This window comes from Chrysemys picta, chromosome 2 (assembly GCF_011386835.1).
Source record: "Chrysemys picta bellii isolate R12L10 chromosome 2, ASM1138683v2, whole genome shotgun sequence".
Lineage (NCBI taxonomy): Eukaryota > Metazoa > Chordata > Testudines > Emydidae > Chrysemys > Chrysemys picta.
The window spans coordinates 244903018-244975106 of record NC_088792.1 but is presented as its reverse complement, the minus strand read 5'-3'; the positions used below and the strand labels follow the sequence as shown (position 1 = coordinate 244975106).

The following is a 72089-nucleotide window of genomic DNA, read 5'->3' as shown; positions in this document are numbered from 1 at the left end:
CAGAGGCTCATTGGTATTACAACCTTGCTACCCTTGAAAATCACCCCATCTATCACAGTAAGTTCATGTCTGCAATTCCAATAGTCTCTTAGATTTGGATAGCAACTGCTTATTTCTTCAGGCCACCTTTTAATTATCACTTCTTTAAGGATCCCCAATGATTCATCATTCTCCATTTCCCATCTTATTTGTTGAAGTTTTTGGTTAGTGAAGGTAACTGATTCTACAATCAGATTTACATGTGGTTGCATCTCTATCTCTGAGGCCTTTTCTGGTTTCATAGTGGGAGTCACCACTCAGGAAAGTGCATCCTCGCTCAGTAAATGTGAATTTACTGGGCATGTAGGTCACAACCAAATCTTAGTTTTGCAGCTTTATCATCATTCTTTGAATCCTTAAGATATAGTCATTTAGCAACTTGCCAAATAATGCTCTCAGGGGCTTGTGGTCCATTTCAACATCCACTTTCTGAAGGTAAATATGCTGATTGAATCAGTCACAGACAAACAGTATTCCTAAAAGCTCCTTCTCAATCTGTGCATATCTGGTTTCTGCATCAGTCAGTGAGCTGGATGCGTACTCCACTAGTTGCTAACAATCATTGTGTTTCTGTAAAATCACTGCACCTCACCCAGACTGTGAAGCATCACCTGAAATTTTAATACGCATGCCTGCTGTGTAGAAATACAACACTGGCTCTTGCATCAGTTGTTGTTTCAAACCTTCCTATGATTCCTCCTGTTTTTATTTTCTAGGAGTTTCCTCAAAGCTACTGCTTTTGTAAATAGATTAGGTATGAATTTTCTAAGATAATTAACATTTCCAGGAACCATTGAAGATCTTTCTCTGGCAGGGAATGGAGCATAATTTCAATGGCTGAAACCTTATTCTTATTTTACATCTTCAAAGGAAATAATATCTCCAAGAAAAATCAGTTTTGTAACCTCTAAAACACATTCCTCCTGATTTAGTTGCAGTTCTAATTGAATCCCAAACTTCCCAAAGTCTACAATTATGCTCCTCTTTAGTTGAGCCCCAGATGATGATATCTTCCATTGAGGTGTCGACACAGTTAATATGTTCATATATCATATGTATGGTTTTGTGGTACACTGCTGGTGCATAAGTGATGCCCAAGGGTAGACATATGTATCTGTATCTTACAAATTGGGTATTAAATGTGCATAGTTTTGAGCTTTCTTCAGTTAATTTTAGCTGCCAAAATCCTGAAGAAACGTCCAGTTTACTGAAATATTGTGCATTCACAAATATGAGCCATAATCTCTTCTCTAGTTGGCAATTTGACATGTTCTCTTTTTATAGCCTTGTTGAGGTCTCTCAAATCTAAGCATATATGGGTACCTGGCTTTTATTTTTCTCCAGAATGACTAAGGAGCTCGCCCATTCTGTTGGCTTCTCAATTTTTTGCATTACTTGCATTGTTTCTATCCTTGTGAGCTCAGCCTTGAGTTTAACACAGAGTGCAAATGCCACCTTTCTACATGGATGGATAACTGGAGGGACCTGCTTGTTTATCTGGATTGTATGTTTACTCTGCAAGCAATCCAACCCTTGAAATAGTCTTTATTCCAATGTATGGGATGATCACATAGGCCAAGTGGCACTAATAAGGATCAGGTAGACTACAGATTTTCTGCAACCTTTAACTTCTATATAGCCATATGCTAGTGGAAAATGTAATAGCATTGACATGAATAGACTTGCTTTGCAAAGCTCTTCCACCCTACACTATGAAATGGTTCCATTTTACTACCTGCTACATTTTTTCCTGTTAAATTCTTTCTAAAGAAATCACTCAGCTAAGTTGTCCGTAGTAACCTGGCATAATCAAAAGCAGTGGAGTTAGTCTCTGGAATACGCAGTCACATATTTCGGCAAGCCCCATCCAGAATTATTAAACAGATATGTTCAGTGGCATCCACGCAAAAATGGAAGCAGAGAGGTTGCAGGGATTTATTTGGGATTTTATGGGATTTTAGGTAACTCCTGTTAAATTTCAAAGGGAAACTTACAGGATTAGTAGAAACTACATAGGTTTCTCCACATGCTAGCAATGTATGCTTCACAGACGGCCCTACATAGTTAATTAACTTTATGCCAAATGCTTCCTGTTATATAGGACTACTGTATACATACATTAGATATACCTCTTTATATATCACTTATAAAAATAAAGCTATTAAGATGTTTTATGTACTATTATATTAAAATATTTTTACATTATCATTTGGTAAAATATTCTACTGTAAAATTGAAAAAGGGAACACAATTAAAATATGAGTTAAAATAGATTACCTACTATAGCATAATAATACATTCTAAAATAGACAGATATATTTATTATTAGAAGATAAAGCAATATCAATATATAAACTCAAAAATCCCTATGGAAGATGGTGTGTTCTTAATCGAAATATTAATATATGCACACATATACGTCAGAGGAAAAGATTTTGGGTGGAATTACTGAAGGGCCTAACCCTCATCATAATTAACAGGTACCAGGCAAGAGAGCAGATAATTACTTCTTTAGGCCACAATCTTGCAATAGGACTGCTAGTGCTGACTTCTGCACCCACATGGAACCCCAATGGCTTCAATAATACTCCACAGTTGCGGGGCTCCAAGCAAGCAGATTCAGCACAGGATTGGGATTTTAATAGCCACTTGAGAAATCTATGGTTCATTAAAATGGAAAAATGCCGCATGCTGCCTGTTCTGGCTTTGTTTTCATTTTAACTTGCTTTCTTAGATTACACTGTCTTCAACGTTGATTTAAAATACTAACATCTTCTATACTAACCTAAAATATTGACTAACGTTATGCATATCTTTCAGATTTTATATAAAATATTTTGAACCCCATCACAAATATAATTTTCCTTTATAGGTTTTAATTTGTTTTAGCTTAGTATAATACTTCATACCACAGTTTTAACATTAACCCTGCTGATCTTCTCCTTACCTTTCCAAATGCTGCAATTAATTACAGAGTTTTATTATTGCACAGTAAATTCCTCTGATTTATATTCTGTGGGTTTAGCTTTGTATTCTGTGTTTGACTCAGCTCTTTCAATCGTTTCTCTGATGTGTGGCCATAGTTTGAGAGTAGGTCACATTTCCTTTAATTATTTCAGTGTCCTTTTCAAAGCCTTTGATCTTTAGTTTAAATCCATTAGTTTGTTCTTAATTATTTTGTCCAATGTGTATTTTTCATTTGTAGATATAACATTTCATTTGCCAAAGGTCAGCACAGGTGACATGCTTCCAAAACCTTTTTCAGCAGTACATGTTACTTGATCATGTGTGTCATAAGCAGACTGAAAGTTGTGTTAGGATAACATGGTGGATTGAGGTTTGCTTTAGTATACAACTGCAGTCATCCAAACAAACATTAATACATCCCTTATTCCTTTTCCCCACCCCTGAGGAATAGTGACTGTCTGTGCTACTCTCTTTAAATAACTATATTAAGTAAGAAACACTTCCAAGGATGAGGAGGGTTGTTGTTAGAAATTCTTTAACATAACATAAAAACGGCCATACTGGGTCAGACCAAAGGTCCATCTAGCCCAGTATCCTGTCTTCAAACAGTGGCCAATGCCAGGTGCCCCAGAGGGAATGAACAGAACAGGTAATCATCAAGTGATCCATCCTCTGTCGCTCATTCCCAGCTTCTGGCACACAGAGGCTAGGGACACCATCCCTGCCCATCCTGGGTAATAGACATTGATGGACCTATCCTCCATGAACTTATCTAGTTCTTTTTTGAACCCTGTTATAGTCTTGGCCTTCACAACATCCTCTGGCAAGGAGTTCCACAGACTGTGCATTGTGTGAAAAAATACTTCCATTTGTTTTAAACCTGCTGCCTATTAATTTCATTTGGTGACTCCTAGTTCTTGTGTTACGAGGAGTAAATAACACTTCCTTATTTACTTTCTCCACATCAGTCATGATTTTATAGACTTCAATCATACCCCCCCTTAGTCATCTCTTTTGCAAGATGAAAAGTCCCAATCTTATTAATCTCTCCTCATATGGAAGCCGTTCCATATTCCTAATCATTTTTGTTGCCCTTTTCTGAACCTGTTCCAATTCCAATATATCTTTTTTGAGATACATCTGCATGCGGTATTCAAGATGTGGGTGTACCATGAATTTATGTAGATGCAAATGATATTTTCTACCCTATTATTTATCCCTTTCTTAATGATTCCCAACATTCTGTTCGCTTTTTTGACTGCCACTGCACATTGGGTGGATGTTTTCAGAGAACTATCCACAACGACTCCAAGATCTCTTTCTTGAGTGGTAACATCTAATTTAGACCCCCATCATTTTATATGTATAGTAGGGATTATGTTTTCCAATATGCATTACTTTTCATGTATCAACATTGAATGTCATCTGCCATTTTGTTGCCCAGTCAGCAAGTTTTGTGAGATCCTTTTGTAGCTCTTCGCATTCTGCCTGGGACTTAACTATCGTGAGTAGTTTTGTATCATCTGCAAATTTTGCCACCTGTTTACCCCCTTTCCCAGATCATTTATGAATATGTTGAATAGGACTGGTCCCAGTACAGACCCCTGAGGGACACCACTATTTACCTCTCTCCATTCTGAAAACTGACCATTTATTCCTACCCTTTGTTTCCTATCTTTTAACCAGTTACTGATCCATGAGACCTTCCCTTTTATCCCATGCTTAAGAGCCTTTGGTGAGGGACTTTGTCAAAGGTTTTCTGAAAATCTAAGTACACTATATCCACTGGATCCCCCTTGTCCACATGCTTGTTGACCCCCTCAAAGAATTCTAGTAGACTGGTGAGGCATGATTTCCCTTTACAAAAACCATGTTGACTCTTTCCCAAACAATTTATGTTCATCTAGGTGTCTGACAATTTTATTCTTTATTATAGTTTCAACCAGTATGTCCGGTAATGAAGTCAGGCTTACCAGTCTGTAATGGCCCGGATCACCTCTGGAGCTCTCTTTAAAAATTGGGGTCACATTAGCTATCCTCCAGTTATTTGGTACAGAAGCTGATTTAAATGATAGGTTACAGACTACAGTTAGTAGTTCTGCAATTTCACTCTTGGGTGAATGCCATCTGGTCCTGGTGACTTATTACTGTTTAGTTTTTCATTTTGTTCCCAAACCGCCTCTAATGACACCTCAATCTGGGGCAGTTCCACAGATCAGTCACCTAAAAAGAATGGCTCAGGCTTGGGAATCTCCCTCACATCCTCAGCCATGAAGACCAATGGAAAGAATTAATTTAGTTTCTCCGCAATGGCCTTATCACCCTTGAGGGCTCCTTTAGCATCTTGATCGTCCATTTGGGTTTAGGTGGAGCCCACCCTTCCTGTTTAGGCTCCCCCTTTCCCAAAAGTTTCCCCAGTTTCTAATAAATCTAACTCCCTCCTCCCTACACCATTGTCTAATCCACGCAGTTCTGCCTGGCCTTGCACGTGGAACTGGAAGCATCTCAGAGAATGCGACCATGGAGGTCCTGGACTTCAATCTCTTACCTAGCAGCCTAAATTTGGCCTCCAGGACCTCTCTCCTATCCTTCCCTATGTCATTGGTACCTACATGTACTACGACCACCGGCTCCTCCCCAGCATTACACATAAGTCTATCTAGATGTCTTGAGAGATCTGCAACCTTCGCACCAGGCAGGCAAGTCACCATCCGGTTCTTCTGGTCATTGCAAACCCAGCTATCTAGGTTTCTAATGATTGAATCACCCATTACTAATACCTGTCTTTTCCTAATAACTGGAGTTCCCTCCCCCAGAGAGGTATCCTCAGTGTGAGAGGAGACCACAATGTCATCTGGAAGGAGGGTCCCAACTATGGGATCATTTCCCTCTGCTCCAGTTGGATGTTCTCCTTCCCTGAGACTTTCATCTTCCTCAACAGCACAGAGGCTGTCAGACTGGGGGTGAGGCTATTCTACTGTGTCCCAGAAAGTCTCATATATGTACCTCTCTGTCTCCCTTAGCGCCTCCAGTTCAGCCACTATGGTCTCCAGAGCCTGCGCATATACACCACCTGCCCATAGGACAGGTAATCATACATGCTGCAGTTGGTGCAATAAACTGGATAGCCCCCACTCTGTTGCTGGACTTCTGCCTGCATTCTCTTTTCACTCCTGCAGCTCGTTCCTTTATTGATGTTTAGTTTTTATCAGGGGGTGTTTTTGGCATGAAATTTAAAGAATGTTAAGTGTATCTAGCCCCCCCCACACACAACTCCCTTGCAAAATTCCCCTGTTAGCCACTCCTGTTCGCTAGCTCCTCTGGTTGCTTAGGATCTGGCTTTTTAAAGCTGTGGTCTTCCTGAGTAGCCCCGCCCTATGGTTAAGGGGTGATCGGTGCTAAAGGACTTAGGGATCACTTTCTATTATGGAAGTGCCTAGATGCCTCAACCAAGAATAAGGACCTATTGTGCTAGGCATTATGAAATCACATAGTAAGAGACAGTTCCTTCCCTGAAGAACTTTCAAGATAAATGGACAAGACAAAGAGCAAAAAGAGTGTGTTTCAATTGTGTTTTGTCAGCTGAGCTAGCGTAACCTGATTGAAAAGCTCTGTTAAGATGCAGGCTAGTCTGTTCAAATCTGTGGTAACTGGCCATGAGATACGGTGAGATAGAATGTCTTCAAACATGCTAGTCTGCATCTTAACAGGGCTTTTAATCATGTGAAAGTAACTTGGCTGAGTTAACACGATTGAAAAATATACTCCCCCACCCAATCAAGACAGAGTCAAAGGTGGGAGGGGAATGAAAGGCAGCAAGAGATTAAATGACTTTTCCAACACGTCAGTGGTAAAGCCAACCATAGAACTGAGGGTGCCCAAATACCAAATCTCCAGTCCACTGGACCATAATGCTTACATCCTGTTAGGCTGTCACTATAAGATGCTGGTCCAGCTTGCCCTCCTGTATAGTGAGCAATTATTTTGAATAGTTTGTCAAAGTGACACATATACACATTTCTGTAGTCTCTCTCCCTCTCAGCTTTTTCTAGATTGTAATCACATATGCATACTTCCATGGTTCTGAAACCCCTCTCATTCTAACTAAGGAAAGATACAGGACTTGTACCAAGATCAGGAGTGACGGAAGCTCTCTAAAATTGTGTGTGTGAGGGCCACGGACACTCAAACCATGGCCCGCACCCCACACTGCCCCCCTGAGCTCCTGCTCTTGTGCCAGCCCTTCTCCCTGAGCTCCTCCCCTGAGGACCTGCCTGCACGCTGCCTCTTCCCCTGAAGCTCCACTCCCGTGCCACTCCTGCCCCCCAAGATCCCGCCCCCACTTGCTCCTCTCTGTTCCCTACCCCCCATTGTTCACCCTTACGGCTGGTAAAAAGTGATGGGGCCATGGTGCCATGGCCCCCCACCCGTTCCAGCGCCCCTGACCAAGATAACTGGTTTATCTTTCTTGTATTGCTAAAATACCACTATACCTATACGTAGTATATTAAAAAAGAAAGGAGTCTATTCCAATAATATTTAAGTAATGAGAACTGGGCAAGGTTGGTGGCTTTTGCTTTAGCTATAATGTATTTTGCCTTAGTGTGTCACAGTGGAGAAGATGGGGTATAGTAGTCAGAGCACAGATGTGGTGTTTTGGGGTCTACCCAGACCAGTAAGGGATTCGGTCATTACCTGTCCTGTAATTTTGGGGGGCTTCTGTGCTGTGCATCTATAGTTCAATTCCCTGTCACCACTAGCCTACCAGCCTACAGTCACAAGGAGTGTCTGGATGAGGGCCACAGACAGTAAAAAAAACAGTGTTGTCTAGATTAGGATAATTTTTGGAAAAATTTCTATTGGTATTAATACACTATAATGAATGTGAATGTGTACTTTAGCCTGCATTGGAATTTGGAAATTTTGCAGGCAACGCTAACAGATATCCCAATTTGGTTTTAAAACTGAGAATGAGGAGACGAGGAGAAGAATCACAAAAGTTAATAAAATATTGAAACTCCCCATCAAGAAAAGAGAGGCATGCAAATGGCATTATAAATAATTAGGTGAGGAAGCAAAGTAAAAGTAAAAAGATTGCAATGACAGAAGATTTTAATCTTCTCAATATTTACAGATTCTTTGAAATATGATGAATTTCAATAACACAACTGACTCAGGAAGCAGTGACCCACAAAGAAAAGTTCATCTGTAGATTTAAGTCAGTGTCTATGACATGATCATCATATCAGAAATAACAGAGCGAAGGATTACTAGATTCAAATTTGGTTTACTGAATGATATAAAGTTCCCTTTTGTCAAATTAGTGTACCTAGACAGGTCACCTTTAAAAAGTCTCAAGAGGAGCATACTCAGTATATGTAACAGAAAGGGCTTATGTACATCTCATTGGTCTATGTCCGCGTGTAATCCAAATTTACAATGGTATCCTCAGTCAGAAATCTCCAGTTTGACTAAGTAGAGCAGTCAGTCACAAAATGACTTTTCAATACCTACCAACTAAAACAAAACTACAAATGTTTGTATTATCAAATTCAGACCATATTTTAAAAAATAGATACTTTGAAATAAGTTGCCTGAAATACTATATTTTGCCAGACTCCTAGAGCTCAACTTTCAAAGATCCACAGAGTAAATGAAAAACACAAAATCCATTCTCAGTTACTTGATTTGAAAACACAAAAAACTTTCTATTATGTGCACAAATGAACATTAGCACACTCAGGCTGAATAACTGTACATGCAACTACCTACCTGCACCTGTGATGTTATGGTTTGTATGTGAAATACATATAAATAAAAGGTTTATTGGTTGCAGTCTTGCTCATGTGTATTTTGTATAGCTCACCTGTTGCAAAGGCCTTTGAAAAATATACCCATAAAAGAAAGTCACAACATGATGGAATGAGATGGAAAATGATCTCAAAGAAGTTGCTGATATCTAATGTGAATATTTTCTGAATACTGATACTGATTTCTTCTTATGTTGTAGAACTGCAAAGAGGGATAAGAAAATAAAATGAATAAAATCAGTTTGAACTCAAAGCAAGTAATTCTGTGCTACATCACAGCAACAGTGCTTTTCATACTGATACAAATACGTCTCACAAATCTCTGGCCCTAAAAACAAAACATTACAGCCTCTCTGAAACCGGCCATTAAAGATTTCCCTACTAATAGTTTCACACACATAACTAACTCTGAAAGAAATCACTGATGAAGTGTCAAGACAAGGAAGTTTTTATTTCACTCTTTAATGCTAGACATCACAAATTCACAGCATTATAATACAGCACCTTTTATCCAAAGATCTTAGTGTGCTTTACAAATGTTAATTAATCTTCATAGCCCATATGCTGGGTAGAAATTATACCCATTTACAGGTAAATAGAGGTACAGAGAAATTAAGTGTTTTATTTCTACTGATACATTATTCCATCTAGACTACAGCCCAGAAGTCCTTTCCCCTTTGATCTGGATGTGACATTTGGGATCCAGCCAGGTTAACCAACTGGTTGCACACTATGTGGTTTGACTGTAAGAGTATATCAAGCTTATATGAAAGCTTGTAATGCACTGAACTTAATCATTTTGAGATATATATACACACATACAGGTTATGGTTATGAATGTATGTGTGAGTATATATAGAAAATAACTGTAACTGTGGTATGACTTTAGCATTACCTCACAGGTGAACCAGTCTGGCAGGGCAGGTTACCACCTCAACCAGAGGAGACTAGCTTCAAGCACCTAGCCATTGTCCAGCCCAGGAAACAACAATGAGGAACCATCAAAGCAAATGGGAACAGCTTGAAAATGAAAAGAAAACTCCAGGCTTTGGAAACTAAGGCCATGTCTATACTAGAGACCTTACAGTGGCACAGCTGTACCAATGCAGCTGAGCTGCTCTAAGATCTCCTGTGTAGCCACACCCACAATGAGTGGCAGTAGCTATGTTGGCAAGAGAGCATCTCCCACTGACCTAGAACTGTCCACACTGGCGCTTCTGTTGGTGTAACTTATGTCGCTCGGGGGAATTTTTTTCACACCCCTGTGCAATGTAAGTTATACTGACAAAAGTACTAATGTAGAGAGAGCCTTTGAATATCTATAGTGATTGAATTAAAAAATGGAAAACCCTTTTAAAATGGAAAGAGCATTCAGAACTTGAGGGACTGTCTGAGGTGTGTGAGGGACTGTCTGTGAATCCTGGATCCCTCCTATAGTTAGATTGTACACTAGGAAACTGTTTTAAGGCAACAGGTAACCCTAAGAAGAAAAGGGGGTTTTATCAAATGTGAAAGTGTAAAGCCTGAGGTTGTGGCTATATGTTTATTTTCTGTGTAACTTGTATGTTTACTTTCCCTCACTATTTCATCTTTGAATTTGTGGTTTTTCTATTAAATAAACTTTTTATTTATTCTTATTCCAATCAGGTCTCTGGCATGCAAACTGTGTGATGTGTATAAGCCGAAGTGAGCCGATAATTGGGGGGCTGGCTTCATGCCTTCGGGGATGAAGAACCAGAGGGGAATGGTCTGAGTGTCTGGTAATTAAGAACTCGGGGAGGACATATTTGGGGTGAAATGGGGAAGAACCAGTCCTTGGGTGACTTTGCTATCCTGAAGAAGCTTGTAGTTTATTTTATGCTTTTCCCCATTCCCAAACAGATAGTGAATGACATTGTCAATATTTTCTCCTTTTATAAACAATCTATCCTTTTTATTTTGGATACATTATAAAAAGACAGTCAACTTTTTATGGTTTTTAATGATTTTTTGCTCTATTATTTCTAGTACTCCCCTAAAAGTAATTCATTATCCATTAAATCATAGAAATATTTGGTTGAACTGATTTAAAGAACTTCAGTTTCTATGTTTCCTACCATATTGCAATGTCCTATTAAACAATCCTAAGGTTGTAATATGGGCTTATTAGCAATATTTTGTTTTTAAGATGTCCATAAAAAATTTCCATTGTAGGCAAATACTCTGAACTCCATGATATCTAATACTTTGAACAAGAAATAATTGCTAATTTCTAATACTATGGTGTTCATCTACAATATTTCTCAAAAAAAAAGGGGGGGGGGAGAAGAGAGCGAGCGAGTGTGAAACCCCTGGTTAGAATAAACCAAACTGTAATTTTTTTGAATTAGAAGTCAGTTTGAACTGAAACATTTTACCTTAAAAAAGCAAAGAAAACCCTACTTGTGTTGGCAAACGTGGTGCGGGGGGGAGGGGGAAGGAGAACCCTGGTAAGAACCAACTACATTTTCAATTGAAAAATCATGCTGACAAGAAACAAAATTTCCCTTTGAAACAAAACAATTTGTCCTTGACCAGCATTTTCTATTTTAGAAATAAAAAACTGCTTAAGTTACTAAGGGCCTGATTCTTATTTATACTCTGGCAGCATGAAAGGGCATTACAATGGGAATATGTTATATTTACAGACACTTTACGGCCCCTTCATGCTGCCAAAGCAGCGTGTAAGGTCCTCAGCGTACATAAGATTGCGCTCTAAATTTTCTGTCTAAGCCCCCGATTCTGCAGACACTTGTGTATGTGGTTAACTTTAGGCACATACATCAAGTTACTCACATGTGTGCTTGCAGGATCAGGGTCTGAGGTCCCTATCCTACAAGCTGCTCCACCTTGAAGCCAAACAGGGCTCTTGGTGGTTCTAGGGGATGCCTGCACAGAGTAGTTTGCAGAGTAGGGGCTGGAAACATAATGCAGACACCAAAGTGAAAAGGCTTGTTTTAATGGAAAAAGAAAACAAAGAAAAAGAATGATAAATGTTTTGGGTTTTCTCCCCTGTTCATGTATTTCACTAGTTAGTGCAGGAGAATCAAGCCCCTAGTATGCAGCTGGAGTTGCACAAGTAATCAATTACAGAAAGAGTATTATAATATCAGCTGTAATGTGGCACACAGTGTCTCTAAGAACTCGTGTTGGCATATCTGCACCACTCTTTCTGAGGACTATAGCTTTCAGCTCTTAATATTTTAATATTTATCTAATCATAAAACAAATATTAATTCAAATGCACTTACAAAACAAACTGAACTTGGGATAAACAACCACAAGATAGAAAAGTAGATCTATATTAATTTTACAGATAAGTAGACCAATGCACAGGTAGGTAATGACTTGTTCAAGGTCTCAGAAAAACATCATTGGCAGAGGCTGACAGAACCCATGGATGGTGAATTTCAGTCTCCTGCTCTAATCATTAAGATTTTCCTAGTCCCATTACCAGGTTTTTTCACCCTAGTTAAGTATTTTCCCCAGAGCTTCACTTGTTCCACTATTTGTCTTATTCCTTCAGTGTTTCAGTATCATTATTTATATATCTGTTTTTATTCTGCAGGCCTCTCTTACTTTATTGGGTCCCCACATATTTGTCTTTCATTATTTGCCATTTCCAGTATTTGCCTTATTTTACTGTCGCATGTTCAGCAGTTCATATTTTCAGTATTTGTCATTTTCCTTTGTATCTAATTCCAATATTTGAAACATGTCTCTTCTTTTTCCCATGACTCATCACTCATTTGCTCCCAGTGCATCTGCAAATGGCTGCAGGATATATTCATGTGTAATGTAGATTGTTATAAAGTTCAGGGAGACAGCTCACATTCTTATTAGTGTACATCTTCTTGATTTTAACTGAAAGGCACATGGGAGCAAAATAAAGGTATTATACAATGCAGCTTTCTGACTTAGATTACCATTAGATTATTGTTGTTGGACAATAGTTCTTGACCAATTTCTCATTCCTCACAGAAGGATCTGTCAAGCCTTTGATACCTGAACATGCTCAGTACTAATTTTGAGAGTATTTCTACACTATTTCCTTGAATTGTCTGTGTAGGGTCCTGAGCCAAGGCATCATTTTGATAAACTTTTCTAATTGTGCATATTATCAAATAGATTGAATAACATTTACAGAATTGTAACCATTCCCTGTTTAACTGGAATAGAAAATGAGTAAATCCTGATGCTTAAGGAATGATAGATCTGCTATCACCCTTAAATGAAAAATGAACAGTTTTGCCCCCAACTTACAGCACTACTCTCAAATTTGTACTGGTTCAAAGAGATGCTCTGTGTTATTTTACATGTGCATGTTATCAGTACGCATTTTGTGTATTACATTTTTACCTACAGGTTTATAGGTAAATATAATGTCAGTATATCACGGAATCAGAATTTAAAATGAAAGAGATTTGTCATATTATCCTATAATAATACTTAGCTCTTTTATAGTGCTTTTGAAGATCTCATAGCACTTCACTAAGGAAGGTAAATATTTCCCTTATTTTACACAAGTGGAAACAAACACTGACAGGTGAAGCAACTTGTCTTCACAAAACTGGTCAGTAGAAGAGCTGGGAATAGAATCCAAGGAGATCGGGAGAGGGCCAAATAGAGCTGAAAACAGGGAAAGAAATTGTCAGCTTCCTCTGAAGACATCAAAGGAAAATCTCAGGCTTTGCACACCTTTGAGAGACCCTTGGCTGGCTTTCAGGTGTTTAACTGACCCCCAGGCTGGTTTCATTATAAAAACAACACCCAAGTCTCAATTCAATGCTTCATAAGCCTAAAACCTTGTGTTGTACACTGCCAGCACATCCATCAGCTGTCTCCAATATTAGTCTTCTCCTTTTGTTACTCACAGTTGGCAGTTCCCAAGTTCAACCCTCTTTCCAGCCTTGATTCCACTGAATCTCCCTTCAATTTGCTCCTGTGAGAATCATAATTAATAGGAATTCCCCAGAAGAGAGAGATCTTCATTCATTTGGAGAATATATAATTGAATTTTGTCTATTTTGGAGGCACCCTCTACCATCTGAAACAAAAATTCCCAAAGCTAATAGCATTCTTATATTGCATGCATGAATTTCTAGTGTCATTTTGGCACATTTATTTTTATTGCAGTTTCATAAAATCTCCCAAACAGCAGTAGATGTCACTGCAGTCAAGAGAAAGTACACTAAAGCCTTTCAGTAGAAATAAAATTGTTTGGCTAATAAAATATGAATGTACCATTGTTATCGTTAGACCTAGTCCCAAAGTCCTTACTTAGTCAGACAAAGCTTCCTAGAGGGAGGGACTTGCCTCAGTAAGGAATTCAGGATTGGGCCCCATAGTCTTAAGATTTTCCAAAAATCATCTTTGATGTCCTTTGTTAGGGTTACCATACGTCCTCTTTTTCCCGGACATGTCCGGCTTTTCGGCAGTCAAACCCCCGTCCGGGGGGAATTGCCAAAAAGCCGAACATGTCCGGGAAAATGGCGGCTCTGCTCCTCCCCGACTCTTCGGCTCTGTTTAAGAGCCGGGCTGCCCAAACGCTACCGGCTTCGGGCAGCCCCGTGCCTCCGGACCCTGCGCTGCCGGAGCCCGGGAGGGGAAGTGCCCGGCTGGGGGCGCAGGGTCTGGAGGCAGGGGGGCTGCCCGAAGCCGGTAGCGCTTGGGCAGCCCGGCTCTTAAACAGAGCCGAAGAGTTGGGGAGGAGCAGAGCCGCGGGGGCTGGAGCCTCCAGCCGCCGGGGCTCTGTGTAACTGACATAGTGTCAGTTACACAGAGCCAAAGAGGAGCAAAGCCTCCAGCCCCCGGGGCTCTGTGTAACTGACACAGTGTCAGTTACACAGAGCCCCAGCCGCTGGAGGCTCTGTTTAAGAGCCGGGGTGCCCGAGAGCTACCGGCTTCGGGCAGCCCCCTGGCCTCCGGACCCTGCGCCACCAGCCGGGCACTTCCCCTCCCGGGCTCCGGCGGCGCAGGGTCCGGAGGCACGGGGGCTGCCCGAAGCCGGTAGCGCTGGGGCAGTCCGGCTCTTAGAGCCTAAGAGGAGCAGAGCCTCCAGCTGTGGGGGCTCTGCTCCTCTTTGGCTCTGTGTAACTTATACAGTGTAAGTTACGCAGAGCCGCGGGAGCCCCGGAGGGGAAGTGCCCGGCTGGGGGCGCAGGGTCCGGAGGCATAGGGGCTGCCCAAAGCCCGAGCGCTACCGGTTTCACGGTTTGCTGGGCAGCCTCCAGACCCTGCGCCCCCGGCTGGGCGCTTCCCCTCCCGGGCTCCAGCTGCGCTGGGGAAGCGCAGGCTGGGGGCGCAGGGTCTGGGGGCTGCCCGGGAAACCGTGAAGCCGGTAGCACTGGGGCAGCCCTTTCCCCCTGGCTGGGAGTGGGAGGGAGGAGGGGGCGGAGTTAGGGTGGGGAAGGGGCGGAGTTGGGGCGGGGCTAGGGGTGGGGAAATGGGCGGGGCCATGGCCCGTGGAGGGTCCTCTTTTTTTATTTATGAGATATGGTAACCCTACCTTTGTAAAGGCGCAATCCTTAGAAAATGAGGATAGTGTTGTGGTTAAGGCCCAGGGCTGGCTGTCAGGAGATCTGGGCTCTCTCTTCAACTCTGCCACTGACTTTTTATTTGACATTGGATTACTCACTATCTACACCACAGTTTCCTCATTGGTCACATGAGGATAAAACATTCCTTCCTCAAAGGACAGCTGTAAGGAGTCTATTGGTGGGAAAATGGGAGGAGGAAACTTGCAGAACGAATGGACATGGAGGTGACCACTGTTCTTTTTCTTTCTGATGTTTGTGTTTTGGACAGATAACTAGACAGGGCTGGCCTTACATACAGGCAAAACCAGCATTGGTCTAGAGCAGCAAAGTATGAACACTCAGTAACAGTGGGCTAGGTAGAGGTGGACATTTGCATGCCTGCTTAGTGCGGCTAAATCCCTAATATTGGCCATGAAATCAGAGGCCTGGAATTGTGACAAGAGTAAGTGGGTTAAAAGGAAAAGAAAGGGGAAAGGGTAGATGTGGGCTGGAGAGGATGACATTTTCTTCAGCTTAAAAGAGGCACAGCAAAAGTAGAAATAGATGTTACCACAGAGAGCAGCAGAAGTAACAATTGTTACTGTGTATAACGACAGATGTTTTAAACAGCAGCGGCAGAGTCAAAGGAAGCTGTTGGAAAATACACTGTAACAACAGAAACCATAATTAGAATTGCACATCTCCTGCTGGTCTCAGCAGAAGGAATGTCTGCTCCTGTCAATTTAAAACAAGGTCCAGCACAAAAGTTAGTTCTAAACAAAAGTAGTACTAACAACAGTATAGTGGCTTTAAAATTCAGACCAAAACAGATACATAGCCATTCACTTAGTGCGTGACCCAAAGCTACTAAGCCAATGGAAAGACTCATATTGACTTCAGTGGGCTTTGGATCAGGCTATCAACAAAAATGGAAAATGTCTCTGAGTGTCCCTCCCAGGTGATCAAATAAAATCAAAAGCACACAAATATATCATGAACAGTCAGGCTATGTGAAGGAGCACTCACCAAGACTTACACACCCAGTGACATTTCACCTACAAGTCAGAGGATGCCAGAAGTAAGCTTTAATTAAAATTTGACTTTTCCTTTTGCAGTTGCATGGTTAAGCTTTGTTTGTGGTGCTTTTGGAAGCATGCGTCTACCACACCTCTTATTTTTATCCATACCTATTGCTGTCTCAACACATTTCATTTCCGTAGAGTTTCTATAGAATGAGCACTGCAGTTGCCTTCTACTAACTTGCCAATATGAGAGTCACCCCTTAAGGTCATTTTTAATTACTCACATCTGCTTAATCAGGAGGGTTCATCATTAATTGTCTTCTGTAAATCTGACTCAGCCTTTATCCTTGCGCTGACTCATAGAACTGCTAACAAAGTGATAATGCCACAGGCACAGACTGGACAAGTCAGTAGGTTCAAAGTCAAAAAGACTAGTGGACAGTTCTTGCAGTGGAAGAAGCTGGATTTGTGAGTGATGATGCCCTATAATTAGCCACTTGCTAGGATCCCCAGAAAATGAGAGCAAAGCTTTTCATTCTTTTTTTCCAAAGGAGTTACTGCTTTTTTAAATGTTTGTTGTTGTTTTTGAAAATTAACAAAAAATGCTACAAAATGTATAAAATGTGTGTTGCCCTTCAGTGAGATGTGAGGAAGCTTTTACACAATATCTGCGGCACCGTTCTCTGTTTCAGTGATGTTTTCACTTTTTTCCATGATTCCCCATCTGCTGATTTTTCTGTTGTCAGATTTGCAGCTACTTTTTCTTTCCCCCAAGCTTCCAAGTCTGAGCTAGGAAACTATGGGTCTGACTGAACCGAAGCCTAGTGAAGTCAATATACTGACTTCAGCTGGCATTGGAACAAGCCCTAAAACAGCACTAGGGGCTGAAGTCAGACCCCCTCAGTCATACTGTGGTGCAGTTACTCATCCCACTACAGTTGGTATGGGCTGCTCAGGTGAATACTGCTCACCAACCTGAGTTGGGATTCACAGTCTGGCCCTATGTGAGGAAAGGGAGGGCAGAAAGAAACAACAAGAAGGGAGAGAAAAAAGGGGAGTGCACTAATTGATACAATAATAATAATCAGAGTGAAGAATTACTATTGCACTGTGGACCTCCCAACTCACCATGCATCACAAAGGGGAGATTTCCTGAAATTGAAGTTGATAGAGTTCAATTGCCCACTCCTCTTTGCTGGGCTTTTGCTTATTTCCATTGTGGTATTGTCAAATATCACGTTCCTGACAGGTTGGGAAAACTGCTATTGGACTTGGCACTCCTTGTACATCTTTTCATTAGTGTACAGTACAAAATGGAATGTAGCAGTAGGTCCCTAGTCCTCTGAGTTCACAAAAAGATGAATTACATATACTGTATCAGAAGATTTGCCTTATTCTCAGATGTGAAATTGGTTCTTTTGAGGGAGTTAGGTAGTAAGGAGAGCTCAAAACAAAAACAAAAAAACAACAACCCACAAACCAAAAAAAGAACCCTCCAAACACCAGTGGGTAGAGTTGGAAACAATGTTTAAAGAGATGCTCATTATCCCTTTAACTTATTTTAAAACTGACAGTGATATTATAAAAACAACTGAGGGATGAAATAACAGTTTCTGTGAAGGGGAAGGGGCATCAAGGCTTATGATTTTGCATTAGAGCCATAGGGAGCTGGACTTTAACCTAATTAATGTAAGGAATAACAGAAAAACACAGAATTAATTCAGTAACGCATACAACTGTACATACATTCACAACTGCGTCACACTTTCCAATGCTCAACAAGGTCAATGCTTTCCTAAGCACTTCTCAAATGGAATTTACTTTCATGACTTTCCTGTTTTTCTTAATTTCCAACATGTACTTGACTGAGCAATGACCTTTATTTATTTAAAACAAAACCTCCTTCTCAAAACTCATATAGACATATGACTCACGAAAAACAACCTGTCCCCAGCTAAAGCACAGAGCATCTAAAATCAAAATCACAATTATTTATGCTGACATTTGGGAAGAGATGCCCTGAAGTATATAATTGCCAGAGGACAGCCATCCAGAGGAAAAATGCTAGCTGCCAGTATTCACAGCAGGGTCAGTGTGGCTTAATGACAAAGTTCTCCCAGCATTCAGCAACATACAGACTATTATTCTGATATGAGGGGGAAAATGCTAGACTCATGCTATGTTTCTATTAGTATGAATGACAACTCAGGTCTGGAAGCACTTAAAATAATATTTCTGTGGGACTGTCTAACTTGGGACTGTCTGGAAGAAGGGAAGGATGATGCAAGTTTTTACATCTGAAACTTTATATTAAGTGGTTCATTTTTTATTTTAATATTGCTTCCCAGCCTTTGCTTCTTCATATTCTGTCAAAATAACCCTCCATCAGTACTTTACAATAAGAGCAGCAAACAATCTTTTTGTTCTCAGTATATCAATATTTAAGGACACTTTCCATCACTTTCTTCCACTACTGACACAGACAGAAGTTGTATCTTCATAGTATGGGCATTTTCCTAATTTATAGACAGCCATCTACTATCAAATGATGATCATATATCTCAGTTGCCAAAATGCACTAATGTCAAGGCCTAAGTCCATTATCAAGCTACCAGAGACTCTGGAAAGAAAGAGTTGTCACAGCATACCATAAACCTATGTGAGTTTAAATGGTGCATGATTTGCTATGCTTGGGCTTGACATGGCTAGAAGTCCATTTTACCTCCCTCTTTGAGAAATATAATCAAACTACATCACTTACAACAACACGACCCCTCATGATTTTCAGAGAGCAGTGGCCATCTTTTGAAACCAGAGTGGGCCTCCCATGCCAGGACAAATTCTAATTTGGAAGTCAGATGTTGCACAGATATGGCTGCGCTTCTTAACTTAAACATCTTTTCCATTTGTGTAGAATGCAGAAACTGTGCATGGCCTTATACTGAGGCTAAATACTTCTGATGGATAATCCTCTGCTTATTTTACCAGGATGGTCTTGATGCATCAGCTGTTTTAATATGCTTGATGGTTCATGGGTGGGTGGCTTGTAATTAGTAACAAGTGAGAGAACAGCCAGCTAAAAACAACTGCCAATGCAGCAAAAGTTTGATGATAATGGCTGGTCAGGATTTTTAGAAATTCAAAATTCTGGTAAAAAGTTCCATCAAATGATCAAATTTGGACAAAAATAATCATCTTGCTCTAAGACTTGTTCAAGAAAAATTCTGAAATTTTCATTTTCTTTCCAACCCGAGTTGGATGAATTTTTTTTTAAAAAGTCAATTTAAAATTATGACAGAAAAGAGGGGTGTTTGTTTGTTTGTTTGTTTGTAGGATTGTGAAAACTTTTCCCAGTTCCATTTTTCGACCAGCTTTACTGGTGTGCACTGCTCATTGTTGGCTACATCATCCGTCAAAAACGTTACCCAGCCTCCTAAACCATGTCACAGCTTGGTGGCCTGAACTACACATATGAAATGTTGCATTCTGCTATAGAATCCAAAAAGCCTGACTCTTCCCTTTTTGATTTTCCCTTTTCTTCTACAGAAAGTCCCATTTAAAAAGGAGGCAATTAGATGCAACTACCTATGAATGCAATGTCAAGGCTGAGATTTTAAATCAAATTAAGATGACTGGTTAGAATAGAAACATTTTCACACACTCACTTGTCATGGGGCACTACTGTCAATCTCATCCCACTTTCTCCACTGCCTAATTGTTAGCAATTAGGTAATGACATGCAGTACACAGATCTCTGAATTTGATATGCTTTTGCATTTTAAATTGTGTGGGCTACATTTGGAAGGGAGGTAATTGATGGTATGAATGAGTTCAAGCTGGTTTATATTGAAGCCATCTATTTTCTGAAGGACAGGAAGAGAGAAAGAGAGAGACAGTGTGTGTATGTCGGGAGGGGATGGGGGGGGGGCGTTTAGGGGTGGAAGGATGGATGTAATTAGGGCAAGTAACCCAAACTCATTATTCTTATTAAAAAAGTCTTTTCTCTTCGTATCTTCTCCAACACACTTGACAAAAATCATTGCCTTCCTTGACCTCATGCTCATACCCTTGGTGCCAGCTTTCACTCTTTTCTTCTGCTCTGCTCACATAAATATTGTCAGTAAATCCTGCTGCTTTTTCTATACAAAAATCTCCAAGACCTGTTCATTCTCTTCCATTGCTACTGGCAAAAGTCTTTTCCAGGACCTGATTATTTCTTGCCTTTATAACTACCACCAACCAGCTCTTTACCATCCCAGGCTATCACCTTTCCCCACTTCAATCTATTCAAAATACTGCTGCAGAAACCATGTAACTGACATGCCATTCTAGCCATGTCCAGACCTCCAAATCCTTCCACTGGCTTCCCTTTGAATTCTGTATCAAAGTTAAGTTCTTTGTCCTAATCTTCAAGAGTCAGAACAACTTAACTTTTGCCTACTTCTCCAATTTCATCTCCTTTTGGTCCCCTGCAAGGTCTTGCATCTTTGCTTGGTCCAATCTGTAAGCAGACTTTAATAATAATAAAAAAAAAAATTCTGCACACCTGTGCCACTGCTGAGACGTAGTCCTGGAGCACTCATGGCAATCAAGGTCACCTCCTTTGAATCTGACCTTTGTCCTTTATGAATGATGGAAAAGGGTGGTAAACATCTGGGCCCCCTTTTAACAGAGATTGTCAACACCTTTGAAGAAACTCTGCCACCCACGCCAACCAATACTAAAGAAACCATTATTCAGTGCTAGTGACATCACATATTAACAATCAGTGTTCACAAATCTCCCTTTTGATGGCAAGGTAACAAAGATGTTGGCAAAAAACAGTCCCCAATACCACCTGTCAGTGTTCTTGACCTCTCTCAGTCATGGCACACAAATAATAGAGAAAAACAACATGAGGATGTGAGATGATAAAGTAGGACTGCTACATTACCTTACTACTTCTCACATCCTTGAGGAGGTCACTTCCTATTGCAAACCTATCCTTCCATCCCAACCTACTTTCACACCAGTTTATGGAAGCATAATATTCACCATCATGCACATCTCCTGTGAATTTGAGTCATGTCTGGAATCATGGCAGTCAATTGACTGCAATCAAATCAGTTGAAGGAACCTGCCAACACTCATTCTTGCCTCAGTTGATAGGACGATGAGCTGGTGGTGTCTTATTTCAAATGAGGATTTTTTTTTAAGTCCAGTTGCTGGAGTCATTAAACCCTGTATTGCTTCCTCTCTGGGCTGCAGGCTGAAAAGGCACAAGGAAGTGGGGCATTTGCTCACCAGTGGGCATGACTTAATTCTGTGACCTTCCATAAGAAGAACATAAAAATATCATTGACATGTCTGGTTTAGTGCTAAGAAAGAACCTCAAAGCTGAAGTGGGTTTTTCAAACAGCTTCTGATATTAAACTCTGCCCTTGTTCAGATTCAGACTCTAACACATCCATCTTATTGAAGTCTAAATGTACTGTTGGAAAACAACTCTGCATCTTGAAAATGCAGATGAGCTTGGGTTTGAGATGGTGAAGACTCTCTGTACGTGAGGGGAATTGGTAATGGACACTTTCATTTTTACCCTAAGTCCCTGGTTCAGCCCAGGTTGAGATTGGTAGAGCGCTGTTTAAAAAGGTGAGTATCACTAGCCAGTAACATCAATGGAGTGCAATCCAGAGGGCTTGCTCCTGCACTCCTTACCCAGGCATAATTCTCACTTAATTCAGTTGGGCCCAAATTTATTAGAGGCTAACACTCCCACCCCCAGAGGTAGCTCAAGATTGAAGTCATGTTACAAGAAGTCTGCAATGCCTGTGCTCTACCTTTTCTGTGGCTAAGCAGAGAACTTCAATCTTTAGGGCTGGCAGGTGAACTCTTTTCACTAGCATGTGTATCCTACACTCCTCCTGGGTTTGGTGCTCTGTCCCATGTAGTGCACTGAGACCACTTAGAGATTAATGAGTCTGCTACAGCCTTAGCTGAGGGCTGCGTGGCTTTTAGCTCATATAGTAGAGGCTCATGCATTTAGCTTCAGAGGTCCCAGGTTCAAACCTGCCCACCGATGACAGGGGTCTGTCAGTGTTACACACGCATGCACTCCCCTCTACCATACACAAAAGAATAAGTCAGTTTGAAGTGTTAGTGTAACCCAGAAATAAATTACTAATACATTCATAGCTAAATATATGCCTAAAACCTAAATATGCTACTCAAGGTTGCATGTGCAATGACTGGATTTTTTCTTCTTCTTTACTAAGAAAATTCCAGTATTTGGACTCAATTTTATCATCTAAGCTTAGTTTAAATTGGCACTGAAAAAGTTTTGGTAGACTGTATAATAGTGTTTTCAAAGCGACTACTGCACCATTATGTTATTTAGATGTAGTGACAAACCTTGCTGAGGGACATGTTAGAAATACTTAGAAAGAAACTAAAAACACATCTCTGCATTAAAGCTTTATTCTGACAGAGGGTCTAAATTATGGTACTAAACTTGGGAAGAAAATTGTTAATTAACACTCCCCAAAATAGTATGTGTTCCCTCTTGGAAGTTATACAGCCACACATTTGGAGGAATGTCTTTTGAATTACCATGATTTACAAGTTTGTACACCATTAGTCCTTTGCTGTGGGACACCACTCGTGACACTATGACCTAAAAAATCCCCCAAACCAGGGGAACACTCAGTCCCATGCTTAGTTCACTAGACCATAGTAGAGATACAGACTCACTGTTGAGCTGATGCTTCCTGTGGCCAACAGCTTACAGCAGCTGCTCAGAAGAAGAGCCAGCAGACGGGGACAGGTTTTCCTACCTTGTGGGACTTGTGGTGTGGACTCTATCCAGAGTCCTAGATACCATTTGACCATCCCCTTGCCAGTGTTTAAAGACAGAGCTGATTAAACTCAACTGAGAGTCATGGTTTCTGTTCAGTGATTACCAGAGCTGAATCCCTGATAAGCAGGTCTTAGGGCTACACCTTAAACCTGGTGTAGGGACAGTGCAGGCAACCTGTCAACAACCAGAAGAAAGCTTGCTGCCATCCTATCAAACTGGTTTAGGGTGCTCTCGAAAATAGAGGGACCCATAACCATGGATTTCACAGACCCTAAAGGACAGCCCTGGATGCCTGTAGGGCAAGCTGAGAATAACCCATGAACGTTAGGAAAAATCACTATGACAAACATTCACTCCTTGCAATAGGTTTACATTCCCTCTGCAACAAAAAGAGCTTGTCATTTTCTTTAGCTGACAGCGGAGGTCAGCTGTGATGTTGACAGAATCCTCATGGTCAGGGCCTGAAATCACAGGCTTCACAGGAGGCTCTGCAGGGGCACATCGCAGCTTGCAGACCTCCAAGTCTGAAATTAGGAATGCAGTTACACTTACCAATTATGACCATTTTGTACACGTTAGCAATGGCCTTACCTGCAGCAATTTCTTTAGCATTGGAACATACTTGAATCCTAGCATAACTGGGTCACTGAATAGCACCAAATGAGACCACAACATGGCAAAAATAAACTCTGCTTGTCCTTTTAGTTAAAACAAAAACAAGACAAAACCCACAATTAGATATTACTTTGACTGGTATAATAAAGAACTTGTATGATCTACAGTCTTTCTTCTGTGTTTCATTATAATTTGCAGTTTAGGGCATTTATACCCAAAGACTCCCTGAGCAACTTGCATTTGCTTAATACATCCAGGATATATAACAACATTCTATGTGTACAGCATTTTTCATCTTCAAAGTGCTTTAGGGTAATCAAGGAAATCCTCGTATAACCTCTGAAGCAGATAAGTAAATATGATCATCCCCCACGTCAGAGTCTCTAAGTAGCAGCCATTGCATTTGTACTGGACTTTCTATCCATGGTATAAGTAGCTATGGAATGGAATATCTTTTGTTTTCTCAGTACTGCACCTTTAGATTTGCAAGAACTCTTTCTGTGTGCCTTGACAGCAGGTATTCTGTCCTCAGAGTTGTGGCAGCATGTTATAGAGGAAAGACTCCCATACCACTTTGCTTTCTCTGCTTCTTGGAGGGCTTTACTTTAGTTCTTTCTTGTTGTTTTCCTTAACTAGGGAGTTCTCAGGAATTCATTAACTTTCTTCTAAGACATAAAGCTCAGTAACCCCTAGTCACTTATGTAGGCCTTGCGACAGGATACCTGCCCCAAAGGCTTCGCTCAGACTCAGGTCATTAGCAGAAAGTCTCTATTCTCCTGCACTTTTCTTTGCATTTCTTTATTATTAGTAGTATTAATGGGCTATTACAGGCTCCTTTCTGGTAGGTTGAAAGACCCTTGGGTTTGGTCAAACCTATGTGTGCTTCTCCTCTGTCCCAAAATGGACTGTTGATATTTTCCAAGGACCCATGGAAGATGCCACTAGACCCAAGAGATAGTGGGGTGGAGAAAGTGAACGTTACCAACTCACTCCCTCAAGCTAATAATGAGAAATCGTGAGCCTGGGACTTGATGGAAGGGAGGATATTGGGATGTTCCCTTGCGGTTTACAGATTGGAAACTCAAGTATCTGAGCAAACATTTAAGGACTGTCCCAGGCCTTGTCTTCACTGCAAACTTAACTCAAGTTATAACTTGAGTGTTGCCCCTAACTCAAGTCCCATCAGTGCACAAAAATACTTACCCTAAGGGCAGTAGTGTTTTTAATCCAAGCTGATGAGACCACTGGCTGGAGATATAGGCTAAAGGTGGAGTAAGCACAACTTGTAAGCACCTAACACTATCACCTTACAATGTAGATGAAACCTAGCTCCACTCCAATGCTGCTAGCCTTTCGGTGTACTCAGGAAGGACAGACAAGCTTTCTGATAATTCACTTGGAAAAGAATTCATCAAGTGGCTCAGCTATTGTATCACAAAGAACCACGGGGTGTGCCTCCAGAAGTCTTCGTGCCCACAGGTGAGTGCAGCAACTGAGTGAGTGTGGACTCAACAACTCGACTGTTATTTCACAAGGTGGCTGTTCTCACTTGAGCTAAGCTAAATTGACAGAAACCTGACTGTATGTAATTTGAGGTAACTGCAGTGAAGTCACACCCCCACTGCTGATCCCTGGCAAACCAAACTGAAAAACTATGGTCAGTTTTGAGAAATTCAGTGATTTCAAGAACACCTCATGATGAGCAATCAATATTTCTAGGGAGTGCCCACAACCCCTCCATCTAAAATCCAGATTCGAACAAATTACGGGCCTGATTTGCTGATGCTGTGCATCCCCACCTTCCCCTGAAGCCTGACTCGTTCTGAAACACTTCTGTGGCTAATGCAGTACTGTAGTGGACAAGTGTTTTTTGCCTGCTACTTCTCCTGGTGAAACTTTTTAACTAGATAAGTTGTTAAATTATTGAAGAACTTGTTAGGGAACAATTCCTTTTTGTAAACTGGTTCAGCAGTAAGCCATTATAATAAATCCATAGCAAACGTGTTCCTTATGAGATGAAGAATATGTGCATAAGTAGCAGCTGGAGAGGAGACAAGGCAGCTACTGGAACAAAGGCAGCCCTATAATGTGAGGAAGTAGGTTTGGCAAGTGGGTTCTGCTGGCAGATGCATTTCAGTGAGGTGTCTGAGTCATCTTATTACATATCTGTTCCACTCATATTCTTTAGAGGCACTTAGAGCAGTAGATGGCTTGTAATAGGCCTGGGGCTTTGGCTAAATTATACCCTAGGCTTGTACCCTCATCTGCAGGATAGTAGTTCCACAGTTTGAGAGATTATGAGGTTTAATATATCAATAATTAGAACGTTCTTTTAAAATAATGTTGCTGTTTTCGTAGGTTCAATGAGTAGTTTTCATTGAGTCTTTAATGTAATTCTACAGTGTGAACAATATGTACGGCACTGCTAATGAAAGCTCTGTACTGATGGCCAAGAGAGGTAACTTTTAGGTTTGAAGATGCTGATTTTAAATGCAATTTATACATTTATTTAAGTTTATGTCTGGGTGCATTTCAACCATTAGATTTTTCGGATCTAATCATCCCTTCTTTGTTTAGTGTGGTCACCTACTAATTAGACCAGTCTTGGTTAAAGATAGTAATAGCTTAACCTTAATAAGTTTCTACCGCAAGACTGTTCGCATTTACTGCGGCACTTGTGGCAAACAGCAAAGACATTTCCCAACCTCTTACTATCACTTGTAAAATTATCACATTTGGTTGCCTGCACATCTCTCCATTTCTTCTTTCAGAATTCTACTGAAAAATGAAGTGACTGTTTTTCACCTCATGTGCAATCCACTCCACTTGCATAAAGTCAGAGTAATTAGACCCTGTGCAGGTGGACTATGGAGCAACTGGAGAGAGGAAATTCATACACCTAACCCAGGACCAGGACGTATAGCTGCCCTTCCTCCTACACCTCTCTGTAACCTACTCCTGTCTATGAGATGGGATAATCTCTGTGACGGGTGGTCACAGAGACTCGCCTTGAGACTGTCACTCGATGAGTGGAGATACCACTGAGAACAACCCTCCTGCCAGAACAAGTGCCCCTCCACTCCTGTCTTGCGCTAGACACTCCAGTCAGCTCCAGCACAGACCCAAAGGTTGGGCCACGCCTCTCTGCAGTTCACTGAAACTGAGATTCACTCAGCCCAGGGGCTTCTCAGTTTACAGAGGCTTTCCCAGTGTTCAGCCTTTCTGGGAGCCTGAACCCCAAATAAATCCATTTTACTCTGTATAAAGCTTATACAGGGTAAATTCATAAATTGTCTGCCCTCTATAACACAGATAGAGAGATATGCACAGCTGTTTGCTCCCCCAGGTATTAATCACTTACTTTGGGTTTATTGATAAACAAAAGTGATTTTATGAAGTATAAAAAAAGTAGGATTTAAATGGTTTCAAGTAATAACAGACAGAACAAAGTAAGTCACCATGCAAAATAAAGCAAAAACATTAAGCTTAATACATTAAGAAACTTATTATAATTATAATTGTATATATAATTGTAATTACAGGCAATATCTCACCCTCAGAGATGTTCCAATAAGCTTCTTTCACAGACTAGATGCCTTCCTAGTCTGGGACCAATCCTTTCTCCGGGTACAGTCCTTGATAGTTCCAGCAGACCTCTCAGGTGGTAAGCAGGAGTTTTCTCATGACTGCCAGCGTCCTTTGTCCTGCTCCACCCCTTTTATAGCTTTGGCACAAGGCAGGAATCTTTTGTCTCTCTGGGTCCCCACCCCTCCTTCTAAATGGAAAAGTACCATATTTAAGATGTATTTCATTATCAGGTGACATGGTCACATGTCACTGTAAGACCCCTAGTCTCCATTCCCCATGGGCTGGCCCACACGTACCTAGGAAGGCTTTCAAGTAACTAAGGCCATTTACAACTGATTGTTTCTGGAGCACCCTTAATGGCCTTCACTTAATATGTTTACATCAGTGATACAAATTTATATCTTATTCTCCTAACTCCAGATATAGAAATAATATATACAAAGAAATAGGATGAACATACTTAGTAGATATCAAGCTTTCTAATGACACCATACAAGGGGTATTTAGCGTAAAGCATATTCTAGTTGTCATATTCATAAGCATATTTCCATAAAGCATATGGTGTGCAATGTCACAGTCTCCACATCAGTTGTGCAGTGTTGGAACCACATAATCCATGTAATTATCTACTCTGTGGCTCCTCAGCCTTCTTATCCAGTCCATGTGGGGTTTGCATGAACATACTATTGCACAGACACCCCGTCAGGGTACTCTGCACTGACGAGCCTAGCTGCCAAGTTTTGTGCATCTCAGTGGGTGGCATTTTGCACAAGTTACTATAACAAACTCCACCATAGGGTCAACGAATCCTGCATAGGCCGTGGTAGAAGCAGGATGTGGAGCTGAACAAACCTTGGAAGTTGTGGCAGGGGTGGCTTTCTGGGAGGTAGCTGGGCAAGAGGACACTGAAAGGAAGCAAGGGGATAGCTGGCTGGGTGGTAGGGTTTTTTAGGAGTGGTGAGGTGCCTGGAGATATTGGTTCCCTAGGACTGCTGAGGTATCCTAATGTTGTTTGGTGGTTGCTGAGGTGATTGTCTTCAGAGGGGCACATTAGGGTGACTGGTACTGAAAGGGAGGGAGCTACTCTTCTCGGACCACTGCTGGGAGTTCAGTGGTTGGCTGGTGCTGGGTTGCTGCTGGTGGGCTTAGGGTAAGTCTAGTGCACCTTGCTGGGGAAGACCTGAGGGATCCTAGTACTAGTGCTGGGCCCCTGATCTTTTGCTGCTGCTAACATTGCTTCTTTTGGCCACTGCCATGGCTTAACACTGCTTCTTTTTAGGTAGGAAGCACTGGGAGGGGTGTGTGTGTGTGGGGGGGGGGGAAAGAGTGTTAGCCAGGGTTTTCAGAACCCAAAGCAGTGGTAACTTTACTGTTTCTCTCAAGGCACTGTCAGGAATAAATCAGTAGGGACACAGCTCCTCCATGTGATCTATGATTGATACAAACCAGAGTGCTTTTACCTAAAACTACTTTATTAGGTCTCAAGCACGCACACACACACACACACACACACACACACACACACACACACACACACACACACACACACACACACACACACACACACACACACTGTAGCAGTAGGTTTAGAGCATTCCAACCATTTATATTTATCAAAGTCTGAAATGGGTTTTAAGTGGTCACCAGCTGGTCTTCTGGGGCTCTTCTTTCCATCCAGCTGATAGGGAATTTTAGGTATCAGATCGTTGCCCAGAGAAAAGTTTCCTCAGACTGCTCCAAAGAATGCTTTCTAACCAAACTTTTATATTTTTTCTCCAGACAAAGCACATAACTCATAATAGCCCCAATAGGCTAGCAACTTCCCTAGCAACAGCCAATAAAATTCATTATTCTCCTTATCAGCAAAGCATTTCTAGTCATAACAACAATAAAACTTACATGTCAAAGGCACCTAAAACCAAGGTCGGCTGTCCAACCATTCCCTCTGTTTTCATGGTCCATTAACTCCCCGTCTCAAGCTCACATGCTGATTAGCACAGCTGCAAACATGCAGCTGCATGGCCTTGCCTCTCATGGCTTAAGATTATTCCTAGCTACGTGATGTTTGGTTTTCAGCTGGCAGTGGGTGAAAACCAACATGATGGCTGACTGCAGTACTGTCAAATTCCAGGGTACATGCAGGAATATCAAATTCGGGAGCTACAGGAGCATTGAGAGAAAGGTGCCACCGCAGCATATGGTGGCTGACAGGGGACAACAGCTCCTGAGTACAGCTCAGCAGAGATGCAATCAGGTGTGAGTGACAGGTCTGACAAATTCATGAGTGTCATCCAGGCTGTGCAAAACTTGGCAGCCCAACACAAGTCCATAATCAACTCAATTAAACTGATGCTGGATTCACACAGTACCCTGGTTTTTAATCAAATGTAGAATTAAAAAACAAACAACCTTTTACTACCATTCTAGTAACAAAAGCCATATATAACTTCTAAGTTCATTAAAATATTCAGTGCTATTTGGCTTTTTATACTGAGAAGATTGTGCTTATTCCTTCCCAACCTGCAGCAGACATTATCAAAAGCATTGTTTCCTTTAAAACAGAAATGATCGAATTTTCAAAACTGCCTAAATGACTTGTTTTAGGGTGTGTCTACACTGGGGCTGGAAGGTGTGATTTTCAGCTTGAGTAGACATGCCAATACTCACTCTGATTGAGCTAGAGTGCTAAAAGTAGAAGCGTAGCCACAGCAGCACAAGTGCTGGTAAGAGCTAGCCGCCTGAATACATGCCTAGGTCTCAGATAGCAATGTACACAGGTGGCTAGCTATACCCTTAGGAGCCTAAGTCCCTTTTCAAAAGTGACTTAGGGCAGGGAGTTAGACAACTACTGGGATTCTCAAATCTCTATCTTTGAGTGACTAAATACCTTTGGAAGTCTTAGCCTTAGCCACTTAAAACAATTAGGTACATTTGAAAATATCCAAAAATATTTTCCAAGTTTTTCAGTAACAAAAATCCTTAATTCATTAGCTTTGAGGCATCAAAATAAATCTGATCATTTTAACCTCTATTATGCCTTTGTAACACGTGACCACTGTATTGCTTCTTCATTGCACTTGATTGACAATCTGTAAAGCTGTTATCTGAAGGATGTATACAGTTTTACACACTGCTGAGGGCCTGATCTAATGTTCACTGAAGTCAGTGGATCAGGCCCTAGTTGCACATATTTTATGCACTCCTGCCTGTTGTAACATTGCCTGGTATGGGATACAGCTAAGAGCACCAATCTCAGGTCAGACTGCCAAAATACAGGGCATGTACCCCAAACTGGTAGTATATTCTATCATAAGATTTCACCAAGCCAGTAACAAAAGTGAGCTCTTGTGTCATTACACTAGTTCACAGAGATCCACACAACAGTCCCCTAGGCACTCCAGCCCCTGGTTACCACCCAGACAACTGGACTTGGTGATTATAAGTTATTAGAACCCAAATTCACCACACATTAGGTTTTCCAATCTCAAAGGATCAGACACTCAACCCCAGGTCAACATGTACTTTCAGGATCTCACCAAAATACCACGCTGCAGCCAATCATTAATAAACTAACTGTTTTATTAATAAAAAAAGAAAAGAAGGGAGTTAAGTGGTTAAAGGAATCATATCCATTACAGTTGATTTCAGAGTCTGAAGGTCAGGATAATAGCAGTGATGGTAATTCTGCTAGCTTGCAATAAATCTCTCTGGATCACCCAAAACATTGGGGGTCATCAGTCCTTTGTTCAATGCTTCCTTCTTGTTAGAAAAATCACAGTCCAGAGAAATGGAGCAGGATTGAAGACAAAGAATGATGTCACAGTCTGCAATTCATACCTCTTAGTCCAGGTGCATGGAAAGTTACTGGCACAAACATGAAGTCTTGGGCCATGAGTGCTTTGCTGAGTCATGAGGCATTTATTGCCTACGTGCTCCCTGAGGAGTCTTCGGGAGGGGACCACTGGAAAAGTTGATAATCCTTAATGGGCCATCAACACATGGCTGGCTAGTCTATATGTAAATCTGCCTTGTGGGCGTTACCCAGAAACACAAACAGGTTTGAGATACAAACAGCAAATATTCATAACTTCAGATACAATGATGATACATGGATTTAAACAGGGTAAGAATAGACTAACTTTTCTATTGATACTTTACAAGGCACACTTTGTACAAGTTTTACCACAAATGTGCAATGATAATACATTAGTGTAAACATGGTCACCTTTCTTCTATACAGCATCGCACCTGTGCACACCAAATTGTCACGTGCAAAATACATCAGCTACATACATATGATAAAGCACAAAAAGTGCACTTGAAATTGTGAGAGCACACAAGTGGAGGCTGGGCTGAAGCCACATGTACGTATCTGGATTGTCAATTTGAGAATTATCATCATGACTAAAATAGCAAGATAAAACTATTATGTCAGCAGATTAATAAGTGGCCACTAGCTGTGTGTGAATCCTATTAAAAGAATAACATGCACCAAGTACTTGACTTGGATCTATACTTTCCCCTACAGTTGTAATGAGTACATAGTATCTGACAATGTAGATGTCATTCAGAGGGTAAACTTGCTAGTCTTGCATTTATACTCCTTTCAGAACCAGTTTGGTAGACAAAGTGTTCTTATTAGCCGAACATACTATGCAGGAGGTCACAACAGTGACTTCTTCAGCATCCAGAAGTCAACTAGATATGCAGTAAACTCAATTTCACTTATGCAGTGCTTGCTACTATACTGAAATTCCCTGCTGTAGCTTTTCAATTGTATTGATACACGGCTGTCTCAATCAAGTTCAGTCCCATTGCTATTACAGTAACCATACAAAAAAGTGTATCATATCTTCTTTTGTAGCCTGCTGAATGGAGATGTGTTAAGACACTGAAAACTGCAATTCCAGTTCCATGAACACAGGGGAATTAACTGTCTGGCCAAAAGCAGAAAAGGTAATGACCTTCTATACCTCTGATGAGAAGGATCTATTATATGCATTACAGTAGGTAGCACCTCCAGGCTCCCAATCAAGAAGTAGACCTCATTGTGCTAAGCATTATATAATCATTTAGTAAGAGTTACTGCCTAGGGGCCTTCTCTAAAGTCTATTGAAGTCAATGGAAATTCTCCCATTGATTTAAAAGGAATGTGGAAGAGATCCTTGAAGAACTTAAAATTTAAATGGACAGGAGAGACAAATCATTGGGGAAAGGAAGTAATATCCCTATATTACAGATGTAGAAACTAAGGCACAGAGCGATTAAGTGAACCCAAGGTCAAACAGGGCTTATCCTTACATGGGTGTTAACTTGAGTGTTTCCACTAGCTCAAATCCTTTACACACACAAACCCCTTAGCTAGAGTATGGTGATGATTTTGACTCAAGTTGACATATAGACTAATGCCTGAGTGAGAACAACTCATCAGCAGCTAACACTCTGCAGAGTAGGCACAGGTTAGCGCCATGTGAATGACGTTAATCCTCCCACAATTCCCTTCACGTGCCCAGAAAGGACAGTCAAGTTCTCCCACAATGTACTGGGAAAGAATTCATAGAGTGGCTCAGCTGACTGGAGCATAAAGAACCAGGGGATATACCCTGAGAAGTCTTTGTGCCACACAAGCAACTGCAGTTGCTTCAAATATTCTTTCACACTGTGGCTGTTCTCACTTGAGCTAGGCTGACACCAGAGAAATAAATCAAGTTAACTCTACAGTGAAGACATACCATTAGAGAGTATGTAGTAGAGCAGGGAATTAACCACCGATCTCCTGAATTTCAGGTATCCAAGTGGCCCCCACACTTCTCTCCCAGGCTAGTAGGGCATTGGCAGGGATTTCCCTACACTCCTCTGAACTTCCCCATCTCCCCCTCCCCCCCCCAGTGGTCAACTAGTTACATGCAGTATACCAACATGGTATCTGAAGGTTCAAGTGGTGTATCTACATCCAAACAGCCCAAAGCACAAATACAGCTACCTACTGAAGAAACAGTGTCCCCCACAGCCTAAAGACAGTTCCTGATATTTGTCAGTCAAACTTTTCCCATTTACTGAAGTTAGATGCACCTATAGCCATCTTTTCTCTCTCATAAAAAGAAAGCTTACAAAGAAGGAAAGCTTCCCTCTGCTACAATTGGTAAAATTGGAGGAGCTTGGTTTACCAAACTGATCAGCTGACAAACTATGTGAAAAGGCTGCAAAACACAAAGCCTCTGGACTGCATTGACATGCAGAAAGCCTTATAAGCCAGTCACTGTCAAAGGCAATTTTAGAAATACTTAATGAGGTTGTTAAGAATGCTGAAGACACAATACAGATTATGCGAACAAACATGGCTGTCACATCATACTTTCTATGTAAGCAAGAGACACCACACACTACAAACTGGAGGTCAATGTTAAGTGCATTGTCACTGATTAACCCTGAAGTTGGACACTGATTCCGAACATGACCTGCAAATGCTCATGGTCTTTCTGCAAGAAACTCAGCTGACTAGTTAGAAGCAACAGTGAAGGACTCAGCAGTTGAAAAAGTGAAGAACTCTCTCATCACAATCAACAAAAATTGCATACATGGCTGATGATACCAATTTGTATTGGTGCATTCAAGTATTAAGTCATTATGTATGTTATCTTGATGTCAGTGGTAGGCTAGTAGATGCATTTCTAGATATTCAGGTTATTGAAGACACATCAGTGGTATCTGTGACAGGCCACATTTTAGAAGAGTTAAATGCTTGCAAATTGGACCCCAAACTAGGGTGACCAGATGTCCCGATTTTATAGGGACAGTCCTGATATTTGGGGATTTTTTAAATATGGGCTCCTATTACCCCCCCCAACCCTGTCCTGATTTTTCACACTTGCTGTCTGCTCACCCTACCCCAAACAGATGGCTGCTTGTGCATTTGAAGGACCTGCAAACTTCTCTGGAAGACATGGTGGAGTACAAGCTTTATTCAGAGAATAGTGTAACACTAATCTCTCCTATACACACTGCAGAGGCAATTTACTCCAAACTAGCATGAGCTGCAGAATTTTCAAAAGGCATTAAAAGCTATAAATATAATGTCTGTGTTATACTTTTTTCAAAAAGAGTCCAAAAAGACTGAACATCTTGGAAAAAATAGAAGATGCCCTGGGACTGAAGTTCAAATTAGACCAAGCTGGGAAAACCCGCTGGCTCTCTCATGAGCAATCCTTGGCTGTTGCCTTAAAATTATCACAACCATTATTACTGGCTTTGGAAAGTATTTACCAAGATGGGACAGATCTAAGCTGTGAGGCTGGTGGACTACATTTGCTACTACGTTTAGAGAAGACAAATCGCCATTTTCTCTCATGTAAGCCTATTGTTGAAACCACTTTGGTCATTAAACAATGCCATCCAGGCATCTGCTACAACGTTAGTAGATCTTTGTCCATCAGTAGGAGTTACACTTGGATCAGAGAGATATCCATTGAAAACGTGCCTCAGTGAGAATACCAGATTCAGGACAAATTGCTGATAAATAGGGCAGACTCACCCCTAAACAGGTGGTTATTCTTCCATAAGATATACCAAATCAGTAACAAAAGTAAACTTCTGTCTCGTCACAATGGGTAACAAAAAGTCAGGAATGTAGTCTCCTTAGGTATCCCAGCCCTTGTTTCAACACCCAGATACTAGACTTAATGATGAGTGGTTATTTAAAACCAAATTGAATCAAATAAAGGGTTCTTCTGATCCCAAAGGACCAGCCACATCCCAGGTCAATGTATAACTCACATCACAGGAGCTGGCTTTCTGATTTCCCCAGGGGTGCTCTACCCCCACTCTGCCCCCAGTCCTGTCCCCACTCCACCCCTTCCCCCAAGGCCCCACTCCAGCCCCACTTCTTCCCACCCCAGCTTTGTCCTTTCCCGCCCGGCCTCTTCCTGCTCCCCTTCTCCCTCTCACCCTTGTGCCTCCTGCCCGCCTCTGAACAGCTGATCAGCAGTGGGCGGCAGATGATGGGGGAAAGGGAGGGCCCAGAGCACCTACAAAATCAGTGCCTATGACTTACATCTTACCCAATAATCACGCTGTTTCCAAACCTTTAGTATGTAATATGTAAAGGTTTGTTTATAAGAGAAAAGAAAAAAGTGAATTAAAATGGTCAAAGGAATCAAATACATACAGTAATTGCAAAGTTCTTGTATCAGGTTTGAAACAGTGATGGAATAAAATTGCTGACTTATATTCTCTCTGGTAACATTGTTAAGGTTGGAAGGTCCTCAGTCCATTGGTTTTGATGCTCCTGTTAGTGTAAGCCCATACTCCAGAGATCAGAGCAGGAAAGAGGCCAAATGGAGATGTTTCTAGGGCCTTTTATAGCTTCTCTGTTGTGGAGGGAAACTCATTGTTCCAAGCAAAGCCCCCAGCACAGTTTGTGGAAAAGTACAGGCACAAGATGGAGTCCAGTGTCACATGAGCTGGTCACATGCCCTTGAATGCGTCGATGAGTCATAGCCTGGGGAATTACCCATATTCTGGCTAACGTCCACAGGAAAGTCCATTAGGTGGGGATAAGCTTCTTCCATGACCCATTGTTTTCCTTAATGGGCCATCAATCTGAACGGTTCACTCACAATGTGCTGGCTAGACTGGATGTAAACTACCTTGTGGATGTTACCTCAGAAGCAAACACATTTGAAATAAAGTTATATAGTCAATAGTCATAACTTCAGATGTAACAATGATACATGCATACAAATAGCATAGTCATTCAACAAATCATAACTTTTCCATTGACACCTTACATGACATACTTACACAAGATTTGTTGCAATTATATAACAGTGGTAGCAACAATGATATACATGGTCATATTTTGTTCATAACACATCACAGAGAAGCAAAGATGCCAGTCCAGAAGTTGACTAATGGAGGCACTTGTATTCATTTAAGGATTCAATACAAAAACCAGTGTTTGTTAAGCCAGCAGAAAATGTACACAGACTTGATTCTTATAAATCTACAACAGTGACTTCTAGATTCTGCTCAACCTCTATGTAGCTTTTACAGTGGGTATTCACCCACGAAAGCCTATGCTCCAATACATCTGTTAGTCTATAAGGTGCCACAGGACTCTTTGTCGCTTTTTACAGATCCAGACTAACACGGCTACCCCTCTGATACTTTTACAGTTGCGGGTCTTATAAAATACTGACAGTTGAGTGGAATGAGGCACTACCAGCAATGGGGTTGCCATGTGATCAGGACAAAATAGAGAATTTGAACACAGAGTGGAATGTCATCTGACGAATGAATGAAAATTTGACTTCAACTTCTTTTTTATCACTAATGGCTCGACCTGATCTTTGCTGGGAATAGGAAAATAGAAATTCATTTCTTGCCACTCCCAGTCACAACAGCTATAGTTGAGCATTCTTTTTTGGTACTGAATAGAATTTTGTGTTCTGAAAGAAGTCACCATCTGCCTGATCATGTGAATGAACTAATGAGCATATGAATTGAAGGACTGGAAGTACTGGACATGTGAGAAGCCACCAAAGATGAACGCACTGCATTCGAGAAGTTCATTAACAGAGTTGTACAAAATTACAACAAGAAACCAAGAAGGGTGCAGATGTAGTGCTCCATTAAAAGGCTTTAATTTGAGTGATGATTTTAAAACATGAATTATATCTAATAAAATAGTCATGAAACATTTTTCAGTTTTTACTATGGTGCAATACAGCCCACCTTCATCCTCAGGTCTCATCTCTTGGCCCTCACCCCCCTGTAAATGCAAACACCCTCTCCAAATTCAATTCCTGGGGAAAACCCTGGTCCTAACTGCCTACCAGAATGGACCCTGCAGGCAGAATATTCTCAGAGCCTGCCTAATTCTGGATAAAATGAGGCAGGGAGAGAGAAAGAGAAGGAGCACAAATGGGGATGGAGGTGGTGGCCTCCCTTATAACCTTTAGCCCAGTGATTAGCTATTCATACCGGGGGTTCAACTTGCCCTCTCTGCCTGATGCAGAAAAGGGATTTGAATTTGGGTTTCCTTCCTCTTAGTAGAGTGCCTCTAACATTATAGTCTAGTGTCTGTCTCATGCTCTCTCCAATCCAATGCATATTTAATTATCTATCTACAATGGAACAGCTTCAACAGGAGAGACTGAGGCAGCCTCACACCAGGATATCCCAGAGCCCAAGGAAACCGAAATTCAGATCCCTTCTCCGCATCAGGCAAAGGGGGGAAAATATTAAATCGAGGCCTCCCACATCCTGGGTTAGCACTGAAGTCCCTGGGCTAAAGGCTGTAAAGGGGGGGGGGGGGGAGGGGTGCTCCAATTTTCCCACTGTTTCTTGTAAAAAATAGCTTAGATACCCAACAGCATTAAAGGCTCCATAGCTGAGAATCCCAAACAGAGATCGGTACTTGCCTGTGGCCTGGATTTAGGCGCCCAATTCCCTGAGGGGTGGGGTTTAGACCATGGCACTCTTCTCAGCCTTTCCTACTGGCTTAGGTCAGTGGTGTGTAAACTGGGGGGCACAAGAGCTTCTCTGTGGGGGCTTGAAGAAACTGGAATCCTGTGGGGCCCGCAGGACCCTCTGCCATAATAGAGGGAGCAGGATAACAATAGAGTGGGCATTGCAGGGCAGAACAGGCGTGGGATTAAAAAAAAAAATAGCCCTCCCACGCTGCAAACAACGCGAGTACCCCAGGCAGCAGCTGCTGCCCTCCAGCTGCCCAGCTCTGAAGGCAGCACCGCAGCCAGCAGCAGCACAGAAGGGATTACTTCAGATTACAAGTAATGGGGAGGGAGGCATGACAAATTCTGTGAATGGTAAGTGGGCATGACTGGAAAAGTTTGCACACCACCAGTTTAGGTGACACCCTACTCAGTACGTTTGCTTTTGTGGATCCCATCTGTAGGACCTAACTCTCCCCATGTGTTGCACACGGAGCCTGGGTGCCTACTGGATACAAGTGGGTGGCAAAGCACTGAAGTCCCTTTGTGGATCTGGGCCCTATTTCTTCTTTCATCCCAGACCTCTTGAATTCTCTGCAATTGTAATATGGTTCCAATTGTTATTAGCAGCTATTTTTTAAACTGTATTTAGAAGCCTTGTGTATGTCACCTGAAGAAATGGCAATACAGAATAGGAGTAAAATTCATCTCTGTGCAGAGGGCCAGTACAAGGCTCAGGGCACCATTTAAGTGGGACAGAGTTTTCACAGGGATGAATTTCACCTTAGAAAGTTTTAGGCCTAATAGCCCATATTTAATGAAAAATGTATACATTTCTTATATCCTTCTTTCGAACCCTAGTGTATTAGCTTTGTCATACTGTCTTATTTAAAAGGCATAATGCTGATGAAACAAATATTCGTGGGTGAAAAATGGTCTGTGTATGTTGTTTAGAAAGAATTACAGAGATTTCTACTTCCCATGGGTGAAACACTATCAAACTCACAGCAATATATGACCGTCTTCATCTCACATTGGATAACTGAAACTATATTCTAGCACATACCAAGTGACAAGGGTAAGTTCATCTCCACTCACTTTCACAGTGATCTCCATTACAGTCTGTATTTATAGCCAGCGAGTCATGGTTGACCTTGGCCAGTTGAAGCCCCAATTTTTGCATTTTCAAAGCTGACCTTTCCATGTTGTGGCAAATCAACCACAATCACTTCACACCTTATACAATCTGCTGTCTATTTGTATTTATTGTGCTTTAATAAGCATTGCAACCTGTGTTTCTAAGTTCTGCTTTAAAAACCACCACCGGCTTTTCCCTGCTGAGCGTAATAAAATCCACAATGGGGATTTAAAGGAAATGAGAAAAAAAAAAATCAGAAGAGAACACAAATAATGGTTGAAAGTATAAACACATTTGTTAACTGCTGTTCCTTGCTGTTCCATAATGCTGATGAATTACTCAGCCGTGTTGTGTTGCTAGGTGCCCATCAACCTTCAGAAACTCCACACACTTCAGGCACCGCATGTGTTTTAATTTAGAAAGAAATATTTTAGCACCAGCATGTCAGACACTTTTGTCTTTCTTTAACAGAAAAACAAAACGGTTCCACAAAGGTATTAAAGTGAAACAATTATAGTTCAAGGAGGAGAGGTACAGGTGCAATTCAAAGCAAATTCCAAACGTACAGCATACTCACATTTTCATCTCGCCTTTACTGTTAGTTGTTGTAAAGATAAGTGCTGCTCACTGAAGTGACCGACCTGCAAGAGTAGGACACAATGGAAAATTAGCTTTGTTTAGTTTATGGTTTTTCATAGATTTTTAACAGAGGCAGTGGAAGCTTGCTGGGAATGGTGGTACAGGGGCAGAGGGGGGAAGTTAGGCATAGGTAGCTGTTTCTAACCCAGGCCCAATCACCTGGGTTCCTACCTGTTCCCTGACTTTATAGATATCATAGAATCTCAGGGTTGGAAGGGACCTCAGGAGGTCATCTAATCCAACCCCCTGCTCAAAGCAGGACAAATCCCCAAGTTTTGCCCCAGATCCCTAAATGGCTCCCTCAAGGATTGAACTCACAACACTGGGTTTAGTAGGCTAATGCTCAAACCACTGTCCTGGGTGCCGCAACAGCTGCTCCAGACTTTCTGGGTCCTGCTCTCCCCTCAGCCTCCAGCAGTTGCAGGAACCCAACTGGAGTGGCCTGATTGAAATGGTTTGTGACAAGCACAAGGTTGTAAACACAGATCCACTCCACAGTATTCCCATTGCAAGGATTCTAACCCCCATTGCCGCCTCCTCTGGGTTCCGCCACTCCTGCATTTTAAGGCCAGAAGGGACATTCTGATCATCTAGTCTGACCTCCTGAACGACACAGCCTATAGAATTTTACTCAGTAATCAAACCCATAATTTTTGGATGAGCTACAGCATCTCTTCGCTTGTATTTATGCCATTAGCTCACCCTGTTGGGCATGCATGGAAGGACTAGTCTCAAACTGAACCACTATTAGCCAGCTAGGGCCACATTTTCAAATTTGGGCATAATGAGTTGATCTACAACAACATATGTTCAGACCTGCACATTTCCATGTGCAAAATTGTTATTTGCATGTACAAATCACTGAACTCGGACTACCTATTTGCATACAAACATGACAGAGGGGTGTGTGGGATGGGTTTTACAACTATGTGCCCATAGAAAATACAGTGTCAACAGGCATATTTGCAGTTCTTGCAAACACCCTTATTGTGAGCACATTTGATAGTTTGCCCCCCCATAAAATGGCAAATTGCTCCAGTTTCAGGGTGGAATGGTAAAAATTCATCACATCATGAATGTCACATTAAGAGAGCTTGACCTAGTAGATTAAGTACTACACTAGGATTTGGGAGACTCGGGTGGTATTCCTGGCTCTGCCACTGGTCTGCTGTGCGATTTTGGTCAAGTCACTTTCTCCTCTATGTGCCTCAGTTTCCCCATCTGTAAAATGGGGATGATGATACTGACTTCCTTTGCAAAGTACTTGAGCTCTACTAATGAAGAGTGTGATATAAGTTAAGTAGTAGTTTTATTATTTATTTTTATTATATGCTTGTCCTGACTGTAATTGGCAGTCTAAGGCCCTATGCTAAGGATGCAGATGTGTTAAAGGCAAAGGCACTTCCATTCTAAATTTTTGATTTTAGTCATATTGGCTCAATCCAATGAGCACTTTTGGGCCCCATAATATTATGCACCTCTCCCCCCCCAAAAAAACCACCCAAAGAAACCCCCAAAAAAGATTTTGGTCAGGAAGCACTAAGGAGAGACTACCTCTTGTTGGACCTCAAATTTTCCTGTGCATCCTTTAGCTCCCTGAAGCTTCTAACCCAAGTCCCCTACCCCAATAAGGAGCCGCATCAAAAACTCATTGTACAGGAGATGGGAAAGTAACTGGAAAATGTATTCACTAACTTGTGACTCATGATTCACTTTGTATTTGCGCATCTTTGAGTCTGGTTTTCTGCACAGATTCAGATGACTGGCTGTGTGTGCCCACAGTTAAGCTGCTACAGCTTCACAGTTAACTGCCCCAACTCCTGATTTGCACCTAATAGCTATGCTTCTGGCTGACAAGAAAATATAGTGGACAGTAGCTGGATTGTCACAAAGTTAATGAAAATACATATATTAGAGAGGCGAGTATGTCAATAAAGATGTACTGGAGCACCATGAGAATGAAAACAGTGTAAGAATGCAGACATGATATAATACTATGCAGTGTTCCACGTGTATTTTAAAGGCAGTAGAAAACTGGCTGACGGTACAGTGCATTATTTGAGAAAAGGCCTGGGCTCATGTAACTAAAGTGTTTTGTAATGAATAAACAAGGCAGCAGAGTTAAGTTTGCCTGTGCTGCCTTCAGTTTGTCAATTTGTGACTTTTGAATGCTTAACTGTATAAACGTTACGTTCTCTTAATATAGCATCCTATAGGTAACAAGAAGTGAATCCTCACAGAGCCATACGAGATGTGGAGAGAGGACACATGCTCTGATGGGTAAAGTAAAAGGCTGAAAGTAAGAACATCTGGATTATGTTCTTTGCTCTGGCAATCAGACTTGGGCAAGTCATTCTGCCACCTTTTATGCACATTGAGTTGTAGCTGCCTCGAGAAAGCTGATTGGTTGCAATGGACTGACTCAGAGTAACACTTAGTTCGTGACCAGCTGCAGTACAAGTGTACCTCATACTAGCCTGTTGCACACTGAGAGTAGGTTTATACTGCAATTAGACACTTGTGACTGGTCTCTGCCAGCTGACTTGTGAGATAGGAGGGTCCCAGGACTCAGGCTGGATACCTGGGACCCTCCTATCTCATAGGTTCCTAGAGCCCTGGCCCAAACATCTACACCACAATTAAACAGCCCCTGAGCCCGAGGCAGCTGGCACAGGCCAGCCACTGCTTTTTAATTGCAGTGTATATGAACCTTAAGTGTCTGTGTGGCCCCTGTTGGCATGCATTAAAAGTTCCCTAGTGTGCTTTAATCTACTCCTGTTTCAAAGGATTTCCAAGAGTTTCTACTGACCTTGAGAAAAAATATCAAAATGTGTCTCTCTTTTTCTGTGCCTCAATTTCTCAATCAGTAAAATGGGGATAATAGTTTCTTCAGAAGTGTTACATAGGATAAATTTAATAATGTTTATAAAGCACCTTGAAATCCCCATATAGAAAATCCAATAGTAGCACAGTATTACCTCAAAGTAATGTCAGTAAAAAATGAATGAATATTTATGTCAGTGATGACCTGGGAGATGTCAGATTTTACCCACATCTGAAAGTTGAGATTCTGTCAGATGGGACATGAATTTTTTAAAAAGTCCTACAGAAATATTGGATTTATAAGACATTCACATTAAAAAGGAGCACATTGTTTTGGACAGTTCTCAAAGTACCACAGTGGAGAAGTACATTAACTAAAGACTCACATAGTATGGCAATTTTTAAAGTGTGTATTTTTCTTCTACTTGACAGACTATCCTACCTCTGAAGAATGTTTATATACCCAGGTACTGTAGCGTGCCGACAGGCAGTGAATCAGATTTCTTTGTCTTGCTTTACCAGTGAACATTTTAATCAGTTTTAGAATTAATCTTTTCTTTATAAACCTTGAGGATGACACAAGAGCACTGAAACATGAATGAAGCCAAACAAGTAGAGCAGTTGCAAAATACCTAACATGAAATGTATTTAGAAATATAAGAAAAATAAGGGGATTGGGGGCAGAGCGAACTATATTAAAGGGCCACACTATCAGATTTCACAATCTAAGAGACCCATGAATCCAGCTTAACAGGTGAAAAATAATCATCAAAAGAGTAATCAAATACTCTCGTGAAGGTTTAGATTTTTGCACACGTAAGCATGAGTAGGGGGTCATGGCCCATGGAGAACAATGTACCTCACACAGTAGTTCCTGCTAGGAGAGCAGTCACCATGGGCATTCTAAGAGTGAAGGGTACTCAACACGAGTTAATATTTCCTTTTTATAGGTCAGTCTGTTGGTGACATCCTGAAACACATTAAACAATGTAAAATTCACAAATGTTGACTCCATCAAAAACAAAATAGGCCATACATTTTTCATTCAAGCAGAAATGCTCTTGTGTGATCTGAGGAAGGAGAATGGTTCTGCTTCATCTAGTCTCGGGGATGGGGGTATTGCCAGGCAGCTATTCAAAACTGCTATGTTTTGCTTTAGGATCAAATCTGTAAGAGCATCTCTTCTTTTATTTACTCACACTCATATCAGAGGGCTGGATCAAGCTCTTAATGAGGATTTTATGAGGGATCCTTCTTTTCACTGCACCTCAGCTAAATTTTTAAGTCTTGCATCTTTGTATAGTTCCTAGTTAAAAATACATATGCTACTCCCAACTTCAAGCTGGGGGAAAAAATCCACTCTAAGAAGTGCCTTACTGTTACAAAAAAGACACAAAAAATATCAGTGAAGAGAATGGAGAGGGCCAATTTCAGCTCACAGATTGCAGACTAAACCTTTGTCAAGGCTATTGTGCAGAAAAGAACACAGGGGAAGACTGACAAAGACAATACTCATCTGTGCAGAGCAATGCACTTCAATCACCTGTTGGCTAAGATCAAGTGACTGCAGTGGGAATTCAGTATGCACCAGTTATGCATGGACTGACCCTCCATATGTTTTATTGGACATAAAACACTAATCTAACTAAACAAATGGTCCGTATAGTATTTTTGTCCCAACGCAGCATTTTTTAGGATTGAATAAATTCCAACATTTACAATAGCTATCCACCCAAACCTCCCTAAAGATTTTTTTTAATTGATTTATGATTAAGAGAATGACTAGTGTTTATGATAGTGTTTCCTGTAAAATAAACGTCCAACATTTGGTTTGTCTCAGTACTAGCAAATTATTAAACCATAATCAAATGATACATTTGCCAAGAATGGCCTTTTTTGGGGGGGTGTGTGAGGATGTGATCAAATCACTCAAGTCTTGTAGTTTGTCGTGACTCATGATGTTTGATTAAAAGAAGCAGTTTATTACCAGTCTAAAGTAGATTAGGGTAGGCAGTGCAGCCTAGTGGATAGAGCGCTAGAGTGGGATTGAGGAGATCTGGCTCAGCCTCTCAGTGACACTGGGTAAGACATTTCCTCTTTCTGTACCTCAGTTTCCATATCTCTAAAATCCTCTGTAAAGTGCTTCGAGATGTACTGACAAAATGCACTCTAGGAGAGCTAGGTATTATTATACATTACAAGCAAAGAGACTTATGGTCCTGCAACTTTAACTCACTCTAATAGTTCTCTTGAATCAATGACACTTACTCAAGTAAGGATTTCAACAGGACTAGGCCCTAGTTTCAGTCTGGGCTAGGATCCACTAATTACATCAGCTCTGGGTGTCTAGACAGCCTCCACTTCCTAGCTTCAAAAATTGCTAGTAGGTACCCTGACAACAACAGCAGTAATCTGCACCACCAACCAAACTGTTCATGAGAGAAAATGCATGACCTGGTATGTAGGGAAAAGTGCCTTGCTTGAGTAATTCATACTTTCTACTGGTTTATTTATCAAAGGTACTTGTATGGCCTTCACTAGTGTAGTATTTGAGCACCTCACCATCTTTATTGTATTCATTCTCACAACTGCCACATGAAATAGCGAAGTTCTACTACCCCCATTTTACAGGTGGGGATCTAAGGCCCAGAGAAATTAAAAAGGACTTGCCAAAGGTCACACCGAGAGTCTGTGGCAGAGCTTGGGATTGAACATCGAACTCCTGAGACACCCTTCTTATTATAACCACAAAACCATTAATTCCTCCCAAATAATGACAGTGATGTCACCATCAGTTATAGATATGGCAGGTGTAGTAGAAAGAGGGCCTGAGACATAAGGCCTTGTATCAAAGGCCTGGTATGAGACCTAAGCTAAAGTAGGGGTCAAAGCTTTGCTGCTATAAAGTAAAGTTAAGTTGTGAGCAAGAGGCAGGCTGTGCCCACAGAATCTAGCAAGAACAGGGCTGATATTGCAGAAACATATATTCCTAAGCAGTGCTAGATACAAGATTATACACGCAAACACATTCCAAAAGGTGGTACCAGAACACCCTGATACCAGCACATTGAACAAAGATAATAGGAACATGCTCATTCATCTTAAAAATAAGGTCAGGATGACAGCATGATGGATAGAGATGCTTTGATTAAACCAACAGGTACAAGGCAATGGGTGGCACTCAAATAGGTCAGAGGGTGGCACATAGATACGTCATAGGAGCAATATGTAATTTGTTTGTATTGGCGTATGAAGAGGTTATCTCAGAGGGAGTGTCTTTGGTCAGCCGAGGGCATAGTGGAAAGTCCCACCACAAACTGAGCTGCATCCATTGTCATGGGTATATATGCACTGAGTGTACTTGTAGCAAGTATAAGGCACCAATGCTGTGCTTCATCGACAATAAACCTGACCAAGTTCCTTCGCTATGAGCCGAGTTTGTGGTTATTGGGCAGTTCAATCAAAGTCTGCTATCTCTGCTATCTGTGCGCAGCTGGGACAGAACACAGCCAAAAATCTGACCACAGCAGGCAGCTAGGAGTTATATGTTGAGAGGTATTGCTCAGTTATCATGGTTAACTTTACATTTTTACCTTCTTACCATGAGCAGCTAAGTAAGAAATTTCTTACTAAAAGAAGTCATGTATTGACCAAATGAAAAATTACCCTTTTCCCCTTGCATACACACACAAATATATGTTCTATTTTTTCCTCCCCAAAGTTTTCCCCATTGTGGAAGTTAGCCAGTAAAATGCTGATGCCTCTCAGAAAGCTCTGGAAGTTATTATAAAAAAAACCAACCAAACAAAAGTTTGCCTATGTCATTACTCTGAAGGGCCTGGGTGGGTCCTTCTCTGATTTTTGTTTTTAATTAACATCCAAACCATCTTGAGTGAAACCATCTTTGTTTCTGAAGGCTTAAAGCAATTTGAAATTAGCTTTTGTAGTAGCTAGCACTTGGAAGCTCACCAAGAAAATGGTTCTTTAGATTCCATTTCATTATGAGATTTTTTTTTTTTTTTTTTTAAAGAGTGCAGAATATATTTTATACATGATACTGTGCTCTGCTGTGATATTTATCTTCCTGGCTACTGAACACTGCTCAAGAGTTATCCTTCTCACTGTTGTGAAGATAAATGCAAGTGCACAATAATCCATCATCTATTCTTTTTCTAGATATATGGTATAGACGCAGAGAGACATTGTGCACACTTTGCTGACAAAAGAGAATTTGAGAACAGATATTAAGAACGCTTATTTCATCTGAAACCTGCACAGACTCTAAACAGCAAAGGCAGAGAATAGCTGGGACCAAAATGCAAGGGGCCAGACCTTGAGACCAGCAACATTTGCAGTGTGGGATCTGCAAGAACCGCTTGGCCCAGGAGGGCTGCATATGCTTGGTGTGGAGTAACTGCCTTCAGCAGGAGTCTTAAATGGCAGATGAACTCCTTCCCCCTTCCTTAGTACCAGAGGCTGAGATTTCCTTCAGCCTGACTACCATGCATACACTGCAATTAAGCAATGGGCCCTGATGTCAAAGGAGGCTGTACGCATGCTATAGTGGCCTCCACAGAGGGTCAGGGCCCAGGGAAGGGAGAGAATGAATGGAGTGTGCAGCCCAAGAAATACTGTCTCTTTCTGACAACACCAAAGTGGAACTAACTCATTCAAGGAGAAGAGACAGGAGTTTAATGGGATAATTAACAGTTCGCACCAAGTCAGCAGGGGGAAGTTGCAGCATTAGAGAAAAGGTTTCTAGTAGGAAATTGCCTCAGCACTTAAAAAAAAAAAAAATGTAAAAGCAAATGATACTATACACAACTTTAATATCCCTTCCCCCTTCCATCATCAAGATTTGAATGCTAAATCTTCACCATTACAGCACAAAGTGTTACCACTGCAGCTACTAGACTAAATACAGTAGCTGGCAGCTATTATCCTGTGTAAACAAGCTACTAAAGGAGGATACATAACACACGGGAACTGAATTACCTGTGAATGAGGAGCTCAGTTTTACAGATAGCATAGCCAAGGACAAATACATGAAAGATTCTTTCGAAGGCCTTGGCTACACTGGCGCTGTACAGCGCTGCAACTTGCTGCACTCAGCAGTGTGAAAACACCCCCCCCCCCCCAAGCGCAGCGAGTGCAGTGCTGTACAGCACCAGTGTAATCAGCGCCTGCAGCACTGCACGCTTGCTCGCAGTGCTGCAAGCTACTCCCCTCGGAGAGGTGGAGTACATACAGCACTGTGAGAGAGCTCTCGCAGCGCTGGTGACACGACTACGGCAGCGCCGTGAATTCCCAAGTGTAGCCAAGGCCTAAGAGGAAGTGACTAGGTCTTCACTGCAGAGTTAACTTGGGCTCTCACTCAGGTTTTTCTTCTCACCACCCTCCTAGACACACACAAACTCCTCTCACCTGACTTTGGTGGTTCTTTCAACCTGGGCTAGCTGGCATGGCTGAGGGTGTGCATTAAAGCCCAAATGAGGCTTTCACTTGGTCTGGTGACCTACCTGATTTGCAGATCAGATACAGGCTACATCATTAGAGTGCTGATAGTCCTTCAGTGCCTTCCCACAATTTCCCTTGTGCACCCAGAAAGACAAGCAAGTTCTCTCACAATACACTGGGGAAGAGTTCTAGAGTGACTTGGTTTACTGCAGTACAAAAAACCATGGAATGTGCTCCTAGAAGTCTAAGAACTCACATAGCACCAGTTGCTAACTGTACCTTTACAGCGTGGCTGCTGATAGCCGGTGTAGGCTAATCATGGTGCTGCTCAACTGAGTTAACACTACAGTGAAGAGAAGAGATCAGGGTTCTATTCCCAATAGGTGTAACCTCTTGCAGAGGTATTGCTTAATAATGATTGTGAAGGGAACATAATTAGCATCAATCAGCAGAAGTTGGTCTAGAATTCATGGTGTCTTAATTCCCTGTTGTTGCTATTATTTGTATTATGGCAGCACCTACCCCTATCAGGGATCTACCACAACCTGAGTAGTGGGGAGAGGACATCAAATACATTTGTGTGGGGTGGGTGAGATCATTTAAAGGAGGTTTCTGCTCACAAGTAACTCCACATTAACAAGCATGCCCCCCTTCATCATTCTTTACCTACTGGCCTGAACATACCCAGGATTGGTCAGGTATGATACATAAACAAAAACAATAAAGGTGAACCAGGCTTTAAAAGACACAGAATAGATACAGCAGATGTGCATTACTATTTCATTGTGACCTTGATATTGCCATGATGAGACAGTGCTCCAAAAGTAATACATTTCATGCTTTCCTATGTTTGGTAGGCTCTCTGATGAACCTGCATGCAAATGGGATCTTAAGTATTTGTAATCAAGATACTATTATCTCTGAATGGGCTTTCCATTCAGGCTGCTATTCTTGTAGTTTCTAAATTAAGAATAAAAAGGAAATGTTTCATATTCAGAATATTTCACAAATTCAGCATATTCTACTTCAGCTACTAAGAAATTTCTAAGAACAGGGGAAGACCTCATTCTAAGAAATTGCATGGGGATGAGGCAAGTGAGAGCAGTTGGCCAGATTGTTTGTTGTATAATCTGATTTTACATAAGGAAGCTTCCCTATCTCAGGTCTTGTCTACATGTGGAAACAGCAGAGTAAAGCACAATAAACTATACCACTATCACTATTCCAGAATAACTCCCCATATGGATGCACTATTCTGGATTAATTACATCAAAAGCTTATTCTACTATAGCCCTACTGATCAATTTCCCCATGTAGACAAGCCCTGAAATAGGAAACCTTTGCAGTATAGATTTTATATAACAAACAGACCAGCCAACCCCTCTGCTGCCCTCCTCCCCTTTTCCATTTTCCTGAAATTCCAAATAATTTATTATTATTATTTTAAAGGAAAAAAAGGTAGTTTTTGCTGGTTAATAATCATACAATGAGTAACCTTATAGCCAAGCTGTTTTTAATTTTCAATTCTTTAATAACATAAGATGGTAGGGTTAAAATATCCATTAATGCACTTTTGCAAAGGAGGATTTATCAGAAATAAAGTCTTTGCTTCTTCTGAAGAATTCCGATTATATTCTTAGTGCTGTCCAAATGCCACTTATTCTTGAGTATGTTCCTTTTATATACCCTGGAGGTATTTACATGCAAGACTCTACAACCGCAAGTGACATTTCACACACAAATTGCTACCAACAATGTTGCTTCTTACATCAACAATCATCCTTAATATTGTCTATTTTTGGAGTCTGCATCAGAATATCCCTTCTGGATTAATACATTCATACTAACATGATTTCTTTTCAGCAAATAAAGAATACACGTACACACTAGATAGCTGGCGTTTACACATTTACCAGTCTATTAGTATCTAAGACTATAGCACTGTGCCACCTGTGAACACCCCAAAAGAAGAAACAGGAAAAGAATATTTGTGTGAATTATAGCAAGAAAAATATTTAAAGCAAACGTGACCCTATGGAAATGACAAAGATTTCTTCTCTAAAAAGCTTATGCCCAAATAAATTTGTTAGTTTCTAAGGTGCCACAAGGACTCCTCGTTGTTTTCTCTAAAATGGATACCTTTATTGAATAAGTATTGAACTTTGGGAACAGCATGGAGAAGTTAACATTTATATGACTAATTTTCATCCACTACAAGACATTACTATTAATACATTTCTAGTCACATAGCACTTTGAGGATCTCAAAATATTTATATAAATTTACAAAGCCTCACAATACACTTCTTGAATAGTTAAATATTACAAACATTTTTGAAAAAACAACAACAACCCTGAGTAACAATATGGTATATTCACACATTAAGGGCTTGTCTACATCAAGTAGTACTGCACTCTATGGGAATGTGATTTCTACAGGGTATTAACGTATTGCACATTAATTGGTCTGTCTAGATCCTGCTGGTGCACACTAAGGATTCCTTAGTGTGCTATAATGTAATACTGTTTGAAACAGGACTACGTTAAAGAACACTAGAGAACCTTCAGTGCATGCCAACAGGGTCTACACGGAACAATTAATGTGCAACATGTTAGTATGCTGTACAAAACACATACCTGTAGGGTACGTTGCCAACTGTGTACTTGAGACTTCAATCAATGACAAAGATGGAAATAGAATCCAGGGGCCATAGCACGACATCAGTGGGGAGTTCTCCTTAAAACTAATGGCATGGTTTGACGCCCAGGCTCCTGCCTCTCATTGCAAGACAAAATTCACCCTTATCTTTGGAAAATATTATTGAATAATAAATATTTTAGAGAGAAGGTGGATGAGGTAATATCTTTTACTGGACAACTTCTGAAGCTGAAGATATTACCTCACCCACTTTATCTCTCTAATATCCCGGGACCAACATGTTTACAACAACACTGCATACAATAGGGTGACCAGACAGCAAGTGTGAAAAATTGGGACAGTTGATGGGGGGGTAGGGGTTGGGGGTAATAGGCACCTATATAAGACAAAGCCCAGAATATCGGGACTGTCCCTATAAAACTGGGACATCTGGTTACCCTACATAGAGCAATGGAAAATATTCTAATACAGGAACTCCTCACTTAAAGTCGGCCTCGTTAACATTGTTTTGATGTTAAGTTGCTGATTAATTAGGGAACATGCTTGTTTAAAGTTGTGAAATGCTCCCTTCTAACGTTTTTTGGCCGCTGCCTGTTTTATCCACTGCTTGCAGGGAGAGCAGCCCTTTGCAGCTAGCTGGTGGGTGGTTGGAACCAGGGTGGACCAGCAGCCCCCCTGTCAGCTCCCTGCTCCCATAAGTTCCCTGTGCATCAGCTGTCCCTTCCCCCACTGCCATGTGCTGCTCCTGCCCTCTGCCTTGGAGCTGCTCCCAGAGACGCCTGCTTGCTGTATGGGGGGAAGGGGGAAGAGAGGGGCTAATGTCAAGGTGTCTCCCCCTCCCCCCGCTCCTGCACCCCACTTACCCCATCTTCCATAGAGTAGGGGGGTCACACAAGGGAGGAAGGGAGTTTCTAGGCAGTAGCTGCAGTCTCAGGTCTCAGTAAGCTGATTTAATTAACAAGGCAGTGTACTTAACCCTGGGGTCAGCTACTTAAAGGGGAAATGCGCATTTTTTCTCTCTCACACAGGGTGTGTGTCTCTGTCTGCCCTCCCTCCTTTCCTGCTGCCTTGTAGAGTGTTGTGAGAGTTAACCCTTGAGGGTTCAGTCAATTGCTAGTTCATTTAGTGGTAAGGCATTCCCTGGGAAATATCCCACCCTCTGACTCCTCCACCTCAACCAAGCTTCATAATCATCATCACTCATCATCACTGTGTACCAGTATTAAATTGTTTGTTTAATACTTATACTGTGTGTGTATATATATATATATAGTCTTTTGTCTGATGAAAAAAATTTCCCTGGAACCTAACCCCCTCATTTACATTAATTCTTATGGGGAAATTGGATTCGCTTAACATCGTTTCGCTTAAAGTCGCATTTTTCAGGAACATAACTACAACGTTAAGTGAGGAGTTCCTGTACATTAGAATGTAATAGGCTATTAGGGACCTTTTCAGCACAGAAATTCTTCCATCTTCCTGTCTCCACATTTTATATGGAGCTTCTTCTGGCATGCCCAAGATTAAACAGGGTGGATTTTTTTTCTGGGTCAGAGCCTTACAGATTACCGTGCAGAGAAAGTCTCAATATTTTCAGATCTCCCTTGTTCCCTACTTCTTGCTGTTCCTTGATAGCTCCTTCTAAATGAAAAAAAGCCTCACTTGAGGAAGTGGGTAAAATGACTAGGAATTTAATAGGTTTTTAGAAACTGGAAGTGCTATGGCACAGAAGAAAAAAGTTTTTATTCCAACTATGAAATCCCAGCTCTTATCAAAAGATATAAGGAGTGGATGGAATTTTGAAATTTCTGATTTACTTCCCATTGCTCCATTTCATGCTGTAGTGCTGATCGCCAGCAATACTCTGTTGTCTAAGGAATGGGGGGCCTTTAACAGTATTTGCAGAGGAGGCAGGAAGGGGTGCAAAGATGGCTTTAATAAACCTTTCTAACTTCACCTGCACTGCCAAGACAGTCCTGGCTAGTGCTTAATTTGTCATGGGCTCAAGCAATTATTTTACTTTCATAACTGATGCAGCAAGCCTAGAGGTGACTGGACTATGAACTTCCAAGCCTAGAGATGCCGGGGCTTAGCCCTGGCAAGCCCTGGCACAAATTAAGCACTGGTCCTGGGGCCATTTTGCACCCATCTGGTTAGAGCACCTGATCTAGAGCACCTAGAGCAGCTGGGCATTGTTAGGGCACAAGGATGCCCCAGCCACAGGTTTTTTCCTCCAGGCCATGCCGTCTACACTGGTCTCAAGGCCACTGTGATATAAGAATGTATAGGGATTGCAATAGAGATTATAATAATGACATTATATAAATCAATGATGCAGCCTCACCTAGAATACTGTGTGCAGTACTGGTCACCGATCTCAAAAAGGATAGTACAGAATCAGAGAGGGTTCAGAGAAGGGTGGCAAAAGTGACTGGTGACATGGAAAAAAAATATGAGGGACCACGATAAAAAGATATAAAATTATGAATGGTCTAGAGAAGAAAGATCAGGAGCTTCTGTTCACCCTATCTCATAACGCAAATACAAGGGGACACTCAATGAAAAGTAAAGGTGGCAAATTCAAAGCCAATAAAAGGAAATACTTTCTCATGAAACATGTAATTAAACTGTGGAACTCACTGCCAGAGGAAGTCCTTGAAGCCAAAATTTAGCAAGTTTCAAAGTGGAATTAGACATTTATATGGACAATAAGAATATCCAGAGTTACAACAGTTAATGCTGACATATTTTGTAAGAGATATTAAACTTCATGCTTCAGGGTTTAAGCCAATCTCTATTTATTAGGGATTAGGAGAATACCTAATGTGGAGGGCAAATCATCCCATATCTGCCTAATGTGACATTTCCTGCACCTTCTTCTGAAACATCTGGTGCTGGATTCTGTCAGAGACAAAATACTGGATTAAATGCACCACAGGTCTATAGGCGGCGATTTATATGGGCCCGTAGTGCCCATGCTCCACCAATATTCCTGAAGGTGGGCTCAGCTCCACCAATGTTTGGTCCCCAGTCCCCGTGCTTTGGGGATCCCCGTGCCATGGGTTGGCAACGTGGGGCACTCTCACCTTGGGAGCAGCTCCCCCACTCCCCACAAGCAGCTCCCCCCGTCCCCGGAGTCGCTGTGTGCCACGGAGAGGCCCCAGCGCTGACCCGGCTTACAGCCCATTGGCCGGGAACCCCAACCAATGGGAGCTGCAGGGGGCAGTGCCAGAGCTGCCTGGCCATGCCTTCACAGCAGAGAGGGGGAGGGAGCCACAGGCAGCGGCTCTCAGCCCTGGGCAGAGAGTGAGCAGCAGGAGTCTGTCCCTGATAGACAGACACACAGACACAGCCGGTGAGCCAGGGGGTTGTGGGGGCAGACAAGGACACAGCCAGGGGTGGGGGAAAGGAGCAGCGATGGGCACCCCGGGGATGGCATAAAATACACCAGACAGAGGGGGCTTCCTGAGGGGGCTATAGCAACACCCCCCACAGAGCAGACCCGGGCTGCGGATGGCTCCGTCCATCACTCCCCCCCACCCCACAGAGACCCACACAACCCTCTGCCCCCCCAAGAGACCCCAACGGCCCCTGTGCCCGTCACCCCTCTCCAGAGAGCCCCCCCTTTGTGCCAGACAACTCCCCTCCCCCACTGCATCCCCTGCTCCAGAGCTCCCTACAATCCCCCCATTTGCCTTGTGCCTCCCTCCCCCCAGCCCAGCCCAGCCCATTCCATTGGCTGGGAGGCTCCCAGTCTATTGGCCAGCGCACCTGAGGCAAGGCGCCTGCTTGCAGATGCAGACCTGCCTGGCTGTGCCCAGGAGCGCCGCCAGCTTTTCTGCCGCTCTAGGTGGCGGAAGGTCCCGCCCCGAAATGCCGCCCCCCACAGAGGTGGCGGAAGGTCCCGCCGCCGAAATACCGCCGCGGTCGCCGCCCCACAAATTGTAGCACCCTATGCGACCGCCTAGTTCGCCTAATGGGTTGCGCTGGCCCTGGCTTTGCCTCCACAGCAAGGGAAGGGGGAGCCACAGGTGAGCAAGCCCTAGTCATCATCATCACAGGCCCAGCAATTCTCTGGATATTTAATTTCACTGAGGCAAGTCATTCAGTCTACTCTTCCTTTCCAGACAGTTTGTGGCTTTTCCTGTAAGAAAACTTACAATTTCTTTGCCAAGAAGTCCATTTATAGTTTTTTCACTTGAGAAGTACAGTATATTTTCTGGTTGTTCATAAGCTCATTTATTTTGTTAACTCAGTTTCATAGGCAATTTTAAAAGTCACTTGAATTGTACCTGGTTTTTTCCATCGGTCCAAAAACACATGGAATATGTGCAGATTTTTATTTCTGTGGGCCAGACCACCCTGTATAGAAATGTAAATGTTGGAGCCAGAAAAGCTCTGCAAGGATAAGGGTCCCTTCAGGAGATTGTCCTCAAGTCATTCATTCTTCTGGGCATTCCTTTCTATTGTTCCTTCCTATAGTGATAGTGATCAGTGTTTCTACCCACAGGGGAGAGGCAGAAGATCAACCCTGCAGTGACTCTGCCTCTACCATTATTCTCTGTCTGCTCCCTCTACCAGCCCCTTTGATCTCCCTAGGATTGTCCCTACCATTACTCCCTCTGCGTCTTCTTTCTCTGGAGCTTCTTATGAAGTAAAGTCTGTCATTACAGGTTCTTATCTCTGTAATGTATTTAATTTTGATGTATTTATTAAGTGTTAATTAATGCACTATGGGAGTCCCCTTCAGCCCTCTGTATAAATTGATCCCCTTCTTTCCATATGTTTTGCCCATAAGGTTTTCTGCAGCCCTAGAGCAGCCAGCAATAACCCCTGTGCCTTTGCAATGGGGTGAGGGAAGGGGACCATGGGTTCCCTATTTATGTGATTTGCAAGAAGTGTTATCATTACTCAAGTTACCAAATGTGTTTAAATGATATAAGTGCTGTGTAAAATCCCAAAGCAAGCTCATTTTCATTTCTCCTATAATCTCATATACAGTATACACACATTTTTCATTAATTATATGAGTTGAATTTATTATTGTTATCAGCTAGGTTACTGGGTTTTTTTTTTGTTTGGTTTTTTTTCAGTGTGGCAAAATGTGTGCTATTTTATGGGTTGAATGATTGAATGACATAATACCCACCTGCCCCCATTGTCCGTCACTAAGTCCAGTAATTTTGTCAAGTGTTCATCACACAACATGGTGGTGCCTACCCTTACCTTGTGCTTCAGGGGGTCACGGGTCTAGGGCAGCGTGGGGAGTTAGCGGGGGGCGTGGCGCTGGCAGGAGTGAGTTACCTGGCCCCAGCCCACTCCACTCCACCTCGCCGACTCCCAGCATTGCTCAGGGGCAGGGGCTTCGGGGAAGAGGTGGAGTGGGAGCGGGAGGGGGGGGAGAAAGAGGCGGGGCAAAGCAGGGTTGCTTGCTGCTGTCAGCGCCAGGCACCCCACTAGCCCCCCACAGGCCACCCTGGACCCCACATCCCCCTGAAGTGCGGGGTCCCCCAAAGTGCAGGGCCTGAGGCAGTTGCCCCGGTCCGTCATATGGATGGGACGGATCCACTTGGGCACCACCAAAAATTATACAAACCTGCCGCCCATGCACAGGTCTGTTCAAGTGTAGCCGTTCCTATGTTCCTGTGAAGGTTCCATGTGAGTTCAGGATCTCCCTATGCTGGGGTGATCCTTCTGTGGCCATGTATACTGATTTTAGGACATCTTTATGCCAGCAAAGGATCTGGCTTCAAGAAACCAATTATCTGAAGTGATACTTTTTTTTAAAATAGGCTGGTAGACCAGAGTGAACTTGCCATAGTAACTACAGCAGTGCTATATTCTAGATTTCATTTTCATCTGACTGATCTAGTGAACAGGAGTCCTAATTTTCTATATTCCTTGCCAGGAATTAAAAAAAAAAAAAAAAAAAGACTGACCACAGACCCAATCTTCCTGTCGAAGTCAGTGGGAGTTTGCTGTTGACTTTAGTGGGAAAAGGTTCAGGCCCTAACTGTTCTAGAAAATAGTAACGTAATCTTCCCCATACTTATAAAATAACTCTGCCCAAGCTGTTCTGTAGCTTTCACTCTATGCATCCGAAGAAGTGAGGTTTTTACTCACGAAAGCTTATGCCCAAATAAATCTGTTAGTCTTTAAGGTGCCACCAGACTCTTTGTTGTTTTTGTAGATACAGACTAACACGGCTACCCCCTGATACTTGACCCATTGCTGATGACGTTCTGAGAGAGGTGCAAGTCTTTCTGGGAACTGTATGGCACATGTCTTTTCCAAGAACTTTCCCACATTCTTGGCAAGCAGTGCACCTCCATTTCTGGCCCTTTCTCCTCTGTAGGAAATACACCAGGGACCTGATCCAACACCCACTGAACACTTCCCATTGGTTTCAATGGGAGTTGCATTGCCAGGATTGCTTCTAACATTCCAAACCTCTGAGCAAAGAGATGTCATTTTAAAATCAAATGACCGCCTCCTCCTGCAGAGAAAAAACTCCTCAGAAATAAAACATCCTGCCAGAGGATATTTTCTTCTTTCCCCTAAATATGGATTTTGCAATCAAAATGACACTGACCCAAAGACTGAGACTGGCAATATTCAGTCCTGGACCAGTGTAATATTTAAGGTCCAGTATCTCCCTAGCCATTGGAGCATGAAATGAGTGCCTCATACCATTAGAAAGCCAGAATTGAACCTGATTATGGATGGAAAAGCTATGTTAGGGGAACTCTGGATGACATTAGCTCTGCTGTTAACAAAGCTGATAATATATAGATACTGGCAGGACAACAAACCTCCCAGGAAGGAACAGTGGCCGAATGCAATGACTGATGAGACGAAACATTAAAATATTCCACACAGGATCAATTCTCAGAACCGAGTTATCTCATTTATTATTCTAGTCATCTAACCCTCCTAAAAACAGCAACTGAGATCTGTAAAATTGAAAGAATTTTAAAAATCTCATTTCCTTTTCACTCTGTGTTCAGTTTTTACAGTTGACTCAGTTTGGCTACTGAAAATAAATTGGTCAGTTTCATTTTCTTTATAGTGAGTGCTGGTGTGGTTTAATATTAAGATTTTATTGGCATTCATTTGGGATGACCTACATAGCTTTTGCATCGTAGCCACTTATAAGCAATATGAGCTTGCCAAATTTAAGCCAATAAAACCCCTCACAGCACACCGTATATCGTTTTGTACACACACACACACACACACACACACACACACACATATTCATCAGAAGAGTGAAGTGTTGTCCTTTTAGCACTGCAGCTAACAGCGGCAATATTTAGATTTAATACTTTAGCACACACATATACCCTGTAAGAGTAGAAGTGCACTGTGTGAAAAGACTACAGTCTCTGCTAGCTGAGCATAACTTAACCTGCATTGCACATTTAATTGCACTGATTCAGGTGCAAGTTTAGAACATAGGAATTGCCATCTAGCATCACACCAGTGGTGCATATAATCTAGTGTCTTGTCTCTGACAGTGACTAGCAACAGCTGCTTCATGGGAAAAATCTTATGGGATAATTTCTCCCTGGGGAACGTTTCCTCCAAACTCCCAATAGTTTGAGGTTGACTTATGCCTCAATGCTTGAGGGTCTATCTCCTTTCCAAAGCTTTTTTAATTTTTTAATATTTATTATTAGAACTCTGGATATTTGTTATCCAGCATTTGTTTTCTTTATCATAGCTTGTAGGGGGAAAGGGAGAGGGGCATAATATTACCTGCTCAGTATGAACAGTTATTTTCAGGTTTCCAGGTGGATCCAGGATTGCTGCTAGATTTCTCATTATCTCAGTCTGTCTGTTTCAGAATATAAAACAGATAAAAATATTTACCTTTAACACTTTGTTTTGCATATTTTAGGCCCAAACCTGGAGCCCAAATTCATCAAATGTGTAGAGGAAGCTATTGCCAAAGTCAATGTGAGTTACATGTACAACTGAAAGATAAACAGGACCCAGGATTGGCCCTAATAAGAATAAAGATACTAAAACCAATAACAAGACTGCTAGCTCAGAGGTGAATCCTTGCCCTATTGAAGTCAAAGAGAGTTTTGCCACTGACTTCTATAAAACCAGGGTTTCACCCCACATCTCTTTAGACTATGCCAGATTTCCTTATTTTTATAAAATAATTATATAAATATATATATTGGAGGTGGTGCTTATGCAGCCTTTTTAATTTTGATCTGCTAAAAAAATAAAACAGTTTAATAGTTTATGCCTGTTTGCCTTTTGGAAAAGATTATTTATTTTTATTTATTTATTGGGGGGGGGGGTGCAGAGAGAGGATAGTGTGTCTGTGTGGGGGGTGGGGGGTTGTTGGTAGTTAGCTAAATCAAGTTGTGATGGGGTGTACCAAACATTTGCTTCCCCCTACTGGAGATCCCAGTGCATTGCTGCATCCTGCCCTAGGAAGTTGAGGTGAGACCATGACACAGTTATAAAGGTTACTCAATTGCTTCATATTATCTGGAGGAAACCAAAATCTATAGAATCTATAAGATGATCCCAAATATTCTATTCGAGACTGATGGGGTTTAAACACTATACCACAGTCAAGGAAAATTATCTGTGTATCAATTTGCTAAAATTCAGTGCATAGCTTAGAACTAAACCTGACATTTTGCTCCTGGCATCCAAGGTTTTGTGTCACAAATTAATCATTTAAGTTTAGTCAATAACCTATTGTAGAAATGTCTGCAGTTAAACATAGTCATTGGTAGTTTCTCATAACAGCTTTTATTGGTGCACTATTCTAACAGGCTTTTTATCTAGCATTCAAGAAAAGCCAGAGACTGATAAACACCTATGGGTCAAAAGCCTTCAATCATCCTGAAAGTATAATCTGTTTATAAAGGAGATAGACATTAGAAATCTGATCCAACACTCATTGAAAGACTCCCATTGACTTTACTGTGCATTGGATTGGGCCCTCATTTAGAAAAGAAAATCTGACCTAAAACTGAGTACAATTGGAGTTACTTTGCATTTACAATCCAATATTTCAAAGTGTCAGTACTTGGTAGTGTCTATAACCCACACATTTTTCTGTGCCTCCCAGCTACATATAAAACACACATATATCATGTATATTACACACTGAGAGCAGAGCTGTGCAGGAATTGGAATTTCCATTTTGCAGGAAATTCTGCAATTTCAGAATTGAAACTTTCCAGAGGATTTCGATTTTGTCTCAATTTTGACATTTCATTTAGAAAAAAACTCTCCCTCCAAAAATGATGTTTCAATAATGTTCCATTTTGACATTTTCAGAACAGAACTTTTCAACCTTTTGTTTTCAAAATGACTTTTTGTTTTGAAATGTATTTTATTTTGCATTATAAAAAATAAAAAAGTCAAAATCAAACCATTGAGTAAGGCTAGATTCTCCCCTCTGATACATGGACAAAACTCCCATTGGAATTGTATCTGGGTAAATAAAGGCAGAGCTGAGTCTTTGTTTTTTTAATCAGATATCACGATAGTCAATCCAGTAAACCAGCTAAACAACTTATTTTTCCCCCTACTGATAATGGATGAACTTTATAAGGCTGAATACAGACAAGCCTAGAAGAGGCTGGATACTTAGACAAAACTTTTGAGGTCTCCCCACCCAAAAAGTAAAATGCATCAGCAGACAGGCCATTAGTAATCATGTGTTTTAAAGCTCATGTTTGCTTTGGACTTGTCTCTTGACCCTGGAGCTGGTAGGAGATAGCACTGTATGAGTCCATCCAGTAGCCTGGATGAAGAGCCCCACTTTTGCTTGGCCCCCTATCCCAAAACTGAATGTTTGTGAACATTTCAGGTTGTATTAAATGGGTTCTCCCTTTTCTTTTCTGGCTGCTCCAACACCACACCCCAGGCTCCATATACACTGCTGTTATGCAGCTGTGTAAATGGCTGCAAAGTCTACTTTTTTTTGCAAAGTCTACTGTTTTTTTTTGTGTGCAAAGTTACCACATAAATCTGATTGCACTGCTTAAATCCACAGAAATGGTCATTTTCCTGCCATCTTCCAGCTCCTCAGCTTGTCTACCTGCCTTTTTTGTCTTTGGTCTCCATGTCTGTGTGTTTCTCTGTGTTTTCCCCACAAAGTGGATTCTGTGGGTTTCCTGCTCAAGCTCCTGTGTTGCTGCTGATTTACGATGAATGAACGACAGGAGGCTATTAGAGGGAGATCCTTCACAAGTCAGGACAAGGATAGGAGGGACCTTTCCCACTGGACCGTCTTTCCGGGGCGGAGGAGGGCACAAAGGGATTGAAGTACTGTTTAACTAACCACTAGAATTACTGTTTTGCCTACAGTCAGATCTAAAGAAATAGAACAAAAGCACAGAATGAAGCATAAAATTCTTGCCTTGCCTTATGAGGGGAGGTGAAGGCCACATAATTCTTTATTACTGCAGTATCATTTGCTCTCCTATAGGCAAGGTTAGGTCAGCACTTGCAGTTTAAACTCATATTTTCAGAGGTTAACAACTCAGCTGTAAAGATTTAGTCTCAGCTTAATACCTGGCAAATAAAGTTGCAGCCTTGAAATAACAGCTTCTGTACATATCTATATCACTTCATCCCAGAGGATCCCAAAGCATTTTAACACACTGAACTGTAGATAGAAGAATTTCACCTACCACTGAAATACAGCCCTTTCTGAGGTGGAACACAGCAGCTGTTTAGCAGCATACAACTGCCCTTTACAACATTTTAGGACAGGGAACAAAGACTATATTAAACTAAAAGAGGAGTTCAGGTAGTAAAAATGGAAATATAATGATATATAGTAATAGTCCTATTCTTCACATGCAAATACAAGTTCACCTAAGAGATTTGTACTCCATTTCACAGCTTCTCTAGTATATTAGGTAAGGACCATGTTTATCATTTTCCATAAACATGTTTTTGAGAAACATAACCATGGTGCAGCAAATGCAGACTTCTACTATATGTTTAAAAGGACATAGCCAGCTTTTTATTATTTTGAATTCTTCCAGTCACTCCTGTTTGTAAGTACCTTTCTAGTAGCTTTCTTTTCCAAGAGATTATGCTTTAGTTAGCAAGTATTGCTGAGATGCTCACAGTACCTTTCATCAGTTTTCAATGTATTCAAATCAGAATCAGATTGCAGAAACTGTAATTGAGCTAATAAACATTAAACTCAGCTATAATTAGCATAGTTGTCTCTATATATTCTTTTGTTTTTACTGCCACAGTATCAGTGTTGTCACTGAACACACAGGAATAATATATGTCAATCTGTTCCTGAGCCAGAAGGAGATAAACAGAGACAATTGTGACCAACATTTTCAAATCTAAGCGCCTATAGTTAGGCATCTAACTCCATATTTAGGTACCTAATTAAAAGTGGTCTGATTTTCAGGGGTGTTGAGCCTAACTCCCAGTAAAGTCTGCAACTGCAAATGCTGGTGTAACCTCACCTATAAGAGTACAAATAAGAGATTGATGTATTCTTCATTCTTAACCTTGATTGAATGTCCATTCTTCTAAGTACCTGAAAAGGAATGAATTGATTTCAGTGGGTGTTGTGGGAACTCATCACCTCTGAAAATAAGGCCACTTTTATGTAGGGGCTTAAATACAAATGTGGGTGTCTAACTTCAGACAACCAGGTTTAAAAATATGGGCCTTCCATTTTATTTAATTGTTTTCGCAGGAGAAGACAATATATTTATAATACTTTAAATGTTTGTTTCTGGTCTTGCTTATACTGGCATAAATCAGAAGTAACCTTAGCTGCAGACAATGGAATTACACTGGTGTAAGTAAAATCAGAATTAGACCAATAGCACTTAAATACAGTAGAACCCCAATCTTATGAACATTGATCTTATGCCACCAAATGTGACTTCAGCCAATGTTCAAGTGGATGTACAGGTTTGAAAAGACAGAGATTTGGCGCAAAGAAGAGTTTCAGTTCTCTCAAACAAAGAATAATCAGGCACACTGCTGTATATATTTGTAATCATTTGGTATGTCCACTGAGTGATTTATATATTAACTTACACACTGTACCTCCTATAATCTTGAGATGTTCAGTTTTATTTACTTTTCAATTTTATGAGCCACTCAAGCCCCAATTAATTCATACAATAGTAGTTCTACTGTATCTGTAGAATTCACACACCCCCTCCCAACACACACACATCATACTAGTATAACTCCCAACATTTCCAATGGCTAAAGCAAGACACAGCTCCACCCAGTTTTGGCCCATTGCCCCTCTGGAGATGGAGGGGCAGCCAGACCAAACATAAGTGGTGCTGTGAACCCATGTACCAAGGCTACAGCACCATTTTGGAACTCTGGGGCAAACTGCCCCTCAACTGGGACATGAGGGTTGGGGATCAAATAGGGATAGTCCTGTTGTGAATTTTATAGATAGGTTGAATTCTGGGCTTGAGCCACTTGACAGTGTCCCTTGAGAAAATGTTAATGTATCAAACTATATCCCCTAAAGGCTGCCTTTGTGACTGCTTTCTCAAAGAAGCTTTCTAGGCTCTGCAGCCATGGAGCTACTAATCCTGAAGGCCTGAGGGGGGGAGGGGAAGCACCCCAAAACAAAATAGCCTGATGGTTTCTAGTAATCTAACGTGGAATTGGTTCATCTCTGACAGACTAAGTCAGCATTAGCTGGGGAAGAATTTAAAGGGCCCATAGTTCAAACTGAATTTGCCCTGGCTGATGGAGGTGGGAAGAAGAGATGATGATGACCTAAACTTTCAAAAGTGACAAATGATTTTGGATAGCTCAGTTTTAGGATGCTGAACTTTAAGCATGTTAAAGGGTCCTGATTTTCGGAGGGTGGTTGTTCAGCATTTTCCAAAAAGCAGGTCCTTTTAAGGTGTCGTATTGCTCCCCCCCAGAAATGAGACAAACTAAATCAACTGTCATTTTTGAAAATGTGGGTCAATATACATGGACCAAATATCAGGATATAGGAAGTATGGAGCCTATTTGCATTACTTCTCCTCCTTCCATCCCCACCAAACATACCTGCACCACCTCCTAACCAAGATTTTTGTTGTTGTTTCTTTGAGGCTTCTATGCCAGGCCGACCTGTTTCACTTAGTTTCTTAGGCTGGTCCACATGGAACAAGCTTGTTTACTGAGCTTGGAAAGCCAAGGATTATTTTGTGCTGGATCAGGACCACTGACTGAAATTCTGTCCTCAACATGCCCTGTTTATGTGAGCAATTGCAGATGGAAACTATATGATCTCACAGTCAGTACCATATGGGATGCAATTACTAGGCTTAATGAGGTGCTTTATGGACATTATCAACATTATATGGCTTTTGTTGATTTTTGTCATTTTTCAAACACAGACTCATTGAGTTAAAAAAAAGAAAATTTCTATTTTAACCAAGATTTATTATGACCCAGGTAGATAAATCTTGTTTTCATATTTGAATAATAACATGATTTATTTCCACTGCAGCTGAATGGTCAAAAAAAGATCGGAATGAAAAATAATAGTGCCTCATGCAAAAAGGCAGACCTTTTCAGGAACTCAAAAGAAAAAAAAATCTTAGTCAGTTTCAGGAATGAATAGATCAAGCTCCCAGTTTCCTCAGTTTAGTGATACACTTTGCTTACTGTTAAATACAGTTTCTCTCTTATTGTCAGCTTTCTCGGTGCCAAATATTCATCTTGTATTCTGTTCTTGCTGTAGTAGAGGGCAGACCACCTTGGAATCGTTGAAACATAGCTTAAATTATTTTTTCTTTTTGGTGGTGGGATCATAAACTTCTAATTTTATGTAACCCCAGGGGGGCAAAGGGGAATAGGCTGTGTGGAATCTGCTCAGGCCCCTGATGGAGTTCATTGGCAAAATCCTGGTAGTGGGATGTAAGCAGGTGCTGGTACTTCAAATGTAGCTGACAGACTTCTAGTTGTGTCTGAGACTCTTCTGATGTTTGTACAGCACCCAGCACAATCAAGCCCCAATCGTGGTTTGCCTGTGGGTGCCACCATAATATAATAATTATGAATTATAGGGAAGAAGGAGAAACAGAAGTGGCAAGAGGAGAAAGTGGATATCTGGTTGCCTAGGACCCCAAATGTAAATGGGGCATGTGAGACTCTCGGAATCCCACCTAGAAAGTGTGTAAGGAATAGTTTATATGGGAATATTACAATTTTATGTTTAAAGTGGGTTGCAACTTGATTAGATTAAAGTTGATTAGATGAAAGTTGGAATTTCTGCTCCAAGATAAATTCTATTTTTTTTTTAAAATGTGCTTTGGAATGAAAAAGTATAGTTTCAATATTTCCTGTGGAAGGGAAAATACAAAAAATGTCATTTCAAAATAATAGAAATGTTTCATTTTTAAAATTTCAAAACAAAATTCTGCCTGGGAGCCCAGATCCACAGCAGGGAGCCTGGAATCCCTGAGACATTCTAAGGTTTACAGGCTTCCAGCTCCACGGCTGAAAGCCTGGACTCCTGCCATGGAAGGTTCCATCAGAAGATTAATCAAAATCAATCCATGTCTGTGGAATGTTTCATTTTTGATGAACTGGCATTTTCTGAAAAAACAACAACATTCCACTGGAAAAATTTCTGTCCAGCTTTTATGTTGATGAGTTTTAAAGTAACTTTCATTTGTCAAGATGAAGCTTTCAGAAGATAAGCTGTTTGACCGATAGGTCACTTCCAAAATAGGAAAGTTACTGTAAATCCCTATTTCTAAGAAGAAGCCTATGACAGAGAGCACAGATTATAAATCTTTTTCTGTACCGGCAAATTCTGCTCCTTCCTAACCACACCTCAGTTTCAGTCAGGAAAGTGTGCTGCTCTGACCTTTTAGCTCCAACAATGCTGAGTAATTTATCCCAATTAGCTCAGTGCTGTATCCAGTTTCAAAAGACGGCATCGCACAACACTGTAACCCTGTGGTAACCATAAATTACATCATCCAGGATCCTGCTGAGTACATCAGCATTTAACTCGTCTTTTTTTCTGTGTCTAACACAGCAGAATTAATATTCACATTGAAATCCCCATCAGAATCATTCTGAAGTCTGAAGATTCTCCTTGAATTCTTAACCACAGCCTACAGTGTCTGAAGTAACAAAAATGGAGGACACACTTAATAAGTCTTTCTTTCTGCAGATCAAAAGCATTGTTTAGCCTTAGAGCTTTATGCAAGATATGGAAAGAGACTTTCAGCTGACGCAAACTAAATAACAGCTCCAAGCTGCACAGGTAGGTTGCCATTTGGTTTCTGCTATTAGACTACAGGATTCTTGTATTTGCATTCATCAGTCCAGCACCCAGTTGAAATAGTCAGATAAACAGCTAAAATGTAGCCTCCCATCTGGCCAACAACTGGAAGATAAAACTCATTGGTACTTAAATCACAACTAATACTCAGGATGAGGTTTCTCAATCCAGTTGGGATTTGGGTGCCTATCACTTTAGATTCCTTTGAAAATCCCACCCTAAGCTCCCACAGCTATTTACTCTATACACAGATACAAACATACATCTAAAGAGGAAGGGAGACAGGGGAAGGTCTGATGCAGCACTTATGTGAAGAAATAGAAACAATAATACTTTACACTGGGCTAATCAGACTTTTATTTCATCTATTTGCTTTTGTGCATATGAACCCCTGCAAATTACCAGTGTTACACTGGTGTACCTGTGAGCAGAATCTGGCCAATGAAGTCTAGAAGATAAATAGGGCTGTCAAGTGATTAAAAAAAAGTAATTGTGATTAATTGCGTGATTAAAAAAATTAATTGCAATTAATTGCACGATTAATCATACTGTTAAACAATAATAGAATCCAATGTATATAAATATTTTTGGATGTTTTCCACTTTTTCAAATATACTGATTTCAAGTTCAACACAGAATACAAAGTGTACAGTGCTCACCTTATATTTATTTGTTATTATAAATATTTGCACTGAAAAATACTATCTTTTATTTTTACAATTCACTCAAGTACTGTAGTGCAATCTTTTTAACATGAAAGCTGAACTTACAAATGTAGAGTTATGTACAAAAAATAACTACATTCAAAAATAAAACAAAGTCCTCTCAGTCCTACTTCTTGTTCAGCCAATTGTTCAGACAAACAAGTTTGTTTACATTTGCAGGAGATAATGTTGCCAGCTTCTTTTTTACAATGTCACCTGAAAGTGAGAACAGGCATTCGCATGGCACTGTTGTAACTGGAGGTCATGCGTCCATGCTGAAGATGGGTTCTGCTCAATAACAATCCAAAGCAGTGCAGACCAACACATGTTCATTTTCATCATCTGAGTCAGATGTCACTAGCAGAAGGTTGATTTTCTTTTTTGGTGGTTCGGGTTCTGTAGTTTCCGCATTGGAGTGTTGCTCTTTTAAGACTTCTGAAAGCATGCTCCACACCTCATCCCTCTCAGATTTTGGAAGGCACTTCAGATTCTTAAACCTGGGATCTAGTGCTGTAGCTATCTTTGGAAATTGCACATTGGTACCTTCTTTGCGTTTTGTCAAATCTGCAGTGAAAGTGTTCTTAAAATGAACAACATGTGCTGGGTCATCATCTGAGACTGCTATAACATGAAATATATGACAGAATGCAGGTAAAACACAGAGCAGGAGACATACAATTCTCCCCCAAGGAGTTCAGTCACAAATGTAATTAACACATTATTTTTTTAACCAGCATCATCAGAATGGAAGTATGTCTTCTGGAAAGGTGGCCAAAGCACGAACGGACATATGAATGTTTAGCATATCTGGCACATAAATACCTTGCAATGTTGGCTACAAAAGTGCCATGTGAACTTCTGTTCTCCCTTTCAAGTGACATTGTAAACAAGAAGAGGGCAGCATTATCTCCTGTTAATGTAAACAAACTTGTTTGTCTTAGCAATTTGCTGAACAAGAAATAGGACTGAGTGGACTTATAGGCTCTGAAGTTTCACATTGTTTTGTTTTTGAATGCAGTTATGTAACAACAACAAAAAATCTACATTTGTAAATTGCACTTTCACGACAAAGAGATTGCACTACAGTACTTGTATGAGGTGAATTGAAAAATACTATTTCTTTTATCATTTTTGCAGTGCAAATATTTGTAATAAAAATATAAAGTGAGCACTGTACACTTTGTATTCTGTGTTGTAATTGAAATCAATATATTTGAAAATGTAGAAAAACATCCCAAATATTTAATAAATTTCAATTAGAATTCTATTGTTTAACAGTGCGATTAAAACTGCAATTAATTGTGATTAATTTTTTAATTGCGATTAATTTTTTTGAGTTAATCGTGTGAGTTAACTGCAATTAATCGACAGCCCTAAAGATAAATCATATTCTAGGTCAGTAAATTATGTATTTCCAAGTGCAGTTTGAGCCTCCTGTATACATTTTACATTACTGCTCATTTTCTGAGGGAGAACCTGTGTCATTGTTTCCTGCTTATGCCTTATTCTGGCCATAGGGGACTTACGTTATCTACAGTGCACTTATAGTGGCATAAATTGCATTCATAAAAAATGAGCAGGGCAGCCCCTTTTAAGCAAGAGGAGGAGAAGATGCTTCTCAGGTTGTTCTCTGTAAGGCCTATGTGTTTTGTAATATTGACATATGGAGGTCTAAAACCTAAGCATTTATCGTGGCTATGCTAAAAAGAAAACTTCCATTTAGCATTGCTTTGTGCAAAGCTTTAAGAGCGGATATAAAATTATCAAATAAGAGCTAAACTGCTTGTTAAGTGGAAATACGTTTAAGAGCATAACCTTTTGTAATAGTTGTCTAAAGTTTTTAATTGCATGTGTGCTTGCTAGGTAAAATATGTTTGGCTAATCAACATGAATTACAAGTTACAGGTTGTAATGGAAACCTCAAGAAAGTGATAAGTAGATAAAACTCATTATAAAAAGAAAAAAAACATGTTAAAGTAGGTAAAACAACCTGTTGTGACCTTTTGTACACTGGAAATTTGGAATTTATTAAGTCATAATCAAAATGTAACTGTGTGACCATGATCACTGGAGGGGCCACACCGAGATTGCTCAATCAGGCCAAACTGCAAAGAATGGGGCAGATGATCCCCCAAACTGGTGGTTTATTCTTACAATTAGATTCACCAAGCCAGTCACAAAATAGCTTCTGTAATGCCTTCCTGGTTACCAAGAAGCCCAAAATTACATTTTCCCTTAAGCAACCCAGCCTTTGGCTCCCACCCAAACAGCCAAGTCAAATATGGTGAGGATTACTTAAAATCCTACTCACCATTTGTAAAGTTCTATCAATCCCAAGAGATCAGATACATTACCCACCAGGTCAATGAATATTTCAGATCTTACCCAAATACTTTAGTTAATAAGACTTGGCTGTAAACATGTAAGATTTATTTAAAAAAAAGAAAAAAGAAAGTTACTATGGTTAAAAGATTATGCATACAGATGTGAATAAAATTCTTAGGTCAGTTTCATAGCAGAGATGGTGAGCAGCTGATTTTGTAAAAGTTCTTCCAGAATCTATTCAATAAGTTATGGTCCAACAGCTAGTCCATGTGTGGAGTTTGTTCAGATTCTTCCATGAGAATTATCAGGGTAATCCAAATTGACCTGGAGACCTCAGTCTTGCAGCATGAACTTCCCCTGACAAAGTTTAAGCAGATCTGAGATGGCAAGGATCAGGCCTGAAGCTTCCTTTATAGTTCTCTAGTGGGCTAATAGCCTCTTGACAGCAAGATCACAGGAGGGGCCTTCCCTGATGAAGAATAGGCAGTGCATATTGTTGCTTTGAAGCTAAACTTCTATTTCCTATGTGTACACAGGTAAACTAGTAGTATTAATTAACATAAGGCAATTATCCTTTCAAACTATCAAGACATTGCATTATCTTGTGCTTAAATTGTCTGTCATAATGGAAGTAATATTTCTTGCAATATTTTACATTTTTGACTTTAAGATTAACTGAACCATCCACATGCATAATATAATTAAGACATGAAAGGGAATTAGCATCCACAAATTAATCTGGTTACATTATTAATAACATCTAACAAGATATAGGTAAACACAGACTAATACAATTAGTATTTACCTCTAATTCTCTAACAATACAGAACTGTCATCTATTTAAGGCCTAGTCTTCACTTACCGGCTGGTCCGGCGGCACGCCATCGATGTTCTGGGATCAATTTATCGCGTCTGGTTAAGACGCGATAAATCGATCCCGGATCGATCCCGGAAGTGCTCACAGTCGGCGCCGGTACTCCAGCTCGCCGAGAGGAGTACGCGGCGTCGACGGGGGGAGACTTCCGGCCGCGTCTGGACCGCGGTAAGTCCGGACTAAGGTACTTCGAATTCAGCTACGTTATTAACGTAGCTGAATTTGCGTACCTTAGTCCGAAGTCCGGACTAAGTGGGGACCAGCCCTAACTTGGCTTTGATATTTATCTACAAGAAATGGGCCTGTTTACCATTTTAATACTTCCCTAATATATTCTTAAAAGTTTATTTTGGGTCACTTAAACTGCTGGTTGTTTAACCCTTGCTGGCTCAGTGTCAAACTGTCTAGACAATTAACTGCAAGATAAACATACCATTGTAATCGGGCTAACCACAAAAATTGTAGTGTGGGATAAACAAAGGAGAAAGAGTTTATGTAAATCCTCAAGGTCATTGCCCACCTTGGACGAGTGTGTGGGCAGGACTGAAACCCTCAGATTGGTAAATTAGCCTTTTCTGTTTGTGCTCTTTGATCGTAGACGCCTAGTCTATGATTAATAAACCAAATCTGAGCTTGACCAGCTAATGTCTCAAATCAATAAATAATCAAAATAACCCATTAGTTACAGTAACAAAGGTTCTAATTTCTGGCAATGTAAACAGTGGGAAAGTGGAAGGTTGTATTTCTTGACAAGTTCATGAGCCAGTATTGCTGGATGCCAAATAAAATCTTCCTTTATTGTCATGCCATATTTTGATCATTTTTATGTGATGTTATTCTGCAAGGGGGTAAATTAAAATTTCCTAATACATACAGGAAAGTAAATGCTGCTAGAGATTTGGCAGTGATTGATTCTAGAGATGAAATACTGGCCCACTGAATTCAATGGCAAAGCTACCACTGACTTCAAAGAAGCCAGGATTTCACCCCAGATCTCTCTTTTCCCCAAGTAAGATAGTGGAGATCATAAAAATCTTCAGTATCTCTTGTTTAGTACACAAGGGTGGAATGTTTTGAAGCACAGTACAAGATTCTAGGCATGAAATTAATTTTCAGCACTGAGATACAACAATATCAGAATAAATGTAGAGGAAATCATGAAAAGTTTGACCTTGTTAAGTGTAGGGATTTTACATTAGTCAATCTGTCATTCTTAAAATAGGTTTGAAGGGTAAGGAAAGCTGATGTAAGAATTTGGAAAGATTAATACAGTACCAAGAATGATCTGAAAGCTAGAGACTCATCATAACAGGCTTGTATTAACACACACTTAGATAAAGCTATATTTACTGTTGAGACTGAGAGAAAACATTTTATTGGGCCCATCAGCATCCTATCAATAAGAAAGTTCATGTTGATGGAGAATTTGCAGTTACCATTATCTCAGCAGTGCACTCTTTAGAGCACCTCAATATCTTTTTTTTGTGATGGGGGCAGGAATTGAAATTAATACTTAAAGGTTGAATGGGTGAGAGTTGCTGTAATGTAAAGATGCAAGAAGTGAATGTCAAATGTTGACTAAGTTGTAAAAAGTGATGAGATATACAATTAAATAGGTCTATAAATATTCATAAGTCATGATTTAACCATCTTACTTGATTGAAAACTGATATGTTCATCGAAGCAATAAGACTTGTATGTGAAAATGTGTACTTTTGTCTATATGGGTAAGACTATTGTATTAAGGACATACAATAGAAGAGATGAAACAGATGGAAGGGAATGTAGAGTGGTGGGAAAATGAATGAATGGGGTTATAGAAAAAGGAAAATGAACGGAAAATAAAAGTGGATGAAACAATGAAAACAGTGAGCCAGAAGAGAGTTGCATAGTTCTAGACTTGTGTAGTTGCTGCCTCCAAGGTATTTGAAAGTAGAAACATGAACAATTGTCCACGTTTTCTTTCTCCCCAAGCTGCAGGAGAAATAGCTTGACTAGTTTATGGAGTTTTGGCTTTGTTTTTGCTTGTGTATGGATGTGGCTTCATCGTGCATGGTGGTGTGAAGAAGTTACTGAGGGTGAGCCAAGTTGAAGGAATGAGTTTTATATTTAGTTCTGAAAGTGGTGAGATGCAGAACCCTCTTTTTCCCTTGTGCGGGTGATCTCTATTGTCTAAGAGTATGTCCAATACTGGAGCTGAGGGTGTAATTTCCCACTTGAGTAGACATACTACGCTAGCTTTAATTGAACTAGCGCTCTAAGAATGGAAATGTAGCCATGGCTAAGTGAGTAGCAGAACAGCTAGCCACTCTGAGTACCCAT

The 72089-nt window shown here is 41.0% G+C and overlaps 1 long non-coding RNA gene across 1 annotated transcript; it reads right to left on the bottom strand.

Moving 5' to 3' along the window:
- Positions 1 to 35505: 35505 nt before the first annotated feature.
- Positions 35506 to 47976, bottom strand: LOC122174256 (uncharacterized). The gene is made up of 3 exons (XR_010598130.1): positions 47888 to 47976; positions 39579 to 39642; positions 35506 to 36071 (listed from the first exon to the last, which is right to left on the bottom strand). It is a non-coding gene; the product is annotated as an uncharacterized LOC122174256 (long non-coding RNA).
- Between the last annotated feature and the right edge of the window lie 24113 nt (positions 47977 to 72089).